The sequence below is a fragment of the Equus przewalskii genome, chromosome 19, assembly GCF_037783145.1.
Source record: "Equus przewalskii isolate Varuska chromosome 19, EquPr2, whole genome shotgun sequence".
Taxonomy (NCBI): domain Eukaryota; kingdom Metazoa; phylum Chordata; class Mammalia; order Perissodactyla; family Equidae; genus Equus; species Equus przewalskii.
The window spans coordinates 43,354,248-43,413,812 of NC_091849.1; the positions used below are offsets into that span (position 1 = coordinate 43,354,248).

The 59,565-nt window shown below is 53.0% G+C and overlaps 3 protein-coding genes and 3 long non-coding RNA genes across 22 annotated transcripts; 4 read left to right on the plus strand and 2 right to left on the minus strand.

The window, feature by feature from the left end:
- Positions 1–1,666: 1,666 nt before the first annotated feature.
- Positions 1,667–20,893, plus strand: CAPN11 (calpain 11). 8 transcript variants are annotated; one of them, XM_070586101.1, is made up of 22 exons: positions 1,667–1,814; positions 9,504–9,754; positions 10,118–10,187; positions 11,996–12,114; positions 13,015–13,148; positions 13,343–13,511; positions 14,721–14,804; positions 14,896–14,981; positions 15,244–15,318; positions 15,474–15,634; positions 15,824–15,993; positions 17,187–17,291; positions 17,516–17,727; positions 18,015–18,054; positions 18,151–18,219; positions 18,304–18,361; positions 18,491–18,555; positions 18,839–18,907; positions 19,493–19,571; positions 19,668–19,784; positions 20,244–20,302; positions 20,440–20,893. In XM_070586101.1, the coding sequence occupies exons 1-22, from the start codon at positions 1,784–1,786 to the stop codon at positions 20,464–20,466; spliced, it is 2,250 nt and encodes a 749-aa protein (XP_070442202.1). In that variant the 5' UTR covers positions 1,667–1,783; the 3' UTR covers positions 20,467–20,893. The 8 variants fall into 8 exon arrangements, 5 of the variants coding, with proteins under 5 accessions (XP_070442202.1, XP_070442199.1, XP_070442201.1 ...); XM_070586102.1 differs by having other exon boundaries at positions 1,752–1,814; positions 9,507–9,754; XR_011530103.1 differs by having other exon boundaries at positions 19,493–20,051.
- Positions 20,894–20,934: 41 nt separating this feature from the next.
- LOC139077510 (uncharacterized) lies at positions 20,935–29,979 on the plus strand. Its single transcript, XR_011530106.1, has 4 exons — positions 20,935–21,371; positions 22,355–22,598; positions 23,092–23,235; positions 29,536–29,979. It is a non-coding gene; the product is annotated as an uncharacterized lncRNA (long non-coding RNA).
- A 5,376-nt stretch (positions 29,980–35,355) lies between these two features.
- On the plus strand, positions 35,356–36,734 carry MYMX (myomixer, myoblast fusion factor). Its single transcript, XM_070584723.1, has 2 exons — positions 35,356–35,487; positions 35,940–36,734. Exon 2 carries the CDS (start codon positions 36,000–36,002, stop codon positions 36,252–36,254), a length of 255 nt encoding a protein of 84 aa, XP_070440824.1. The 5' UTR covers positions 35,356–35,487; positions 35,940–35,999; the 3' UTR covers positions 36,255–36,734.
- Positions 36,735–38,441: 1,707 nt separating this feature from the next.
- LOC139077347 (uncharacterized) lies at positions 38,442–43,459 on the minus strand. Its single transcript, XR_011529774.1, has 2 exons — positions 43,273–43,459; positions 38,442–41,445 (listed from the first exon to the last, which is right to left on the minus strand). It is a non-coding gene; the product is annotated as an uncharacterized lncRNA (long non-coding RNA).
- SLC29A1 (solute carrier family 29 member 1 (Augustine blood group)) lies at positions 38,875–50,846 on the plus strand. Of its 10 annotated transcripts, none has more exons than XM_070584744.1 (14): positions 38,875–38,972; positions 43,123–43,232; positions 44,367–44,449; positions 46,240–46,321; positions 46,427–46,626; positions 46,731–46,870; positions 47,383–47,517; positions 47,608–47,705; positions 47,852–47,930; positions 48,386–48,483; positions 48,706–48,814; positions 49,064–49,149; positions 49,553–49,752; positions 50,150–50,846. In XM_070584744.1, the coding sequence occupies exons 3-14, from the start codon at positions 44,421–44,423 to the stop codon at positions 50,259–50,261; spliced, it is 1,368 nt and encodes a 455-aa protein (XP_070440845.1). In that variant the 5' UTR covers positions 38,875–38,972; positions 43,123–43,232; positions 44,367–44,420; the 3' UTR covers positions 50,262–50,846. The 10 variants fall into 10 exon arrangements, with proteins under 10 accessions (XP_070440845.1, XP_070440842.1, XP_070440840.1 ...); XM_070584741.1 differs by having other exon boundaries at positions 44,370–44,449; XM_070584739.1 differs by lacking the exon at positions 38,875–38,972 and adding an exon at positions 40,829–40,967 and having other exon boundaries at positions 44,370–44,449.
- An 821-nt stretch (positions 50,847–51,667) lies between these two features.
- Positions 51,668–56,503, minus strand: LOC139077346 (uncharacterized). Its single transcript, XR_011529773.1, has 2 exons — positions 56,403–56,503; positions 51,668–53,280 (listed from the first exon to the last, which is right to left on the minus strand). It is a non-coding gene; the product is annotated as an uncharacterized lncRNA (long non-coding RNA).
- Between the last annotated feature and the right edge of the window lie 3,062 nt (positions 56,504–59,565).

The window sequence follows — 59,565 nt, forward strand, 5'->3', positions numbered from 1 at the left end:
AACACTCATTTACATTTACTGGTTTATTATAAAAGGATACAATAAAGGATACAGCTGAACAGCCAGATGAAGAAGTACACAGGGCGAGGTCCAGAAGGGACCACAGAGCTTCCATCCCTGTGGAGTTGTGGTGTGCCACCTATCCTGGCACAAGGATGTGTTCACCAACCCAGAAGCTCTCTGTACCCCACATTTTAGGGGTTTTTACAGAGGCTTCATCACATAGGCATGACTGATTATTAACTCAATCTCCAGCCCCTCCCCCTCCCTGGAGGATGAGCGGTGGGGTTGAAAGTTCCAAGCTTTTCTTTCCTTTCTTTCTTTTTTTTGGTGAGGAAGATTTGCCCTGAGCTAACATCTATGCCAATCTTCCTCTGTTTTGTATGTGGGTCACCACCACAGCACGGCTGCCAACAAGTGGTGTAGGTCCGCACCTGGGAACCAAACCTGGGCTGCTGAAGCAGAGCATGCCAAACTTAACCACTAGACCACAGGGCCAGCCCTGAAAGTTCCCAGCTTTTAATCATAGCTTGGTCTTTCCAGTGACCAGCTCCCATCCTGAGGCTGTCCAGGGAGCCCACCAAGAGTCACCTCATTAGAACAAAAGACACTCCAATCACCCAGGAAATTCCAAAAGATTTAGGAGCTCTGTGTCAGGAACCAGGGGCAGAGACCAAATATATATTTCTCATTATGTCACCTCTGGACCTCACTTTCTTCATCTGTAAGATGGGAATAAGGACACCACATCCTTGAGCTGTTTTAAGGATTAAATAAGTGGAAAATTCTTGCCCAGTGCTTGGCACATAATAAGAACTTAATGAACTGTAATTAATATTCTCGTAGATGAGGAAATTGAGACCCAGAAAGTGGGATGAGGAGGACTTGCCCAAGGTCAGTTAGTGTGGGAGCCTGGAACGAGGCTCTGTGATTCCATTCAGCCGCCTGAGCATCTGCTCTGTACCTGCTGCTCCTCCAGGCAGGGCTGAGGGCCACCAGGATGACCCCGACAGTCCCTGTCCTCAATAGGTGTACACTCTGGGGAAGACCATTCTATCGGGCAGACTTCCCAGGCCAAAGATTTCACTCTTTCCCCTGGAAAGGCATGACAGGCCACTGGCCTAACCATGCCAAGGAGAGTGTTATGGGTTGAATTGTGTCCCCCAAAAAGATATGTTGAGGTCTAACCCCAGTACCTCGACATGTGACCTTATTTGGAAAAAGGGTCCTTGCAGAAGTAATTAGTTAAGATGAGGTCATGCTGGAATAGGGTAGGCCCCTAATCCGATACAACTGATGTCTTGATAAGAAGAGGAGAGAGACACAGAAAATGCCACATGAGGACGTAGAAGGAGACTGCCATGTCAGTGGGAAAGGGACTTTTGGCAATGAGGTAGTAGCTCTGAGGATGAAAAGGTCAGGTTGGGGTATCAGGGCAGGCCCTTCCCAGAAGCCTTGGGCTGAAGGAGACAGACTTGGCCTGTCCTGATTGGACGATGAAGTGAGGACAGCCAGCCTGGGGGAGGCACAGCCATGTGGGGGTGCTGGGTCTCCCATCCCCGCGGGGAGATGGCCACCAGGCGGATGAATGGGGCCCAGGCAGATGGAAAGCGGCTAGGTTACTTACAGCACGCGCCTGGGGAGTCAGTGGGAAGGAGGAGAAAGAGGAAGGCAGTTGTTAAAACCTGTCGCTGACCTTGGAGTCCCACTGCAATTGGAGAGTTCCGGGTGGGGGTGGGAATGCTCCTCCCCCTCCCCCCAGAACCTTCAACTGTCAAGCGCCATGCTGGCCACCAACATGCCGTACTCCCCAGGTAGGCGCTGATGGGGCTTGCCCACTCCTGTACCTCTGCAGGCTGGGGCCTCCCCCAGGGAATGGGCCATGTGCCCTTGAGGGTGACTCCTCCATCAGACTGGATGCTCCCTAGGAGCAGAAGCTGGGCCTCTGCCTCAGACAGCTTGGGAAAGAACAGGCCGCTGACGGTCAGGCCCGCAGGAGCCTGTTCTCCTTGTCTCCACTGACAGGTTGGAGTTGGAGAGAGGAGAGGGACCCGCTACCCCAGTGTCACAGCTGCCTGGGAAAAGGCTCGTGAGAGGGGATCCCCAGCGGCTGTCCGAGAAATAAAACTCAGGGAACAGAGAGAACCTCTCCCCAGCCTGGAAAGGCAGGCGCCTTAGCAGAGAAAGGCCAGAAAGAAGGCCCCCAGAGCGGGCCTACATAGCAGGCCAGGGAGCAGAACTCAGGACCTGGAGGGGACAACACTTGGGGTGCTGGGAGGGGCCAGGCAGAGCTGCGCTGTTCTGCGGGGTGGGAGGTGAGGGGTCGGAGCACAGCCAACCCCAGCCAGCAGAGGAGCTCAGCCCTGCTCCTCACCTAGTCCAGGAGGGCAGCCAGCTTCTGCTCTAGGGGCACCCTAGACCAAGCGTCCGGCCTCTCGGGCCCTCACCACCTGCTGGACCCCTGGGAGTGTAGGCCTAGCCCTAGGAGGGGACCCCAAACCCAGTGCTGGCTCTTCAGAAGTTCCCTAACTGAGAAGTCTAGACAACATCTTTGTTTCCTACCAGCTCTGGAAACTCAGCCGTCCATAAATCTACAGGTCCCCAGTCTGATGGGGGAGAAAAAGTAAGGACCTGGGACAGAGAGCTTCCTGTCCATTCATGCCTCATTTTAATGTACGGCTCTGGCCATCTGCCTATCCTTCTCACAGCCAGCCTCGTCTGTCTGCCTGTCCCAGCTTGCCCGAGCCCCTGGCCTGTGTGACAGGGCTTGGGTCTCTCACCCTCTCTGGAGACATGTTTGTTGATAACTGTGGTGGAGTGCGTGTGTGTAAGTCCTCCCTGCCAGCCGGCTCTGCCTGCGGACTGAGCGTGCGGGGTCTTGAGCAGGGTTTGGAGCGAGGACAGTGAGCAGGGGCTCCTTGGGCTGAGTGATCACGATCGGGGCACCGAGGGCTCCGGGGAGATGAGGGAGGTGAGAATTCACCTTCATTGCCTTGGCTGCCCTCTGATATTCTCTGGTTGTCCTGGCCACCACCACCTTCTGCGGTCCCTCTGGATCCCCGGGAGACCTCTGCACACTCACCCCTGGGGGAAGCCCCGGCACAGGCCTCCCCGGGGCAACCCTGCAGGGGAAGGGGACGGGCTGGTTTGCCTCACCACCCGGGCGCCCTTGGGTCATTCACTTAACCCAGCTTCCTCACCCTCGCCACTCTTGACATGTGGGGACAGGATACTCCCTTGTCACGGGGGCTGTCCTGTGCACTGTAGGATGTGGGCGGCACCCCGGGCCTCTGCTCACTGGATGCCCACTCCCCAGCTATGACAACCAAAAATGTCCCTAGACACTGCCAAGTGTTCCCTGGGGACACGAGTGCCTCCCTTCCACTCGGCTGAGAACCGCTGACCGCACTTCTCTGGGTGGCCCTGGGTTCCACCTGGGTCCAATGGGAACAGTCCCTCCTGCCCTACTGGCGACACTGGGTGAGGACCAGGCGTGAACCAACACAAGCCCTTGATTCTCGTCCCTCTTGCAGATTGTCCTCACCCTCCTCTTGGACCCCCTGCATCCCGGGCCCTGCTGTTTATTCCGCACATGGCTCCCTTCACAACCTTCCCGGGCCCTGTGGCCAAGAGAGGAGCCCCTGGTCTCCACCTCGCACCACCTCGTACACGCTCCACACACACTGCACACACACACACACACACACATACTCCACATACCCACACACATACCCACACACTCCACACACCCACACACACTCCACATACCCCACACACTCCACATACCCCACACACCCTCCACACACCCACACACACTCCACATACCCACACACATACCCGCACACTCCACACACCCACACACACTCCACACACACCCCACACACCCTCCACATACCCACACATACTCCACATACCCACACACATACCCACACATTCCACACACCCACACACACTCCACATACCCCACACACCCTCCACACACCCACACACACTCCACATACCCACACACACATACTCCACATACCCATACCCACATACTCCACGCACACACGCACACACACTGCACACACACACACACATATACTCCATACACACACACTCCACACACACACACACTCCATACACACACACACTCCACATACCCACACACACATACTAGACACACACACTCAACACACACACACACTCCACAGTCACACACACACACTCTCCACAGACACACACACAAATACTCCACAGACATACACACACTCCACAGACACGCGCGCACACACACAAATACTCTGCAAACACACACACACAGACTCCACAGACACACACACACTCCACAAATATACACACACACACTCCACAGACACACACATACACACACTCTCCACAGACAAGCACGCACATTCCACACACACACACTCCACAGATACACACACACACATACTCCACAGACACATACACACAGACTGCACACACACACAGACTCTACAGGTGCACACACACACACACACAGCCATTTGTTCATTCTCCCCAAGTCTGCGGGAGTGGAAGGAGCTTTCTCGGCCATTTCTAGGCAGCCCCGAGGGCACGGGTTGGCAGAGAGGGCTGGAGGGAAAGGGAGAGGAGAGAGGGGAGGACTCCGCGATTCCGGCCCCAGCTGCCCTCCTCCCTGTTGCCCGGCTGATCTTCCGGGTCCAGGAGCTCACGGGCACCCTCCCTCGGGGAGCCGGCTGAGCTGAGAGCCAGGAACGGGCAGTCACCGCCCTCAGAACCTCCCTGACTACTCCTCCCAACCTGGGCCGCCTCTTTCCCTGGCGCCGTCTCCCTATCTCTGTGGCCCACAGAGCGGAACCTGAGGAGGGGTTGCCTGGGGAGGGTCTGTCAGAGCTGGGGGGCGGCGTCCACACAGAGTAAACACTCCATACTCAAGGGCGGGTGAGAAGAGCTACGGTTTGCTCTAAGAGCTCAAATCCAGCGGCAGAGACAGATAAGCACAGGCGATTCCCGTATGTTGAGCGGAAGTGTTGCTGCTGTCCCTGTGATCATGAGGTCCCAGGAAGGATGGGGTTAGGTGATCCCAGTAGGAGCCAAGTAAATACTGGTTGACCAACTGGGTCTGTGGGGAGAAGGCAACCGGTGTTTTCTGTGTACCTACTGACCGCCAGTCTTTTCCATGTATGCTGCATCATTCAATCCTGAAACACACTTCAAGGCAGGATATAGCAGCCTCTTTGCCCAGAAGAGGAAACCAAGGCTCAGAGACGTAAAGCAACTTGCCCAGGGTCACACAGCTACCCACTCTGGCTCAGTGCAGCCCAGGGCACTAGCTCTGCTAGAGAGGAATGAGCTGCCTTCCCGACCCCTTATCCATACCTTATCCATCCTCAGCCCCCCTCCCAGCTGAGGGGAGGTGACTTAACAAAGACCACCCAGAGGCTGGGGTAAAATGGAGGAAGGGATGCACCCCTCATCCTTCTCTCCAGCATGGCCTCTGTCCCTCCACCGAGGCTCCCTCCCAGCAAGGCAGCGAGCGTGAAGGCAGGGAGTGTGGACCAGCCTGCACTGGTGCAACTCTGACTCTGCCGCCTGCCAAGAGGGCGGCCTTGAGGAAGTTCAACCTCTCTGTGCCTTGGTTTCTCCCTCTGAAGCAGGACGACAATGATAGTAAACCTTACCAACAGGGTGTCGTGGGGATTCAATGTGTTAATATACGCAAACTGTTTAGAACCGTGCCAGGCATGCACTGAGTCATCAAACACTGTTAACTATTATTTTTATAAAAGCTACGTAAGTGCTAGTTACTTTCTCTTTTTTTTAAAAGGCAATATTTTATTTTCTGTATTATTTATTATTATTATTATTATTATTATTATTATTTTGGTGAGAAAGATTGACCCTGAGCTAATATCTGTTGCTAATCTTCCTCTTTTTTTTTTTCTCCCCAAAGCCCCAGTACCTCGTTGTACACCCTAGTTGTAAGTTCTTCCAGTTCTATGTGGGAAGCCTCCTCAGCGTGGCTTGATGAGCGGTGTGTACGTCCGCGCCCAGGATCCAAACCCGCGAACCCTGGGCCGCCGAAGCCAGGCATGCAAACTTAACCACTACACCACCAGGCCAGCCCCAGGGTGCTAGTTACTTTTATAACTGGGGAAGGATTCCTAATATCTTCTTGTCACAGGCTCTGTGGAAGAAGCAAAGGGCAGGGTCCCAAGTCTTTCTTCAGCAAACATCCTAATCCTTGTGGACAATGAACTTTTCTTAGTGGCAACCAGGAGACTCCAGGCCCCAGGGACCCCAAGGGGACCCCAGAGGGGCCTTTAGCTGTGGCCGGAAATTTTGCTTATTGCCCACACCAACACCCCGGCTTCCCTGGGCTGAGCAGAGCTCTTTTTGGTCCCCCACCCCAGCATGGCCTCCGTGCAGGGCTGGGATGGACTCTGCAGGTCCCACCATTAGCACCAGGTGCATTTCCCACCTGGGCACCTGCTCTGGGGTGGACCCTGCTTGTGGGCCTTCTCTAATGGAATGAAGGGTCCCTGGGATGAGCCTATGCCCATCTATTCCTTCACAGCATCGTTATTGGGCCCTCTTCCTATGGGAGAAACTGAGACGCACAGACCTCCCTTCCAGGAGCTGCCGGGGAACATCATTCAAAACATTAGTGAGCACCTGCTCTGCGCTCCATCCAGCAGCAAAGAGAGCAAAGCTCCCCGCCCTCCTGAGCTTTCCTTCTCGTAGGAGAGGGAAACAGGGGCCGGCCTGGTGGCACAGCGGTTAAGTGTGCACATTCCGCTTTTCGGCGGCCCGGGGTCCGCCGGTTTGGATCCCGGGTACGGACTTGGCACTGCTTGGCAAAAGCCATGCTGTGGTAGGTGTCCCACATATAAAGTAGAGGAAGAAGGGCATGGATGTTAGCTAATGGCCAGTCTTCCTCAGCAAAAAGAGGAGGATTGGCAGCAGATGTTAGCTCAGGGCTAATCTTCATCAAAATAAAAAAAAAGAGGAAAAAAAAGAGAGGGAAACAAATTTATAGACATTGGGGACTACAGTGAGACAGAGAGTTGAGGGTCGGGGCAGGAGAGAGAAAACATGGATTTGCAAACATAGATGAAAAATTATGAAAAAGTCATTCATTCCTTCATTCACTGAAAGCATTTCTGAGCCTCTGCTGGGCCAGGCGCTGTATGAGACAGAGGGGACCCAGTGGTGGATGGGGGCCCCTCCTGCACCCTTGAGAGCTCACAGACAGGCCAACTCAGAGTGGGTGGGCCGTGATGGGTGTCATAACAAAGGGAGGCGTTGGACACTCGGGTGGCCCCAAACTCAGCCTGGGCACGTCAAGGGAGGCTTTACCGAGGAGGTGGCACTGAGCAAGGACTGGAAAGCCTAGCAGGACTTTTCCCAGGGGACAAGGTGTGTGCATGGGGTCAGGAATGATTCCAGGCGGAGGCACAGAGGCGAGAAGAGTCCCACGCAACAGAGGAAGGAAGGCAGCCTGAGCGCGAAGGCACTGGGCCTGGTGGTGGCAGCCCGGTTTGGGTTTGTCAGGTTAACTAGAGGAGACAGCAAGGGTCGTTACTGGACCCAGGGAACTCCCAAAGAGACACTGATGTGGGACAGAGAATGTGTTTGCTTGGTTGGGGTAGTGGGCAGGATAAGGGGGCATCAGATAAGTGCAGCCACAAATGGCCTGTGATTCTCTCCGTTGACAAAGATGGGAAGACAAGCCTTCCCGCTGAGGAGAGGTGCCTCCTGAGGGGGCATGGTGTAGGGAAAAGGTCACCAGCCTAGTCTGGGGTCTGCGCTCAGACTTAGTCCCACACCCAACCCTCTCCCTGTGACCCTGACATCCGGGCTGTTGTCCTCTTTGGTTACTGGGGGTATTGCATGGACCTATCGCAGGGCGCGTGTGCCTGGCGCAGAGCCGGCCGTCAGTCCCGTCAGCCTTGCTCCTTGTCAGCTCACAGGAGGAAGAGTAACTGAGACCCTCTGCTCTTGCCTCTGAGGAGCCCAGCCCTCCACGGGCTCAATGCAGCTCTCGTCTCCGGACAGCCCAGAAGCGTCTCCCCCTCTCTGCAGCTGCCCCTCTTTCCCTCTCTCTGGATTCCTCCCACACCCAGGCCCCGGCTGAGTTGTTTAGCTTAGACCACATCCTTCCTGATGGTGTGGGGAGCTGAGAAGTGGGGAGATTGAGGGAGGACCGACCCCAGGGGCATGTGCGGGTGGCACTGGAGACTCAGTGTGGATCCGGCTTTGTGGTGGCATCTCTTCTCCCTCCTCCACGTCCCGGTCGTCCGTTGTGCCCCCACCTGCCCCCACCTCCCGGCCACTGCTGGAGTCCGTCCCATGTGTGTGGGTGGGCGGATACTCAGGAAGGGGTGTAAGCCAGTTGCAGTCCCTCCTGGGGAGGAGGTGTGGGCAGGGCATCCTGGGTCCCCAGCTGCCTGGCTGGCTCAGGATCTGTCAGGATCTGTCCTCTCAGAGCCTCAGCCACCCCACCCCGCCAGCCGGTTCCCTAACTGACTCCCTGTGAGTGGCCCCTTCTCCCTGCCCTCCAGCTCTCTACCCACCATTATTTCCACTCTCCCCAAAAGGCAGTGTCTGTTTGCACGGGCCGGGGGTCATTTTTTTAACAGCTTTGCTGGGATATGATTCACACACCACACAATTCACCCTTTTAAAGTGTATGATTCGTGGCTTCTAGTACATTCACAGAGTTGTGCAACCATCACCACAAGCCATTCTAGAACATTTTCATTATCTTCCAAAACAAATCCCACACCCTTTTGCCATCAACTTCCAAATCCCCCATCCTCCTAAGCCCAAGCAACCACTGATCGACATCCTGTCTCCATGAGACTGGCCTATTTGGGGCATTTTATATACAATACACAGTACGTGACTGCCTTCTTCACTTAGCATAATGTTTTCAAGATCCATCTGTGTTGTAGCATGGATCAGGATTTCGTTCCTTTTATTGTTGAATTATATTCCATTGTATGGAGATTCCTCATTTTATTTGTCCACACATCAGCTAATGGACATTTGGGGGTTTTTTCCCCACTTTTTGGCTACTGTGAATAACGCTGGTACGAACATTTGTGTACAAGTTTTTGTATGGAAATATATTTTCATTTCTCTTGAGTATTTACCTAGAGGTGGAATTGATGGCTCTCATGGTAATTCTATGTTTAACTGTTTGGGGAACTGCCACACTGTTTTCCAAAGTGGCTGCCCCCTGTTACGCTCCCACCAGCAATGTATGAGGACCCCACTTTCTCCACCTTCTCGCCAACACTTGTCGTTATCAGCCTTTTTGACGATAGCCATCCCAGTGGGTGTGAAGTGGTATATCACTGTGGCCTTGACTCGCACTCATCTGGTGACTAATGATGATGTTTTGAGCACTCTTTCACGCAATTACTGGTCATCCCCATATCTTCTTCAGAAAACTATCTGTTCAGATCCTCTGTCCACTTTTTATTTCAGACATTTGTCTTTTCCTTATTAAGCAGAGGCCGTTCTCTCCAAGGGAATGGCAGCTCACATCAGCCAGAGCCGACTCAAGGCCAAGGGCGTGGGCCGGTACAACAATGCCCAGAGCTACAGCAACCAGATCTTCGAGGAGCTGCGAGCAGTCTGCCTGAGGAAGGGGGAGCTGTTCGAGGACCCCTTATTCCCTGCTGAGCACAGTTCGCTGGGCTTCAAGGACCTGGGCCCCGACTCCAAAAATGCGCAGAACATCCGCTGGCAGCGGCCCACAGTGGGCACTGGGAGGGGAGGCATGGACTCAGGAGGGGGGGCTGTGGTGTCCCCCCCAATCACTTGATAATCTCCAATCCCCCCGCCGCCCTATCCTGGCCCTGGCCCTGGCCTCCCCCACCAGGGCCGGGGATGGCTCTGGACACACTTAAGCGTGAAACCTCCCAGATAAACCCTGGGAAAGTCACTCACCAGCTTTGCCTATCACAACCTACCGCTATACCAAGCTGGTCCTCTAACCCCCTCCCTCGATCCATATTTTTCCCCTAAAACTTGGAGGTGGGCATCACTCCCCAGGAAAGGTGGGAGGGAGGTCGGAAGGGGGTGTCCTGGGCTCCCCGAAACCTTTGTTCCTTCACTGCAGCAAATTACGAGCAATCCTCAGTTCATCGTGGATGGGGTCGGTCCCACAGACATCTGTCAGGGGGTGCTCGGTGAGTGGGCAGCAGGAAAGTGGGTCTCCACTGTGGGGGGGGGGGTGGGGGGTGGGGGGGGTGGGGGGGAGCTGGGGAAGAGGGCTGAGGTGGGGGAAGGGCCAGAGTCTCTTTTGAGGCTGGGGAACTAGGACCCCCGGGTTCAGACGACCTCTCCTGCTGCCCTGCGCCTCCCCGTCTGAGCAGGTGGTAGCGAGAGCCTCCCCTAATCCGGATGCCATCCCTCCCTCTGCCGTCTGGGTCTGGGGTAAGCTGGGGTGTATACTAGTCGTTGATTGCTACACGGCAAATTACCCCAAGACTCAAGGACTTAAAGCAACAACAGACATCCGTCATCTCAGTTTCTGTGGGGCAGCAATCTGGAAGTGGCACAGCCCCGTGGGTCTGGCTCAGGCTCTCTCCTGAGGCTGCAGTCAACACGTCAGACGGGGCTGCCCAGGTGTGCTCACCTGGCAGGAGGCCTCAGTGCCTCGCCACGTAGGCTTCTCTGAGGCCCACGTGAGCGTCCACACAGCACGGGAGCTGGTTTGCCCCAGAGAGAGTGGTCTGAGAGTGAGAAGAAAGAGGAAGCCACGATGCCCCTTCCATGCTGGTCTCAGGGAACACACGGTACCCTCCACCACACTTTATCGTTAGAGGCAAGGGTGAGATCTGGCCCTCACTCAAGGGGAGGGGAATTAGGCTCCCCCTGTTGAGGGGAGGATTGTCAAAGAACTTGTGGACCCATTTTAAAGCCACTGCAGGTGCCAGACTTTCCTCAGTGTGGAGTACAAGGTAAAGGAGCGTTGGGCCCCTCAGCCCGCCCCCCACAGGCTCCCATGGACTGCCCCGAGAGAGAGCTTCCTCCCGAAGCCTGCCCTCGCCCACGCTTTCCTCCAAGCCCCTCACTGCATCCTTAGGGCTGAGGCCAGGCTGGGCTTCCTCTGGGGCTGAGTGCTGTCCCATTTGCAGCAGAGCAAAGGGCAGATGTGGGCAGGGCAGAGGCCAAGGAGACCTCAGGCCCACCTCTGCTGCCCAGGCTCACTGGGCTGCAAGAGGAGAAAAGTGGTTTCTCCCTAGGCACCCTTTTGGTGATGGAGGATTGGAGTGTCCTTAACCTTCCTTTCCCACCCTCTGCCTCCCCCAACGAGTACCCCAGGCAGCCAGGAGGCTGTTGGTCATCACAGAAGCTTCCCCAGTGCCCTCAGCCTCAGCCAGGCCTCAAGTACTCACACAGGGTACCCCCTGCCCCAAGGCCCCACCCAGTGAGGTCCGTGATATCCCAGGACAGAGATGGCCAGGGATGACCTTGGACCAGGGATACTACCCCTGTATCCCATCGATGCCTAGCCCCAGGGACACAGTTGGGGTACAGACTGAGCCCCTTGGTTCTCCAATATTATGTGGGTGAGAGACGTCTTGATCACTACACAGCATAATCACAGAGCTGGGGGCTGTGAGGGAAGGTGACTGGATTTGTTCAAGGAAATGGGAGACGAGTGGCTCTCTCCCAAGGACAGCGGGTGCCAGAGTGAGGAGCAAGACCAAGGCCAAAAGTACCTCCCCCTCAAATCCCGAAACAAAAGCAAATGCTTCAATCTGTGAATCTCTCACCTAATAGAAAAAGGAGGGCGCTCACCCCCAGAGCCTGCCTCTTCTGCCCTGTTTCTCCCTACTCGCTTCCTCCCTCCACACTCCTTCATGGGAGGGAGGTACATCTCTGTTGGGGAGCGGGCCTCAGAGCCACTTCCTGCTCCTCCAGGGCTTGCTGCTCCTCTGGGACCCTCATGGGGGGTGCTCAAGGGGGCAGCCCCTGCCTGTCTTTCCAGGGGACTGCTGGCTGCTGGCTGCCATTGGCTCCCTTACCACATACCCCAAACTGCTGAACCGCGTGGTACCCAAGGGGCAGAGCTTCAAGAAAAACTATGCTGGCATCTTCCATTTTCAGGTGAAGGGTGATGTGAAAGCCAGAGTTGCTTTGTGTGGCATATGTGTGTGTGTGTGTGTTTGTGTGTGTGTGAGAGTGAGAGAGAGAGAGGGCGAGAAGGAAAGAGGGAGGGAGAGAGGGAGGGAGAGATGGAGGAAGAGAGGGAGGGAAAGAATTAGTATGTGCTTTGAAATTTATCTTTTTTCTTTTCTTTTTGAAAAATGACATTCATTAGCGTGGGGTTTTGCCTCATTATCAGAGAAGTATCTGCTCACTAAAGAAATCGTGTAAGCTAATTTTTTAAAGCGTGAAAAGAAAATCGTCGGTGGCTTTCCTGCTTCTCTCTCTCTCTCTCTCTCTCTCTTTCTCTCTCTCTCTCTGTCTCTCTCTCTCTCTCTCGGCAGATACACACACACACATATATGTATATGTATATGTGTGTGTATGACATTGGGAGTCTCTGTCACATAATTTTTGTAATCTGCTCTTTAAATTTAGCAACATGTGGACAAATTCCCCACGTCATAAAATGTTTCTGAGAATCATAAGAGAATCACAACATTTCTGAGAATCATAAGACCTCAGAAATCCTAAAGTTCAGCCAGGGTCAAAAGGTGGGTGGGGTCCCCCTCGAGGCCATGGCAGAACCTGGGGAGGAGGCTGGGGATGGCGTCTAGGCTTTTCATCATCTTTCACTCCCTCTGCAGCCATTCTGGAGAGCGGCCCCTCTGACACCAGTGTGTCACTGAGCCTGGCCACCAGGAGGCGCTTGTGTAACAGAGTTCTCGTGAAAGGAGTGAGAGTGTGTGTGTGTATGCACGCGCGCGTGAATGTGTAAATGCCTGCTTATGACTTGCTTGGAGGGGGCCTCGGGCAGACAGATGTCCCATGCCCTGCTGAGGTCCACCTTGCTGCCCACAGATTTGGCAATTTGGGCAGTGGGTGGACGTGGTGGTGGATGACCGGCTGCCCACAAAGAACGGCAAGCTGGTGTTCGTGCACTCACCCGAGCGCACTGAGTTCTGGAGTGCCCTGCTGGAGAAGGCATATGCCAAGTGAGTGCCCTGAGCCAAGGAGCTGGGCTTGCCTCCAAGCCTGCCCTGATACTTGGCAGCTATGGGGGCAGCTGAAGTCAGGGGAAGAGGCAGGAGGACGGCTGGGCAGCCCTCCCTTCCTTCACCACACCCTCCAATGTCCAAGCCCACACGTCCATCCCAGAGCCCAAACAGTGCCCTCTCTGTGCCCACAGGTTGAACGGGTCCTATGAAGCACTTTCAGGGGGCAACACGGTGGAGGGCTTTGAGGACTTCACAGGGGGTGTGACCCAGAGCCTCCAACTCCAGAGGCCCCCTCAGAACCTGCTGAGGATGCTTAGGAAGGCCATAGAGCGATCCTCCCTCTTGGGCTGCTCTATCGAGGTAAGCCATGCCTGGTCCTGCCCAGGACCTTTGCACCTGCTGTTGCTTTCACCTAGAAGGTTCCTTCCCCAGATACCTGCATGGCAAGCTCCTTTTCATTCACTTTCCAGTTCAAATGCCCCTTCCTCAGCTTAGTCGTCCCTGCTTCCCAATCTAAATTAGCTGCTCCCACTTCCCATTTACTCTCTACTTTGTTCTGATTTTCCACCAATGTTTATCACAATCTGAAATTGTCTTCCTTATTTATGTTTTTATTCGTAGCCTGTCTCCTCCAGATAGTTCTCACATTTCATGAGGGCAGGAACCTTATTTGTCTCCTTCACTACTGTATCCTGGGACTAAGGATGGTGCTTGGCATGCAAGAGATGCCCAACAAATATTTGTTCAAATAAGTCAATGAGCCCAGAGTGCTGCTGTATGACCCAGCAACCGCCTTCTTGGGCATTTATCCCAGAGAAATGAGGACTTATGCCCACACAGAAGCCTGTGCACAAACGTCGTAGTATCTTTATTCATAATAGCCAGAAACTGGAAACAACCTAGATGTCCTTCAATGGCTGAATAGCTAAACTGTGGCGCATACATACCGTGGGATGCTACTCAGAAATAAAAAAAACTGAACTATTGACACATGCACCAACTTGGGTGAATCTCAAGGGCATCACGCTGAATGAAAAAAGCCAGTCCCAAAAGGTTCCATCCCGTCTGATTCCATTCATGTGACAGTCTTGAAAAGACAAAATTAAAAAAAAATAGAGAACAACCTCATGGTTGTCAGAGGTTAGGGAAGTAAGAAGAGACGGCGTGGTTATTAGAGGGCAGCGCGAGGGCTGCTCGTGTCGAGGGAAACGTTCTGCCTGGTGACTGCGGCTACACAAACACACGTGATAAAATTGCACACAACACACACAAATGGGTACGAGTAAAAGTGGGGAAATCTGTCCATCATTGATGAATTGCATCAACATCAACATCCTGGTTCTGATATTGTACCAAGTGTTGCAAGATGTTACCACTGGAGGAAACCGGATGTGGGGTGCACTGGCTCTGTCTCTGTTATTTCTTACAACTGCATGTGAATCTATAATTATTTGAAAATACAAAGTTTAATTTTTATAAAAAATGAACCCAGAGAGTTCTCGCCTCTCTTCAGGTGCCCCAGTCCCTCTGACCAGATCCTGAATTCCTTCCTTCCTCTCTGTTGTGCAGATCACCAGCAACAGCGACTTGGAATCCTTGACCCAGAAGATGCTGGTGAGAGGACATGCTTACTCAGTGACTGGCCTTCAGGACGTGAGTCTGACAACTGCATCCTCCCCAGAGGGGTCTGAGAAAGAACTTCCTCCTGCCGCTATGCCCCTGACCTTTCCCGCTCCCCTCCTAGGTCTTGTACCAAGGCAAGATGGAAACATTGATTCGGGTCCGGAATCCCTGGGGCCGGATTGAGTGGAATGGATCCTGGAGTGACAAGTAGGTACCCCTGACCAGCACCCTCGGGTGAGGGGCAGAGCACACAGCAGGCCCCAAGAGCAAGGCCATGCCCCAGAGGGACCAACTGGCGTCCCGTCTGGGAGGACAACCTGTGCCCAGGGCGAGGCTCCCCCGCTCTGGATTCTCCATCTCACTCAGGACCCCCAGCAGACAGGCAATCAAGGGTAGGGAATCCCTCCGGAGGATGGAGGTGCCCCCTGGCACCCTGCCCCGCCCCCTCCACTGCCTGTCTCTGCTCCAGTGCCAGGGAGTGGGAAGAGGTGGACCTAGACATCCAGAAGCAGCTGCTACACAAGAAGGAGGACGGGGAGTTCTGGTCAGTGCAGCCTGGGGTGGACTTCCTTCTTCTCCCACCATGCCCCGTCCCCTCATCTCCTCCACCACCCACGCGCATGTGCCTTGGATGGGGAGGGGGCGCTATGGGTGTGGGTATGCCGCTGATGGGCTCTAGCAAACCCTCCTCTGCCACAGGATGTCCTACCAAGATTTCCTGAACAACTTCACACTCCTGGAGATCTGCAACCTGATGCCTGACACGCTCTCTGGGGACTGCAAGAGCAGTTGGCACGCCACCTTCTACGAGGGCAGCTGGCGGAGGGGCAGCACCGCGGGGGGCTGCAGGAACTACCTCGGTGGGTGAGGGGATTCGCGGGGGCAATGTGTGAGTGATGGGCCCCTGACTCACCACACAACCAGGCCTAAGGGTCCAGGGTCACGGGGGTCAGGGGCACATCAGATCCCTGGTGAGGAGGCAGGCGTGTGGCTGGCAAGCCCATCCACCCCAGGAAGGGCAGAGCCATCCTGATCTGCTTCCTCCACAGACACATTCTGGACCAACCCCCAGTTTAAGATCTCTCTCCCCGAGGAGGACGACGACCCAGAGAACAATGAAGTTGTTTGCACCTGCCTGGTGGCCCTGATGCAGAAGAACTGGAGGCAGGCACGGCCCCAGGGAGCCCAGCTGCAGACCATTGGCTTTGTCATCTACACGGTGGGCGCCCCAGTTGGTCCTCCAGCCACTCCTGCTCCCCCTCCTGGCCTCACCCCTTCAAGCCTCTTCCTCCCCAAGGCCACTGCCCACCCAGGAGTGGGACACACCAACAGGTGCCACAGCCCTAGCTCTCTTGACTGGTGCCTTGTGCTCTTGAGGCAGGGCCAGCGCTTTCCTTTTCACAGATTTTTACATCTAAAACTCTTAAGCAGCACTTCCTTTGTGCTCGGCATTGTTCCAAAGGCCTTACAAATAGCAACGCCTTTAATGAAAAGGAAGGAACTTGAGAGCCAGAGAGGCGAGGTCGCTTGCCCAAGGTCACACATCCAAAGGTCAGCTGCAGAGCCTGTGTCCTGATTCCCAGCCGCTCTGAGACTTCACAAGCCCCCGAGCCTCCCCCAAGATGCCCCACCAAGAGCATTGACTCCAGTGGCCAAGGGGATTCCCTGACAAGTGGTACCCAAACCGTGCTTTGCAAAATCCTAGAAACGGTTCACCCACTTATAAATTCAGCAAGTATTTATGAGCACCTACTGTATGCCAGGCCCCAGTCCAGTCTCCAGTGGTTCAATAGAGAACAAAAATAGACACAAGCCTTGCCCTCCTCCTGGGCTGGGAGTCCACCAGGTTAGCAGACGCCAGACGCGCATCAAGAAATTTCCAAGGTCAGATGCGAGTCCTTCCCTTCCAGAAAAGGCTATATTCTCTACCCCCACCCTGCAGGAGAGCAACCTATTTATCTTGGTTTACTTCACCTTCTCATAAACTTGGGTTCAACCCTCAATCTCAATAATCACCTAGTAGCTTCCTGTAGGATGTGAGTGTTCCGTGGAAAATGTTCGTGTTCAGGAAACCGCTCTCCCAGATTTTCATCCCAGCGCTTTCACTTTCCAGCAGTGTGCAGTTGGGCACATTGGCTCACCTCTTAAGGAGTCAGTTTCCTGTCCTGCGGTGGTAAAAATCTCGCACGGCAAAACTTTGTGTAAACTGTGCTTTGCTGTCCAAAGCTGAGAGATCATTAACACTAGGACTTTCAGCTATCAGAGCCCATATCCCACCCCACCACCCATGTCCCAGTGCCTTTAACACGCCCCTAACACACACACACACACACACACATCCCACCTGGCTTCCGCAGGCCTGAGCCCCTTCACCATCCTGGGATCTGACCCTCCTCTCTCTTCCCTTCCCAGGTCCCAAAGGAGGTACAGAAGATGACGTGGGGCTCGATCCTGGGCAGGCACCCACTCCACCTCCGGCTGCATGTGGATGGGCAAGGGGTGGAATTCTGTGAAGGGGTCTGTGGGCCACTGGGTTAGGATTCCAGCCCCTGCGGCCCTGGGTGGGAGTCAGGGAAGGAAGAGACCACACTGGATTTACCTGCCAGTTGGGTGGTGTCCAGGCCCAGTCAGTTAATGGTGGTACTTCCCCTCCAGCCCTACCCGGCCAGGCTTTCCCTTGGGGGTCCCTCTCTCCCTGCCCTGCCATGCCAGCCCTGTACCCACCTCCGGGGCACATATAGTTTCAGAACATCCAGGATATCCACTTGAAGAAGGACTTCTTCATGAAGTATCAGGACCACGGCTTCTCAGAGATCTTCTCCAACGCACGGGAGGTGAGCAGCCATCTCCGGCTGCCTCCAGGGGACTATATCATCATTCCTTCCACCTTTGAGCCGCACAAGGATGCTGACTTCTTGCTTCGGGTCTTCACAGAGAAGCATAGCGAGTCCTGGTGAGGGGCCCCACCTCACTTCTCCGAGGCCACCCGTCCAAGAGCTGTAGGACGTCAAGCTCAGGGAGCAGTCATCGGGTCCTCCCCCCACTATGATCCTATTTTACAGTCAGGGAAACTGAGGCATGAGGAGGGGAAGTGCCAATTAGTAGCAGAGCCAGAACCCAGGTCCCATGAGGTCTGTTTCATATATTGCTTCAGACAACAAGACCTCCCCACGACCACCCCACTGAAATCCGGGTCTCTCTGACCCCCAATAACCTGAGCCTTCATCCACTTTTGCTCAGGGAACTGGATGAAGCCAACTATGCTGAGATGCTCCAAGAGGTGAGGGAAGCCTGTGGGGTTGGAGGACCGGAGGAAGCATCTGGGCTGTGAAGGATCTTTCTGGACTGGGTCCATTTCCCACTCCTTTCCCTCCAGGAAAACATCTCTGAGGACAAAGTAAACCAGGACTTCACACGTCTGTTTGAGACAGTGGCTGGAGGAGAGGTGAGGGGCTGAGGGCTGGGGGCTGCAAGGAGGTGGCTGGGGGCTGAAGAGGCCAGAGCAGGGGTTTACGGACCTCCTTCCTAGGGCAAGGAGATAGGCATGTACGGGCTACAAAAGCTGCTCAACAAGGTGGTCTCCAAATGTGAGTCTGTCACCTCCACCACCCACAACCCCCTCCCCCCACAGTTCGTGCCTCACCTTGACCTCTCCCTGAGTCCCCCACACCACCCTGATCACCAGTCTCTTCTTCCTGCCCCTCCCTCCCTCACAGTCACACACTTCAAGACCCAGGGCTTCGGCCTGGACGTGTGCCACTGTATGGTCAACCTCATGGATGTATCTTCTTCCTGCCCAGTGGTGGTCCTGTCCAGTGCTCCCCATCCTCTGTCCCCCTTACCCCCAAGCCTGGCCCTGAGGGGACCACCTCTCTGGCCAGCCATGCCCTCCATCCTCATGCGGATGAGGCTTCGGGCGAGCAGAAGATGCTAGTGCTTATGGCTCTTACCACAGTTACCATTCAGATTCCCTGGTCTTGGGCCCCCCTCGGTGAGCCGTCTGCTTCCCTGACCCCAAGATGACCTCTTCACTCCCCCCTCTGATATCCTTGACCACCACCCAGAAAGATGACTCTGGCAAGCTGGGGTTTCTGGAGTTCCAGATCCTGTGGAAAAAAATCAAGAAATGGACGGTAAGTGGCATTGAAGGGGGTAGTTTATGGGGGTGAAAAACAGAGGTCCTCAAGAGGGATGGAATATTTACAAGCATCAAATCATTACACTGTACACCTGAGACTAACATGATGTTGCATGTCAATTCCACCTCAACTTAATGAATTAATTAACTAAGTAAAATTTGAAAATTAATGTAAGAGGGATGGGGACTAGTAAGGAGGAAGGTAGAACTGGAGCACCTGACTAGACACACACACACACGGGCACGCACACACGTGTGCATACACACAACACGACAGCATCTGTTGAAGCGTTGGTGTTTTAGTTAGTCAAAATATTTAATAACCAGGATAGTCCAGGTTCCAGCCGTCATAAAGGATGCATTCGGGAGAGCCTGGGCAGGGTGCCAGAGGCACCCTACTAGGCCTGGAATGAACCCTACGGCCCCTAGATGGCAGGAATACTGGGAGCTCAGCGTGTGGGCCAGGGTAGGGAGCCCTGGGGTCTTGGGCCGCAGCTGTGAGGCAACCGTACTGAAGGATTTCATCATTTCAACCACCATGCCCTGCACACGGCCCTACCACATCTGTCTGTCCCCTCAGGACATCTTCCGTGAGTGTGACGAGGACAATTCAGGCGCCTTGAACTCCTATGAGATGCGCTTGGCCATTGAGAAAGCAGGTGGCCAGGGGTCAGGAGATGGTTTGGGGGCAGGGAGGGAGAAGGCACTGGCCAGAGGACCGGGCTCTTTCCCCTTCGCACTGCTCTCTCTCCCAGGCATCAAGCTAAATAACAAGGTGATGCAGGTGCTGGTGGCCAGGTATGCAAATAAGAACATGATGGTGGATTTTGACAGCTTCATCTACTGTTTCCTGAAGCTGAAGGCCATGTTCAGTAAGTCAGGCATCTGCCCACTCCTCACCCTAGGCCGGGGACCACTGGCCCTCCCCCACACACCCATATGAGGGGTGCTGCTCCAGAACCACTCCTGTGTATAGGGCACAGACGATCTGGGTTGAAACCCCAGCTCCACCACTGGCTGGTTCTGTGCCTTGAGCAAGTCACTTGGTCTCTCTGTGCCTCCGTTCCCTCATCTATAAAATGTGGATAAGGGCACTGCCCTCATAGGATTGAGGTACAGATGAAATGAGTTAGTATCTGGTGAGTACTCGGGACTGGGCCTGGCTCACAGCAAGGTTGTAGGAGTTGCTATCATTAATTCCCTGCGGGGCCGGGGGTTAGCTGGGGAGCAGCTTCTTACACCCTCTCTGACCTCCCCCTCATTGGCAGTGGGTCTTTCAGACCACCGACTCAGCTCTCAACCCCTCTCCCCTTGCCTCCTCCCCCAAACAGGGTACTTTCTAACCATGGACCCCAGAAATACTGGTTATATTCACTTGAACCTGAATGAGGTGCGTGGAAGGCATCCTCTGGCAGCACCGCCCCCCACCCCCACCACCTTCCACCGCCTTCTGCCCTCCACTCTCCCTAGGCACCCTGCCCACCCCCACCTCTCCCATCCTTGGACCTGCTGCTTCTCTCCCCACAGTGGCTGCAGATAACCATGTGGGGATAGAGGAGCCGCAGGAGCCTGGTTCCCCACGGCCACCACCGGCCCGCAGAGGGTCTGGCCCGGGGGCGGGTACTCCTTGCTGCCTTCAGCTCTGCCATGTCTGCTGGTGGAATGGGCTCCAGGTAGTGGCACCTGGGCCCGGACGCCATGCCTACCCTAGTAATGAGACCTCTACGCCCACCTCCTCAGCTCAAAGTGTTTCTTTTCCCAGCCAGGCTTCTGGTGGCTGGACTTACCCTACAATCTCTCTCCCGCTCTGAGTATATTTTCCTAAAGATTAAGTGACCCTTTCCCAGTGTTCCCTGGCTGGGAGGCTCTCCATGCTTCCTGTCCTGCTCACACCTGCCTGCTGACCACCCCTCCTGGCCCGGCCTCTCTCTTTCCTCCCTCACTCGGGGGCATTATTATAATAAACAGCACATGCCACTGGCTTCTGTGTCTCTGTGTCTCTACACCAGGAAAAGACTGGTGGGGGTGGAAGTCACTTCTCCAGCGCCAAAGAGGGGCCCCCGTAGCTCTCAGGGTGATACCACCTCCAGGGAGCATTTAGAAATGTTACAAAAACTAGAGGGCACAGTTGGCACTTACAGGCCACAGTGCCAGGGATGCTAAATGCACAACAGTCCCTCTCTGAGAACCATCCAGAGTCCGGCACCGTGGAGCAGCATCCGAGGGGACGGCTGAGCCGGAGCCAGCCAAGCCCACTGCTGGAGCTGGGCCAAGTTGGGGCCCATGGCATGGGGCCTGAGCCTCCTCTCTCATCTCAGCCCTCAAACTGGGGGCCCCAAAGGTGGCGTTGCAGCTGTCTCAAAGGTCAAAAATCCAACAGCCGCAGGAGCCAGCAGGTCATAGAAAAGAACTGACCCGCCTGGGTATGAGGCTGGGAGGGGTGACGACTGTGGCAACAGGTAAGTTCATTCCTGCCTTAAAGGCATTCAGATTCTGATCACTATTATTGTTAGAAAATCGCTGCCTGCCAACCATGGCCCTCACAGGAAGGACCGAGGGATACTTGGTCCACCAGTTCCTCGCCTCGGAGTCTCTGCCCCAGCCACCCCCTCCTCCCAGGCCCCAGCCTCCTGCAGCAGCCCCTCAACTACACTTCTGTCCTTCCAGATCTCTCCATGGCTTCCCCCTCCGGTCTCTCTGGCTCGGACCCTGGCGCCTGTGCCTGCGAGCATTCCAGCCTCTCGGATAGAGATAGCCTCCCAATCCACTTAGATTAAGGACTTGTCAACTCCGAATGAACTTAAGTCCTTCCTGTGTCTGTGTACACTTGAGCTTCCCAGGGCGGCTAGCTTCAGGCTTCCTCCCACAGTCATGCGCAGAGGCTTCCTTCTCTTGGCACGAAACTGCCCCCCACCCTGCCCATTATGCTTAGTAGGGGACTGGGAGTCCCATCTTCCTTGATCTGTGACTGATCCTCTGCAACAGCCCTGCCCGCTGCCTCCTCTGTGAGTTCAAAGACACAACCCAGGCAGCTACCGGCTCCCCCCATTGCCACCCCCGTGGCCTCCTGAGGAATCATTTCCGGCCCTGCCACCCCCTTCTCCCTTCCTCTCCCTCCGCAGTCTTTGAGAGAGAAGGCCACCCTCTCCGAAGGAGCCCCTTAAAGACGGATTCCTCCACCACTACCTCCCACCACCATTCCTCCACAGAGATGCTCTCTAAGCAGCAAAGGTCCCTGGGAGTGAGACAGGGATTGTTCGAGGAGGCCCAAGAACTAGCAGGCCCTTGGAGCTTTTGAGGGGTCCTGGGGAGCCCAGGAAGATGCCGACCCGACCCCTTGTTCCTTGCCCTAGCACAGGGCGCTGCCAACTTCTGGCTGGGTGACCTTGGACAAGTCATTTCACTTCTCTAACAGTCTCCCTTTTTCTCACCTGTCGATCAGGGGTGACAGCGCCTATCTCAGAGGTTGTGTGGACACCTGAGATGATGAAGGTGAAGCCCCGAGCTGGGGGCTAGGCACGCAGTAAGCACTCTGTAGATGGTAAAGTCGTCATCATCACACTCAGATGCCAGCAGAGCCCGTGCACAGTTTGTGTGCTGAACAACTAAAGGGAGCATCATTCACCCAGATTATGACATGAGGGGCCCTCCAGAGCTTTACCACATGGCTGCCCTGTATTTGAGAAGTGAGATGAATTAACCTACATTTAATAAATATATCAAATTAATACATGCATGCAATACGTATGCAAACAGGCATACATCACATTCCTCCACATCCAAAATCTAAACAGAAGTGCACCCCAGCTACACCCAGGCCTGGCTGCTCCCTCCTCATGCCCACCAAGTCTGGTCTCTGCTCATTCCACCCCTCACCATTTTACCAGCCCCTTCTGACTCGATCCCAGTTCAGCTTCAGCTGCCTCCGTGCCCAGCCTAATCCCCTGGGAGGCCATTCCCACTATGTCCTTGCTATCTCCCAAAGGTCTGTAACCCCACTTTCTGCTCTTCTCTTCTGGTCCTCAGGGCGGGTAGCTTCCTCTGTTCATAGCACTGGGTGGCGAAGGGCACTAAGCCACGCTCGCTACCTGCATCCTGCTCTCATGCTGGGTGACCTCAGTTGAAGCCACGTGGCAGTCTAGATTTCATCTCTTGATGACTAACTGCCATTCTCCACAGCTGCTGCCCTGGTTTTCTCCAGGGGCCTCTCCACAGCCTCCAATTTTACTGCAAAGACGGGGCAACATCAGAGGAACAGCCCCAGTCCAATTTCTCCCGTCCCTCAGGATACCTCCGCAGCTTCGTCTCCTGGTGTCTGGGAAGGTGGGGTCTAAAATGTGCTAGAAATCTTGCCATTTGCAACACCAGTGACGGACTTTGAGGGCATTACGCTAAGTGAAACAAGTCAGACAGAGAAAGACAAATACTATATGATCTCACTTACACATAGAACATTTTTAAAAACACTGAACTCATAGACATGGAGGACAGATTGGTGGTTGCTTGAGTTGGGGGGAGATGGGAAAAATGGGCCAAGGGGGTCAAAAGGTACAAACTTCCATTTATAAGATAAATAAGTCCTGGGGATGTAATGTACAGCAGAGTGACTGTAGTTAATAATCCATATTGAGGGGCCAGCCTCGTGGCCGAGTGGTTGGGTTCATGCACTCCGCATTGACGGCCCAGAAAAAAAAACTTTTTTGAATATACTATATTGTATATTTGAAAATTGCCAGAAGTGTGGATTTTAAAAGTTCTCACCACAAGAAAAAACATTTTGTAATTATGTATAGCGATGGATAACTAAACTTATTGTGGTGATCATTTCACAATACATACAAATATCGAATCATTATGTTGTACACCTAAAGCTAATATAATGTTATACATCAACTATATCTCAATTTAGAAAATCCATAAAACATGCTAGAAATACCGTGGAATATCATGCAACAGTTAAAAGCAATGGCCTAGATACCACACAGCAACAGCTCTAAGAGCCTGAAAACAGCTGACTGGAAAATAATAAAGCACAATGAATGCAATAGCTTTTTTTTTTTACATTTAAAAAAATGGTGTTTTTTAATAGACTATAAAATTTACCATCTGAACCATTCTTTTTTTTTAAGGTTGGCACCTGAGCTAACAACTGTTGCCAATCTTCTTTTTTTTTTTTTTCTGCTTCTTCTCCCCAAATCCCCCCAGTACATAGTTGCATATTCTAGTTGTAGGTCCTTCTAGTTGTGCCATGTGGGATGCCACTCAGCATGGCCTAATGAGTGGTGCCAGGATCCGAACTGGTGAAACCCTGGGCCACGGAAGCAGAGTGTGCATACAACCAGGCAGCCACGGGGCCAGCCCTTAACCATTCTTAAGTGTACAGTTCATTGGCATTAAGTATATTCACACTGTTGTACAACCATCACCACCACTATTATGAATAATGCTGCTGTGAACACTTGTATGCAAGTTTTTGTATAAATGTGTGTTTTCAGTTCTCTTAGTAGATTCTTATACATATTTCTAGAATTTCTCTATGCAAGTACAGATATCTATTCTTACTTCTCCACCCTCTTTGCACAAAAGGTAGCATATTATACACATTCGGTCTGCACTCTCCTTTTTTCACTTAAAAATATGTGTATCTTGGGAAGATTACAGATAAGCAAGGAGAAGAGGCTATAATGAGCCATGTGGTGACAGATTAGATTTGGAGATTTCAATATGAATTCACATTTAGCTTAATGTAGATACAGATGATTATATAAAATATATTGGTAGATCTATGTATATATAAGGGTTAGTATAGACACATGCCTTTCCTCCCTCTGTCAGCTGAGAGGACCCAAAAGCAAGAACATTCCAGTAGCAACCAGCAAACCTAATACCCAATACTTGGCTTCTAATACCATTCTCCAATTGCTAGACCCAGGGCTCTTTGGAGAAAAGGCTGATTCTAGGACCAGGGCGGGAAATATACAAGGTGAGCCTGGAGCATCTTGTAATGCCAGAAAGTAAAGAAATGCTCAAAAAAATAGCAAAAACAAAAAACACATTAAGGAGAGTAGGTCAAAGGTGAAGCATAATTTTCCACCCCTTAAGTGTGGGCTGCGCATAGTGACTTTCTTCCAGAGAAGATGTATGGAATGGGGGAGAAAAGAGTAACTTTATGTAGAGAAACACGATAAACATTACTTCAGGCAGGTGATCAAGATCAACATCAACAGTAAGGAGTCACTTTGATAGAACATATCCTTGACACGACATGATAAGAAGGGCATTTCACTTCTGTGGTTTCCTTCCCCCAAAACCCAAAACACCAGTCTAATGGTAAGAAAACCATCAGACAAATCCCATTAGAGGAACATTTTACAAGACGCCTGACTAGCACTCCCCGAACCTGTCAAAGTCATCAGAAACAAGGAAAGTCTGAGAAACTGTCACAGCCAAGAGGAACTAGGGATCCTGGCATAGGAAAGGGATATTAGGTAAAAACTAAGGAAATCTGAATAAAGTATGGGTTTTAGTTAACACTAACTTGTCAATACTGGTTCCTTAATTGTAACAAATATACTGTACTGAGGTAAGATGTTAAGTATAGGGGAAATTGGGTGTGGGGTATACAGAAGTTCTCCGTACTATCTTCACAATTTTTCCATAAATATAAAACTATTCTAAAATAAATAATTTGTTTTAAAAAGTAATTAAAATATATACCTTGGAGATATTCTTCTATTAGTGTATAGAGAGCTTCCGTATGACTTTTTATAGCTGCATGGTATTCCACTATCGTGGTCTCATTTATTTATCAGTCCTTATGATGGATTGTTTCCAGTCTTTTGCTATTATAAACAATGCTACAATTAATAACTCTATACATACGTCATTTTATACAGTGCAAATATTTCTCTAGGATAAATTTATAAAAGTAGGATATTGAGCTAAAGAGTTCATACATCAGTAATTCAGATAAATATTAAATTCCCCTCCATAAAGGAAGAACCAATTTATACTTCCACTAGCCGTGTATGAGCAGCCTTATCAACGGGGTGTATGGTCAGACTTTTGCACATTGCTCATCCGATAGATGAAAAACGGTTTCTCAGTGTTCTTGTAATTTGCATTCCTCTTATTGCGGTTGAAGCTGAGCAAATATTTGTGTTTTGCTTGCATCTTGTTTTCTGTGAGCTGGCCTCTTTATATTCTTTGCCCATTTTTATACTGCACTGTTGTGTTTTCCTTATAAAATTCTGGGAACTATTTATATTTTAGGAAGATTTGACCCTGGTCTTCACAGGGGCTGCAAATACTTCCCTTTGTTGGGCGTTTGTGGTTCCACGAGGTTTTTAATGCCTGCTGCATGGACTCTGCCCCTTTGCTCCAGCAGAACTGCTTTCCTCAGGCCATCTGTCTCCTCAGAGCCACATCTGAAAGTCCCCTAGTTCCTCATTCTTCCCGGTGTTGTATGACCTCTTGGTGACATTTCACTCTATACTGAAAACTCCTCTTGTGTGTAAATAACATTTACTGTGTCTCTTGTCTGGCTCCAGGGGTTACATATTCTCATTAGAACATAGAAAACACAGAAAAACACACAGAACAAAACAAAACTCGCCTTTTATTCCACCTCCCAGGGTAACCACTTCCTGTTTATGGATGCTTATGTGTGTTTGTATGGGTGTATGCTTATTTATTTACAAAATCAATTTCTTAAATTTACCCAGTCCTTTCGGGAGTCTATAACTGCACTTTCCTACCTCTTGGATTTCTCTTTGTGCTTATTCTGTCCCCAAAAGCAAGAGAACTTGCTGACGTGGGTTGGAACTTTTCCCTCCTGCCCATCCCCACAACAGCTGCATTCTCTCTCCTGGACCCCCATTCACATTTCTCCTGCCTGCCCCACTTTCAAGCGTCAGGGCTGCCCACACTCCTGCCAGCAACGGCAAACTCTAGGTCTCATTGGATCTTCAGAACCACCTTGTTAGGAACCTTGGCTCATCAACCCGTCCCTGCAAAAGATCCTGGCTTTCCTCCTTTTCTTAGTGACACCAGTCAAGAGGAATGTCCAAAGACTCGCCCAAGCATTGTTTCTAGCCCACAGCTTACACGCACCAAACATCCCTGAACTGAGCCCTGTTTTTTGGCCTCTCGTCTTTGCTCACGCTCTTGCTCACCGGGACTCTATCCCCCTCCCTGCGGCAGGTCTCCCCATGACTGTTTGTCACATTCTGCCCATCCTCTGCCCCCGCCCCGTGCACCCTCCACCTCTTCCTTTTCCTCCTGAGTCCCTCTCTGAAGCTCCCCCTCCTCCCTGGTCACTCCTTCAGGCCTCAGCTCAGGAGCTCCATCCTCCAGGAGGCCTTTTCTGAGAAGTTCCACATGCATGCACCCGAGGCCCCACACTGGCCAGGTGCCCTGGACTCCCATAGTGCCAAGACTTCTCCCGGCAGAGCATTTATCTCTCTGGATTGTAATTTCCTGTTTACTCCTCTGTGTCCCCTACTGACTATACACTGGGGCAAGGACTGTCTTTTTCATTGACGTATTTCAAGTGCCTGCATGAAGGAACACTAAATAAATTTGTTGACTAAGGAAACGAATGGCTCTTCCAGCCAATGTGACCGCTCCCCACTTGGAAGCTCTCCATCCAGGATGCCCAAGGTGGTCCTGCTGGAATTGGAACCCTCCTGAGTCTGATATGCAAACTCCTCAACTTCAACCGTCTTCCTACCACCCTCTTCTGTCACTGAGGTCCTCTCTGAACCTCCGTTTATTTATTTGTCTAGAGAAGAGAACACTCAGGAGACAAGTATAAGGACCAAATGAACCATATACTTTGTAAATGCAGTGTGATGAATGAATATGAGATGTGGGTATATTATAAAAAAGAATGCCACCCTTCACTGAGCATGTTTTCCATACCAGGCACTGTTCTGACATCTAACCGGTATTAATGTCTTTCATCCGAACAAATCAGCTCTAGTTCATAGAAAAGTAAACTAAGGCACAGAGTAAACGACTTATTTGTCTAAATTTTTGCACTGGTAGTAGAGGAGCTGGCACTTGAACCTGGGCCCACAGCTCCAGAGCCATTTGCTTAACCACCACCCCATACTGCCTCTCTGTTCCACAATACTATTAGTATTATCTGGTTGAAAGCTGTGCTTTTTGATTGGTTGCCCTCTTCAATTAATTAATCAATTGGGTTGTGTGACCCAATCACACAATCACTCTCTCCAGGCATGATTCTGACTCTAATGATAATTCTTTACATAGATTTTTGTGTAGATAATCACTTATCTATCCCAAGAATGGAGACATGTTCAAAATGTAGCTCTTTAAAAAGGACCATGTCCACACTTTCTGTTCTCTGACATTTGCATTATCAGATGCAAATAGAAAACATATCTCTCAGTTGAATTAAACACAGAGAAGCTTAATGGCATCTGCTTTGTCATAATTGACACGGGTTTGCCTTCAGTGGTATTGACAGATGTGCAGTCCCCAAACCCACCATTCCAGGTCCCCTAAGCACTCTTAGGATGAAGTTTCCAGTCCCTTCCTTCATATTTTCAGAATTCCCTCACCAAGGGAGATAGGGGCCGGGGAGGGGAGGAAGAGGCCAGCCTGGTGGGGGTCTCCACTTGGATTCACAAGGGACAGGAGAAGAGAGATGAGGACAGGTTTGTGGGCACTCGTAATCCTTCTGGACTGCCATGGAGGTGGTGTGGCAAGGTCACCCCCACGTAGGCGGGTCCCCTCGGCCTCCCTCCTTTGCCTGTCCTGGTTCCACTGCCTGGATGTCAGCCTTATCCCAGGCAGAAAGCACCAACTCCTGCCTCCAGGACCAGAGAAGGGAGGGAGGCCGGAAGGGGCCAGCTCCGCACACCCAAGGAGAGACTGAGGACAGAATGGAGGATGCCCCCCAGGGGACAGCCGGGCACAAAAGGCCTGCCTCCCGCATCACGCTCCCTAACTGCCTTTGCTCCTCAGGGGCCAGAAACTTGTGGGAGGCAGGGAGGCAAAGAGAAGGGAAAAGATGGAAGAGAGGGAGAGAGCTCCAGAGAAAAAGAGTAAGAGGTTAGGGAGATCAGCACATGTTCCACTATTAAATGAATGATATACAGAATAATAATGAAATACAGAGGATAGCAAATAATATACAACAGTATTAAATACTTCCATGTATTCACCACAAAGACTAAACGGTGTTAACATTTTGCCATATTTCCTTCAGCTTTCCTCATTTTTTAAAAGGGATAATACATTGCAGACACAGCTATAATCTGCCCCCCACCTCCAACTGTGGACCGTCATTTCATCTGTCCCTTCTCCCTTAGAAGGAACCGTTCTCCTGAAGTCCTGTCTGTCTTTCCCATCTGTGTTTCCGCTTTTACTAAACGGGTATGTATCCACGAAAATATATACTGTTGCTCCTGTGTCAAGTTTTTACATAAATGGTATAATCTGGCTCATATCCCTTTGCCACTTGGTTTTATCTTTCTCAGCATCATGTTTTTGATACTTATCCATGTCGACACTTGAGGGTGAGTGCGTTAATTTTATCTGCTGCATAGTATTCCATCTGATGACTCAGTTTACTTTTCTGTTCTCCTGTTGCAGGACACCTCTTTCCAGTTTTTTTGTTATTACAAGAAACGTGAACGGACATCCTTGTACATGTCTCCCTGGGCGCATCTATGAGAATTTCTCTGGAGTCACATCTAGAAGCAGAATTACTGGGTTCCAGGGAAATCTGGGTTTCCAGCTTTACCAGATTTTGCTAATTGTCGTCTAAAATGACTGTGCCAGTGAGCTTTCCGTCCAGCGTGCCATGAATTTCTACTTCTCAGGGTTGCAAAATTTTTCCAAACATAATTTGCACTTCCTTTTTGCTGGTGTGGATAAGCAACTGTTTATATAGGCCTATCATGGGCCTATCATGTTTCCTCTTCAGGAAATGACCTGCTCACGTCCTTTGTTAATTTTCCTATTGTTTTCTGTTTTTTTTTTTCCTTGCTGATTATGAAAGTACTTTATGATTGCTATAAATCTTTCTTTTTTTCACTTTGTTTGTAATGTTTCATTAATTGGAAGTTTTTAAATTATTATCAAAGCTGAGTGATTGATACACGCGGGCTCTTTAAACTATTATCTCTACTTTTGTGTGGTTTTGAAAATGACCATAACAAGAAGTTTGTAAAAACCTATAAAACAAATAATTCTCTATTATCCCAAATTCCTTAAGATCAGCTCCAAATTTGATAGTTTTACTCTCCACATTCAGGGCTCTAATGCCACTGGAATTTACTGTCGTAGTTGGTGTGCCAGAGGATCTAATCTTGTTTTTCCCTCATGGATGGCCAGCTGTCCCCGCCCCATTCCTGACCCGTATGTCCCTTCTCCTCTGACCAGAAATTCCCCCTTTGCCCCATAGATTCTTGGCTTTGTGTCAAGCTCTCTATTCTATTCCTTAGTCACCTGTCTATTTTTGCATCTTGCCGCACTGTTTCAATTTCCGAGTTAGCAGATTGGCGTCTGTAGAGCCAGGTTGGAACTCCTTCTTCTTTTTCTTCTTTTCTTCTTCTCGGACCTTTGTCCTTCCATATAAATTTTATGATCAGTTTACTCAATTCCAGAAAGGAGAAAAAATGACACTGTTGGGTTAACTGTAATCGCACGGAATTTACAGACTCGTTTGAGGGAGAGATAACATCTTTACAACATGATCTCTTCCCGTCCGTTATCTTGGCACGTCCATTTGCTTATTTAGGTCTTTTTGGGTCCCTATGTAAACATTTTGTTTGTTTTCTCGTTAGGGTCTCGCTCAGTCTTTGTTAGTTTCCCTCCGGGGCCTGTGGTTTTTGTGGGTCTCCCTCCGCACAGCAGATATGCCAGGCACGTCCTTCCTTACCCCCTACTCCAGCCCCTTGGTCCAGGCCCCTCCCTCCCACTGTCCAGGGAGCAGCTGTCCTGCCCCAGCAGCTGACTGTTCCTGCGAGGCTTTGCCAGAGCGGGTAGGGCTCCCACCTCCCACCTCGGGTCCTGTCAGCTGAGTCTGGGGAGAGTGACAGTTGTTTGAGCGAAGACAATGGGCTGCATTCTGGACGGGCCCCTCTCTGGGCCTCCTGCTCCCCAGCCAGAGCAACTGTTTTTATAGATAGGGTAGGGCCCCACCTGTCAGCCCTAGATACTCTTTCAGGCCACATCCAACTCCCTGATCCATTTTCTTCACGTCTTATGAGCAGATCTGTGTGTGTCCTACTGCCCAACTGCCTGTCGGTGGGTCTGCCATTGCCTGGAATTGGTGGGCAGGGGAATGGTGGACAAGGGTAAGGGACCGTCCCTCCCTCATGCATCACCTCTTACCCCGGAGGAGCTGCAGGTCACAAAGTCTTCTCTCATTTGTGACCACACTCAGGTCTCAGATCTTCACAGGACGGACGGTGCCAGGGCTACTGTCGCAGGTAGAGAGGTGCTGTGATGGGTGACAGGGCTGAACTCCCAATTCCTGGCTAATATCCTGCCCTTCGCCACCGACGCTTCCTACACCTAGCTGGCCTCCGCACCTGCTCTTCAACGCCTGCTCCCCTCAGCACTCCCTGCCCTTGATGAGGCCTCCCTGTCTCTTTTCAGGCCTCTTTGGATGGGGGTCAGCACTGCCCTCATCCTCCCACAGCCAGGAAGCACTCCAGGCCACGCTGACCCCCCAGAAGGGACAACAGGACAGTGAAACAACACAGAGCCAGGGGCCGGGGCCTCAAGGGAACCCAGGCCTCCCTCCATCGACTCTTCAAGCACTCACTGAGCCCAGCCTCCACCCTCAGGGGCTGCTCATGAGCATCAGGGTGCCCCGTAGCAGATCTCCAAGGAACAGACAATGGGGCTGGCTCCAGATATAAGGTGTACCGGGGAGGAAAACCCAAAAAGACGGAGGAAAACAAACTCCTGTTTATTGGACAACTTCTAGGGGCCAACCTCGGGACCTAGTCTTCGCCCATCTCTTGATCCTGTCAGAGGTGGGTATTACGAGAATTCCCATTTCAGGGAAGATGGCCGCCACACAGCACAACTCCAGAGGGGTCATTCCCACCCCAAGTTGTACAATGTACAGTCTGCTCAGGCATCCAGAGAGGCCCTGAGAGGGCGTCCCAGAGCCCGCATGTGAATCCAGATCTGAGTGACCAGTGCACTTCCCGTCCCTGTGCAGGTCAGTGGCCATCCTGGAGAGTGCTTTGGACACCGGGATGGGGACAAGCAGAAAGGCGTGGGAGGAACAGGATACCCCGTGCGCCCAGGTCTTGAGAAAACCCATCAGCTCTATTAAAATTCTCGCCACCCCACCCTCGGTTTACCCAGCTGCGTGTCTGTCACTCCACTGACTCTTGGGGTGTCTCTCCTGTTCACCACTGTGTCCTTGGCACCTTGCACAGGCCTGGCACACAGGGAGCACTCGAGGCTTGTTGTTGATGTAAGTGGCCCAATTAACCAATGCGTATATATGGGGGCGGTAGGGGCCCCCAGGATGCTTCTAGATGGCTCAGAGGATCTGGGGAGAAGACCAGGGAGGACGAGGCCAGGGGTCAGGGGTCACTTACTGCCAAGCCCACAGGCCTCAACTTCACAAGCTGGCATCCAGACACTTTTTGTTTTTAATTGACTTTGAGGAACAGGAGGCTTGGCCAATTTCCTCAAAGTGGCCTGGCCCTTTCCTGGCCAGGACAGAGTGAAAGGCAGAGGTCAGGGCAGAGTAGGCAGGGTCTGCCACACCAAGCTAAATCAGGAACTGCTCCATGGCAGCTCTGTTGCCAGAGAGGATGCTCATTTTTCCAGGAAAGGCTGAGGAAATCTTTAGCAGAGTCCTTGGCTTTCTGCCTTAGAGAAAATGTCTGGGGCAGGAGGGGAGGGTAGGAAGGAAGTGGAGAGAAGAGTTTATCCCAGGACAGGGTGGGGGACAGAGAGTAAACTAAGACTCCCACCAGCCCTGCACCCAGCTGCTGCCCCTCCCCAACCCCCTCAGAGATCCCCCATTGTTACCAGAGACAACATCCTGTTTCCTTTACCCACCTCACTGTCCAGACCCCTGGACGCTCTGTTCACAGGGTGCAGGGAGGGGCAAGAGTCCGGCCCGAGGCCCAGAGTCCAAAGATCTCACAGCTGGAAGATCCCACAGCTGTGGAAACTGAGTCTGGGACCCGAGGGGTGTGATTTACCCAAGATCCCGGCCACTGCAGATCTGGGCCAGCACGGCAGGGCCTCCAGGGTTCCCTGGAGATGACACATTTCGGAGGTTTCCAAATAGAACCATTAAGGCCTGACTTGCCCTCCCCTAAGTTCAGTGTGGTCAGTTCCTCCCTTCCAAGAGGCTCTCTCCAGCTGGTTGTGGCCCAAAGGGTTCTTACATACATCCTAGGAATGTGTTTGGATCCATGGAGCTCTGGGGCTCAACAGCACAGGCCCTGGGACAAGCGGGCCTCTGTGGATCCCAACACAGAACCTCTATTTGTTTATTTATTCTTATAGTAAATGTTTATTGCAAGTACTGGGGACACAGTAGACAAAACAGACACAACTCCCTACTCTCATGGAGTTTACATTCTAGCGGAGGAGGCAGATAATCATAAGATAAGGCAGTAAAATATATAGCATGTCAGACAATGATTTGCTGCGGAGACAAATAGAGCAGAGGAGGGGATGGAGAGGAACCAGCAGGAGATGGAGTGGAGAGAGTGTACTTTTAAATAGGATGGATGGGTAACATTTGGGCAAAGACTTGAAGGAGGTGAGAGATGAAGCCATGTGGATACCTGGAGAAAGAGCCCTGTAGGCAGGAGCAATAGTAGGTGCAAAGGCCCTGAGGCAGAAACATATCTGGCACAGTTAAGGAACAGCAAGGAGGCCAGTGTGCTGGAGCAGAGAGAGACGGGCAAGGACTAGAAGTTGAATTAGGACGTCAGGGGAGGTCAGACCACCTAAGGCCTTGTAGGTCACAATCAAAGCCTTTGGCTTTAACTTTGAGGGAGATGGGAGCCACTGGACAGTTTGAGCAGAAAAAGGACAGGATCCGATTCATGTTTTGTAAAGATCATTCTGGTCACTGTGTGGAAAAGAGAAACGAGAACACCAGTTAGGAAGCTACTATAATAATTCAGAAGAATACTCAGACAAAGGTAGTCATGGTGAGAAGTGGTGAGATTCTGAATATTTGAGAAGTAGAGCCACCAGGATTTACTAATGTGGGTAGTGAACTGTGACAGAAAGAGAGAAGTCAAGGATAACTTCCAAGATTTCCGCCAGAGTAAGTAGAACGATGCAGCTGCCAATTACAAAGACGAGAAAGCCTGAGGAAGGGACAGGTTTGGGAGGAAATCAAACCATTTATCTGTGTGATTCTGGGTAAGTTGCGTAACCACTCTGAACCTCAGTTTCTTCATCTGTACAATAGTTATAATAAACACTCCCCTGCAGTGGTGGTGAGAACTAAGTGAGATCATGAACTCACAGGCTTGGCAAACAGATACACTCAACACACATGCCATGCACAGTGCAGGGATGACGCGTGGCCATCCCATCTCCTCAGGAAGCCACTGGAAGGAGAGGAAGACGACACCTATAAATCTATATTCCAGCTCCTCTTCCCTGCTTCCTCCAGGTAGAAGTGGGACAGACCTTTTTGACGTTTAAGTTTTCTTTCTTCACGGTCTTTGACACTTCTGGAGATGGTGATGATGCTACTGGAGGCTGGTGGTGGGGTGGCGATAAAGATCTTAGTCCCATGCCTGTGAAGCTTACAAGACACTTACACGGCCATTATCTCATCTGAGTCCAGCAAGGCAGAAATTAAACCCATGTTATGAAGTAGGAGAATAAGGTATTTGAAAACAACACAAACCAAAACAAACCCAGACTGTCTCTACCTCACTATCACAAGGAACCTCATTTAATCTTTGGGGTAAAGAAAGTGGGTAAGAGGGTCCGGAAGCGGGTATCGCTCTTCCTGTCGTTGAGTGGGAGTGCTGCCCAGCTGTCCAGCTGGGCTCAGGTAGGAGACAGATGGTGACCCCACTCCTCTACCCCCAGGAGAAGGCCCACAAGTGCCTGCCCAGTCCTCGTTCCCCTGTCTCAGCCACTCCAGACATGTCTGGCAGGTCTGGGCTGCAGCCTTACAGCTTCTGAGGTTTGGGCCAGTAGGTCTCATACACTGTCCCATTCCAGTTACTCTTCCCAGTTCCTCCCAGTTACTGAGGTAACAGAAGAGGGGACTGGAGCCCAGAAGAGTCACCGTGGCTAAGATCACACCATTAGAAAGTGCAGTCTGGCTTCCAACTCCGAGGTCGGCCCCCAGCAGGAAGAATTCCTGCATTCCAATTCCTTCCACTTCTGCCAGCCCAGCTGCCCCCTCCCCTCCATCTACCAGGTGGCAGAACACAGCTGTCTTTTCGTGGCTCCCTGGGCCCAGCAAGCTGTCCTGGGTGGGACTGAGCTGAGTGGGGCAGTCCTGTGCAGCATCCAGTGAGGCTGTGCTCCCGCAGGCAAATGCAGCCAGAGATCGGCTCTGAGCAGCAGTTCTGACCGGTGAGAGCTGCTGCTGATGGACGGATGGACGGATGGACGGATGGATGGATGGATGGATCGGTGGGAGTGGGGGACGGGGAGGGTAGGGAGTGTGGGAGTAGGGGATGGGGAGGGTAAAAAGTGTAGGTCAGGGTGATCAAGGGCCCTCAAAAGAAAACTTAGAATTGCCTGGGGAAGAACTTCAGCTGGATTGGGGGAGAGGGGCTGGGGAATGCCAGGTGACTGAGGGTCACCAGGGAACAGCAGGAGCCCCTGGAAGCTGGTGTCAGCAAGCTTTACTGTGGCTTTGGCTCTGTTTCTCCTTAGCTATGGGGAGAAACCTCCTTCCCCAGCTGCCCTGCCATGAGAAAGGGCTTCAGGACAGCAAAACCGGACCCGCAAATTAAGGTCTGGGGAGCGTGAGGGTGTAAACCGAAGGGAGGGAAATCCTGTCCACCCCCTGTCTTTGCCAGGTGAGGAGGGAGTGGCAAAGGCAAGCCTAGAGTCTGCACTGCCTTCAAGGCCAGCCGGCCATGCCCGTTCCGCTGCTCCCACTGCTGCTGCGGACGCTGCTGTCCCGCCTGCTGCTGCCCGCTGCCCGCCTGGCCCGCCAGCACCTCCTGCCCCTGCTGCGCCACCTGGCTCGCCGCCTGGCCTCCCAGGACATGCGAGAGGCTTTGCTGAGCTGTCTGTTGTTCATCTTCAGCCAGAGACACCCGCCGGATGCTGGGGAGGCCTCCAGAGTAGCCCACTCTGAGAGGAGGGAGAGGCTAGCCCCCCAAAAATGAGGCCACAAGTCCTGGGAGAAGCTGTATTCATTGAACCGCTTTCTTTTGGAGTGAGACAGTCCTGGCACTGTCACTGGCCACAGCCTGCCCAGTGGGGGACTGAGCATGAGGGGTCAGACCAGGACATGCCTCCCCACTCCCAGCGGAAATGACTGGAAGGATGCCCTGCATCGAGCGGGAAACCCATCACTACCCCTCCCTCCCCCTGCATTCCTCCCAAGACCCTTCCTAACCACCTCTGGCCTGAGCCCAGAGAGGAACTCACTCGCCCCTACCCCCAGCACTCGGGGATGCAGGGTCCCGTGATAGACAACGCTTATGCCAAGGACAACTGAAAATTGAGCTGAATTGAGAGAAGAGATTTCAACCTGTCTTCCAGACTCAGTACCTCAAAATAAGACCTTGGTTCCCTAGGGAGCCAGTCCCATTCCCTAAAGCCCAGCATGTAGCAGGTGTTCAATAAATACTTGTTGATTCGAATTCTTGGGGCACCTTGGAGGGTCTTGTCACCTCTACTCCTACACGGCAAGACAATCTCACCTAGCCACCAGTGGGGTGGAGAAACAACTCAAGGCTTTCTTTTGCTACCTATCCCATTGCCCCTCAATCCTTATCTCCCTTCAGTCGGTATGTCACACTGTGACCCAGGGGTCTTGGGTCTGACTTGGAGAAGGTTGGGCTGGCCAGCTCAAGCTAAGGAAGAAAACGTCCTCAGCCAGCTGGAGACCCTTCTCAGCTAACGGCGGTGGGGAGAGGGAGAGTTGTTTGCTAAGGGGCCTGTGGGCAGCCACCCAGGGGAGTGGGGCACAAACGCATGTCCCTGAGGGGCACGCTGCCCCTGAAGGGGGGCGGGGGGAATGACCTGAGGCATTCACCTCATCATTTTCCCCTTCCCAAAGGGAGGGCCCTCAGGGGTCAAGCAAGAGTAGTCAGATGCATTTGCATTGCGCCCTGGCCTCCGGATAATTTGCTTACTGTTCCCATGCAACAGTCCTCCTGCTCCGGCCCACCCCAGCGAGTCTTGGGCTCTAGGTGCCGAGGGCGTAGTGAGGACACAGGACCCTATCCTGTCCCCAAACTCGTCAGAAGCTTGGCCCGAGGTAACCGCTAAGACCAGAGCTGTGCACCCCCACCCCAGCCCTGCTGGGCTTTCCGTCAGACCCCCGACCCTCCACCCCTCGGCACCATCTGCTTCCCCATGGAGTCCTCAAAAGCCAGCGCACGTGCTCACCCCTCCCGGGAAGGCGACCCGGGGTAGGGGTTGGGGGGCGGAGTGAAAGCTGTTCAAGCCCCGGCTCTCCTAACCGCATTCCCCTCCAGGGTCTCGAGCGCCCATTTTTGTGCTTGCTCCCGACCTCCCTCCTGCCGGCCTCCCTTCCGTCCCCCTCCCGCGCAGCTCCGCGGCGGCTCCGTCCCGCCCTGGCAGTCCCTCTCCCACCCCGGGGCAGAGCTGGCTCAGACCCGGCGCGGGCTGCGATTTCTCGCCACGGCCGCGGCCCCAGCCCCCCGGGTAGGAGGCCAGGAGAGGACCAGGGACCCGCCGGCCAGAGAATTTCCGTCCCCTCTGCCATCCTCCCTCCCCAACTGCGGACTCCCCCTCCTGAGTCACAGCAGGAGCGCGGGGGACGAGGCGGGGGGCGGGGCGGAGAGAGGGGAGCCGGGAACCCGGGGGGCGGGAGGGGGGAATATCAATGGAGACGGAATGTACGGTCTCTGGGGAGGGAGGTACCTTTTCTCTCTTCGTCTTTAAAGGCGGCAGGCCACAAGTAGACCGCTGTCCTCCCAAACCACATACAGATGCCTCAAAAGTCAGAGACCAGCTCAGAGCAGAGGGTAAGGGCAAAGGGCTAGAAACCGAGTCCAGACCTAGTGAACAGAGTCATCTTTTTTTGTTTGTTTGTCTTTTTAAAGATTTCATTTTTCCTTTTTCTCCCCAAAGCCTCCCGGTACATAGCTGTATGTTTTTAGTTGTGGGTTCTTCTAGTTGTGGCATGTGGGATGCCACCTCAGCATGGCCTGATGAGCGGTGCCATGTCCACACCCAGGATCAGAACCGGTAAAACCCTGGGCCACCCAAGCTGGAGTGCACAAACAACCACTCAGCCACGGGGCCGGCCCCAAGAGTCAAGTCTTCTTAAGCCCTGACCCCCATAGCCATCCCAGAGCATCCACAAATAAGGTCAGGGAAGTGAGCCAAGTTGGATCCTGAGAGGACTGGATCCTGTCTTTATTTTAAATGTTGATGTTTTATTCATCATGGATTTTTTGGCATTATCTTTGATTTTTAAGAATACTGCATTCAGATATTTATCTTGCTTCCTGAATTTTTTAGCACCCTCTTAGGTTTTGCACCTCAGGCAGACTGCCTCCCTGGCCTGTCCCTAGTCCCAGCCGGGCCACAAAGGCAACTGCCCATGTATGTACACAGCCATGAGACATGTGTGGGTGACATATTGCCAGCTCAGCTGAGCAAACACAGATGCACACGGGGCTGGAAAGATAGGACTCTGCGTGAGGTGCACACAGATGCACACAGGGCTGGAAAGATAGGACTCTGTGTGAGGTGCGTCACCATCTCAAAGAGGGTGGGGGTTGGGTGCAGCCCTTCCCACCCCACTCCTGTGCCGGGAGCCCAGGGAGGGAGAGAGCCGGAAGACTGGGCAGAAGGTGATGAGGACTGGCCGGGCCTGGCTAGAAACACTTTGGGCACAGACCCATGTGAGTTGGGGCTCTGAGACTGTCCAGCAGGGGGCCCAGGTACCCAGCAACCATCTCTGCCCAGGGAGGCATCTCTGGAGCGGGGAGGAGGGTGCTGGCGGGGGAGGGGGGGGGCCCCTGGCAGGGCGAGCGCCAGATGGGCTTCTCTCCAGCAATAACAGCCCTGGCTGTTGCCATCCAGTGAGCGGGCCAAGCCTCAGCAGAGGTGGGGAGAGGAACCAGCCTTCCCCTGTCTGGCCTGGGACCCTCACCACTTCCCTCCAGTTTCTTTCCACTTCCAACCCCCTTTGCACAGCCACTGGCCACCAGCCTGGCCATGTCTGGCAGATCTGTCTGAACACTAAGGCCTGCCACCCCCACAGGCCCTGAGACAGGAAATGAAGGTGGGGAGAGAGACAGGGGCCAAGAAAAGAGGGGAGAGGCGGGAAGAGAGAGAGACTGGACAAACACAGGGTGGGAATGGGGTAGCAGGGGTAGACCCACACATGACGCTGCCCTCAAGCCGTGGGACAGCGTCTAGAAAAATACCATATATAGCCCTCTTCCTGCCCTCTGTTTGCTGAAGTCTGGGGGATGATGGTGTGTCATGTCTCTGAGGGGTGTGGAGCCAGAATGCTGGGAATACCCCTCCTGGAGTAGCTTGGGGAGAGTGTGCTGACTCCAAGTGGAAAACCTACACTTCCCCTCAGGGCCCATCTGTTCTCTGGGGAAAGGGTGTGACTCTGCCTTATCCCGTGGTGTTAGTACGCCTAATTGTTAATTAGTGTCTGTGGCTTTTCCAGGAAACCGGCCTGTTGGTTAGTCGGGCACGGGAGTGAGGATAGGGGGTGCTGGACCAGATTTTCTCTCCTCAGACCCTCTCCAGCCTCTGAATTGTCCCCCAGCACTGAGGGCTGCCACAGGGGCAGTGACTCCCTCTCCCCCAGATTTACTGACCAACAGAAAAGGAAGGAATCCTTCCTCCTCCCTTGGAGGTGGAAGAAGGACTGACCACTCCTCAGGATGCCCACTCCCTTCCTCCTCAGCTAGTGGAGGATGTGGGTTCAGCTTCAGCATCTGCCTCTGAGTATCAGGACAATAGGATTCACTCAGGATGTAAGGCTGTTCCTGGCCTTTTCTCTTTCCATCCCCAACTGTGCCTCAGCTTTTCCAAACTTCTGGATTTAGAAAGAGTGAATCATGAGGGGTCTACAGGGCTGGGCCTCTACCGGCCCCCCCCCCCCCGCCCGCCCCCCAGAGCCACACCTCCTCCTCCAAGTCAAAGTGGTGGGTGGTGTGTGTGGGTGTGCGGGTCTCTGTGTGTACAAGGTAGGAAAACCCACCATGCAGGTCACTGATGAGCCTGATTATGTCAGAGGGATCCCACAGCGTGGTGGTGGTGGGGGGGGGGGGGGGCGAGGCAGAGGACATATCTGAAAGGAAGAAAGTGACATGAAAAGGGAGGGGGTGCTGAAAAAGAAAAAGGCACAGTGTGGGAGAAAGTGGCTGGGAGGGGGTTTGGGGAGTGATAACGGAACGTCTGGGATGGAGCAGGGACGTGGGGGCGTCGGGGCCTGTGTGAGCAGAAGGTTTGTCCCTGGGAGAGCCCCGAGGGGAGTTCTGTAGGAGTTCACCTAGCCCCAGCGCGGAGGAGACTAGGGGTACCCAGTGTGGCGCGTACCCTCCTGTCCCCTGTGCTCCTTGATGGGGCAGGGTTTAGTGTGGCAGGGCCCAAATAGGTCCTGTCTACAGAAATCACACCGCGAGGTGTGGGCCCGGCGGCCTGGGGGCGCAGGGTCCCAGGTGCGGGTCCCTAGGCATCCTGAGACGCCAAGCGAGCGGCAGAGGCGGGCCGGGCCGGGGGCGGGGCCGAGGCCGGCGTTGGTGGGGGGAGCGGACGCCGCTGGGGTGCGCCGGGGGCGGGCCCGGCGGGGGGCGGGTTTGAATGTGCTCGGGCGGGCGCGGGAAGCGGCCTGGAGAGAACGCAGATCTCCGCACCGGACTCCTTCCCTGCAGGTGCTGAGCGGGGCCTGGGGGCAGGGGACCGGCGGGCGGAAGGCGCCGCCTCCTGCCCGCCAGGAGGCAGGGAGGCCGGGCCTGGCAGCTCTGCGGCCGGGAGCGAGGCGGCAGTTGGGGCTCCCCCTGCCCAGGTGCGGAGCACGCGGAGCTGCGCAGCACGTGGGACGCGGCGGAGTACCCTGCGGGGACCCAGACCGCAGCGGGGCGTGGAAGGCCTGGTTCCTGCGCCTGGAACCGGCTGTCGCTGAGCCGACCTCCACAAGGGGCGGGCGAGTAGATGGTTAATCTCGACCAGTGTTGTTGCTGGTACAGGGGAGGGGCCGCGCCGCTGACTGCGCTTGGGTTGGCGGCGGGGTGGGGATGGGGATGAGGGCACGAGGAATGGAGGTGGAAGAGCTGTCTCTTTAACTCCCGCCTTTTATTGGCCGAATTCGTGTCCGTGGCCTCCTCTTCATGGGCGCGTGCTCATTTACTCCTGGAGAGAGGACAAGGATGCATGCCCACCCCCCCCCCCAGCTTTTCTTCCCAGGGGAGAGCAGTGGTGGGTGAGGGCAGGTCCCACCCTTGCCCCTCACCCCTCTTGGAGTCACTCCTTTGCCGCATCGATCCTCTCGGTAACCTCCAGACCCTCCTATCTGTCCTCCTGTCTGTGCGGGCTCTCCATGCCAAGAAGTATGTGTAATAGGGTGGGACACTCAAGTCAGGCTGGAGATGACCTCGACCCCCACCTTATTTTTCCCCCTTAGTTGGAGTAGAGAACTCTCACCTCCCAGTATAGTACAGGGCTAGCTGGGAAGCAGTCTCTGTACCTTGCTCCCCACCCCACAAGAAGCCTAGGATAAGCTACACCTTGAGTTTGAATTCCAGCTCTCCCATTCATTAGCGCTCTGACTTTAGGCAAGTAACTCAACCTCTCTGAACCTCAGCTTCCCTGGTCTGTTCCATGGAGACAATTTAGTACTAGCTTATGGGTGGTCATGAGGGCAAGGGTAGCAGCTGACTCCATATAGGATCCCGGGGAGCGGAGAATTTGATGCTACCACAAGGGCTGTCTAGAAGCTGGGGTACATGAGAGGTGTTGGCCTGGGAGTAGGGAGGTGCTGTTTGGCGGCTGCTTTCAGGGCCCCATCTCAGCAGGCCAAGGCGTGGCTGGAGGGACAGCAGATGCTTTGAGCTCGCATCAGATCCCAGTTGCTGCTGGGCAAAGGCAGACAAGAACCTAACACCTGGCCAGCTGAACGTCAAGATGTGGGCAGGGAGAGGGGCTGCTCTGGAGTTGAACTGTGCCCAAGACTGGGGTGGGAACTGCTGAAAACAGAGAGCAGGGGTGTCGCTGGTGGAGAGAGTAGAAATAAATACTTCTCTGAGCTTAAGGCAGATTTACCGAGGAAGGGAGATACTCTGTTCTCTCCACCCCAGGCTCCCATCTGGGATGAAACTGCACCTGCTCTTTATTGCCAGGAATCTTGCCTGTGGGGCTGGGGGCTGGAGCTCAGGGTGTGCGAGGTGAGAAGCTGGGGGTTCCCCTTCCTGCTAGGTAATAGAAAACCTGAGTCCTGAGCCTTGTCTGCCCACATCCCAGGGCAGAGCCCTCTTGCTCTCATCCCTCTAGAAAATGTAGAAACTGTTGTTCACTGCTCTGTCCCCGTGCCTAGAACAGTGCCCGGCTAGCATGCAGAGATCTCTGTAAAAATCTGTTGAAAGGATGAAAGAAAGGAGCCCTCTGCCTCCATCTGGAGATGTGTGGATCTGTTCCTCCCCTCCCTGTTTTACAACCCAGTCGTGGGCTGGGGGCCGACGAGGCCTTTGGAGAGTCTGGAGTTTACCCAGGGGGTTGCTGAGAGGAATTATTGAGAGGGGTAGAATAGCCCATTCACGGTGTGGCGTCTGGCGGTGGTGTCTGTCTGTCTCGAGCTGGATCCTGGAGCACTATCTGCACCTGTGGGTTGACCCGCCCCCTTAGCTCCCCTGCTGAGACTGCTGGGTCTCTTATCTCTCAGACTACAGGGCTGGTTTTTATCTCCTTGGTTGCCTGTGCCTGTGTGTGTGTGAGAGAGGCTTCTCAGAATGGGGACACTCCCTCCCACAGCAAAGCCTGGGGAGTTCTCTCCTACACCCTGTGCCAATTTCTTCTCTCTGGACCCTTCCCCAGGAAGATCCCATGGACCCGGCCTGCTGCCTGAGCCTGAGCTAGGACCACCTCCCAGGGACTACCCAGGCACCCTCTGCTCCGACCCTTCTGCTGGCAAGTCTGGGCATTTGGTGAGTGCTAGCCCAGGAAGGCGGGGAAGCCGGTCCTTACCTGAAACAGCAGACCTGGCTCCATTGGGGAACGCGCCAGCACATGCCTGCCTGGCTTCCCATGCCATTCAAAGGGAAGGCTGTGTCATCTGCTGGTGCGACCATGCCTCTTCTACATGAGCAGGGAGCAGGGGAGGGACACTGAGGGGGAGGCCAGGAGCTTTGGTACTATGCGGTTAGTTAGGCCTGTGCCCCTACCCCTCCAGCCTTCTTCAAGTTTGGTCTCAGAAAAGGGAAGAGGGCAGGGGCCTGAAGTGAGTCAGAGAGGAACCGAGGGGGGATGGAGTGACCCTGGGCCCAGGACTGGGGTCAGAGGAGGAGCCGGGCTAGGTGGTAGGAAGAGCTGTGTCCCCACACCCATTGTCAAGTATTTTCCTGGAAAACTGGCCAGGAACTAGGAAGGCTCCAGGCAGTGACTGGAAAGGAAGATTAAGGAGCCAAGAGCAGACAGGCTGGGGTATAGGGTGCCTCCAGGAGGGGACCGACTCCAGAGGCCACCCTAGGCATAAGTCCAGGGACTCCCCCGGAGGGTGGAGAGGTCAGACTTGCAGATGGGGGCCTGGGAGGGAGGGAGGCCTCTCTGGCTTGGCCTGGTCATCACCCTTGTGGCTGCTGCTCCTGCAGATCTGTTTTGTGCCCTCCCCCTTATCCTCTTGGCTCCATCTCCTTTCTGTTTTCCTCCTCCCGGCCCTCCTTCCATTGTCATGACTCTCCCTGACCTCTCATCCTCTTCCCTGCCTTTTTTGCCTGTCTTTCTCTCCCTCTCAATCGTGCTTCCTCCTCCTTCCCTTCTGCTCTCCACCCTCCTGTTTCCCAGCTTACAGACTGCTTCGGCTGCTGGATAAAAATAGCAGTGGCAGCGGCCAGGCCAGGCCCGGAGCCAGGTAGAGCCTGGGCAGGCAGGGGCTCCCAACAGGACTGGCCAGAGGGGTCAGATTGAACAGTCTTGAGAGGCAGGGCCAGGAGAGCGTCCTCTGGACTCCTCAGCTTGCCTGCTCTGTCTGCCCTGCCCCCTCCAACCTCTCCCCCACCAGTCTGAAGAGGCCTGTGGGGAAGCAGGGCCCAGATGGGGCCTCACACTATTTCTCCCCCCAGCAGGCCTCAGAGGAAGGGAGCTGTCAGCCAGACAAAACCAAGAACGCCGTCACCATGACAACCAGTCACCAGCCTCAGGACAGGTACTGGGGGACCTGAGCTGGGGACCTAGGGGAGTGGAAATGAGTCTCCAGAGGACTTGGGATGGTGTCCTTTGGAATTTGGGGTTGCCACTGCCAACTGGCCTTCAGCTAGGTAGTTCTGAGTCAGGGCTGCAACAGGGGTGGGGACCATGTGTGCCTTGGCTGGGTGCTGGCTGGAGTGTCTGCCAGGAAACCCAGGGTGGGTGGGTGGCAGCCCCTCCCTGGCCTGTCAGTGTTTCCGCTGTTGCTCTCCAGCCAGCCAGTGGCTTCCAGCTCCTCCCCCTGGGGAGACATTTGCCAGCATCCTACATTCCAGAGCACATCTGGCAGAACAGCCCTCCCCCTCGGGGCTGCCCTGGGGCCTCTGCCTCAGATGACCCTGGCCCACCCTGGTCCCTGATCTGACCTTCCTCTGACATCCCCACCTCTGGAGCCTATGAACTCCCTCAGGTTAGACCAGCACCTGTGATTGTGCAACTGCGATCATGCATATGTATTTTGGGGAAATATGCTGTAGTTTGCTTCAAGTTCCCCAAGGAGTCTAGGACCCAAGAATGTTGATGAAGCCATGCCTGGGGTCCAAAACCCCTTCAACTCAGGCCCCCTGACCGCATCACCTCTCCCCTGCCCATCCTGTCTCCCTCCTATGCCAAAGGCCACAGAACTAAGCCACTTCTGGCTGTGGGACCTTGGGCACTTGGTTTGATCTCTCTGGGACCATTTCCCATCTGTAAAATAGAGGTGAAGTTTATTCAGATGGGAGGGAATTTAAGGAGACATAGTAAGTACAGGCCTCGGGTTGGTTACCCACCTCGCTGCTCCATTCCCAGGCTGCCTGCGTGCCCCATCCCAGCCTCGCCCCTCCGATAGCACTTCTCCGAACCCCTCTCCCGTCTCCATCCACCTTGTTGCCCTCCCCCAGCCCCACTCTGACCCTCCATCCTCTCTGACCTTGGCAGATGTCCCCTCTTGGGGCGGTCACCCAGGCTCTGCGCCATGACCAGACCTGTCTCCTCCCTGCCTTGGGCTTCGCCCCCTGGTCATCTTTGTGAAGAAAGCGGGGAGGGAATGACAGGCACATCTAGAGACCATGGAGGGAGGGCCCAGGGCCGCCTGGGGGGAGCTGCTCCATCGCACACAGGCCCTGAGGTATAGGGCTTGGGGCATGCCCTGGCCAAAGCTGGGCCGGTGCTTATTTGCGTTCTGTGGCCCAGATGACGCCCAGTGGCCCCATACCTCCTGGCTTCCCCTACGTGGTGTGACCTACAAAGCCGGTTCTGTCTGGGCCGAGGAAAAAACAGCTCCCTCACTTCCCAGCCGCCCAAGTCACCCTGCCTGCCCCGCTAGGTCCAGAATGGTCTGGGAGTTTCCTGACCTCAGAATCCTCTTTGGGGAGCCACACAGGGCCTGCCCAGCGGGGGTGGAAAACGCTTGGTGTTTGCTTTCTCACTCATCCAGCCCACCCCTAGCCTTTAGCAGAATTTCCAAAACCACCTCCGGATGTGTGGGTCACACTGGTTCCCAAGCCTGCAGGGTCCCCCGAGTCTTTGGGGCTGAGAACCAAGGTCCTTTTGGCCTTGCCCTTCAGTCCTGTGTCCCTGGTGCCCCTTCCCCTCTGGATTTGTCTGTGCCCTTCTCCCTGTCCCAGGACACTCCCCTCTCCAGATTCACCCATAGGGGGACACAAGCACAGAGTCTGCAGGTCAGGGAGGGAGGGGCTACCTCAGGATTGATCTGGGAAGAAGGGGGGATGGTGCGTCACTTGGCCCCCTCTCCTCACCCCTCTCCAGGTACAAAGCCGTCTGGCTTATCTTCTTCATGCTGGGCCTGGGGACACTGCTTCCCTGGAACTTTTTCATGACAGCCACTCAGGTGAGACTGGGGTGACCGGGCATGTCCACTGGGCACATGGGACCTGGATCTGCACTCGTGGACACAGGGAGAGAGGTTTAACACTCCTCTCTGCACTCCCCGCAGTATTTCACAAACCGCCTGGACCAGTCCCAGAATGTGTCCTCGGCCACTGAACTGAGCAAGGACATCCAGACCTTGGCACCCCCCACAGCACCCTCTCCAGAGCGGAATTCTCTCAGTGCCATCTTCAACAATGTCATGACCTTATGTGCCATGCTGCCCCTGCTGGTCTTCACCTGCCTCAACTCCTTCCTGCATCAGAGGTGAGCGTCTGGGCCCCCAGCCTGGCCCCTCGCTGCCCCCGGTGCTCCCTGGGCCGAGGCCCTGGCTTAACCACCCCTCTCCACCACCTTGGCCCCTCTGGCAGGATCCCTCAGGCTGTTCGGATCCTGGGCAGCCTGGTGGCCATCCTGCTGGTGTTCCTGTTCACTGCCATCCTGGTGAAGGTGCACCTGGATGCTCTGTCCTTCTTTGTCATCACCATGATCAAGATCATGCTCATTAATTGTAAGTGGGGCTGGGAGGGGACCTGGGGCAGAGATCTTCCCATACACCCCTACCCTTCTCTCAGACCCACAGTCAGCCAGAGAGGAGCCCATTCCTCCCCTGGGAGGAGATGTGTGCCATGGGCAGTCAGGTTGGTTCAGAGGCCTGAGCAGGTGTGGGCCAGGGCTGGGAATGGGGACAGAGAAAAGGGCCGCTCAGCGTCAAAACTCACTGGGAGAGCCAGCCCTGGTGGTCTAGTGGTTAAGATTCGGCGCTGTCACTGCCGCAGCCCGGGTTCGTTTCTGCATCATGAAACCACCTTACCTGTCTGTCAGTTGTTGTACTGTGGCCGTAAATCACTTACTACTAGCATCCACAACCATGCACTGAAGCTTTAAAAAGAAAAAAGACTCACTGGGAGTAAAGCGGGAATCACAGGGACCTGTTTTCCCAGGGGCCCCCAACCGTCCCCAGCAGAAGTGAGTCCCCCCCTGCTCCCCCCTCCCCTGCTGATGCCTGTCTTGTTCCCCCAGCGTTCGGTGCCATCCTGCAGGGCAGCCTCTTCGGTCTGGCAGGCCTCCTGCCAGCCAGCTACACGGCTCCCATCATGAGTGGCCAGGGCCTGGCAGGCCTCTTCGCCTCAGTGGCCATGATCTGTGCCATCGCCAGTGAGTCTTGCTATCTGTCTGCCTGTCACTCTGGTTGTCGTGGGGAGGAGGGAGTGGGGCCTGTCTGATCACGCACACCCTCCACTTCAGGTGGCTCGGAGCTGTCAACAAGTGCCTTCGGCTATTTTATCACAGCCTGTGTGGTTATTATTTTGACCATCATCTGTTACCTGGGCCTGCCCCGATTGGTGAGCAAATGAAGAAAGCTGGGATTTAGGGTCTGGGGGTCCAGGGCCCCAAACCAAGGGTGTTCAGTGGCCGAAGCATGAGGGAGGTGGAGATGCTGGGGAATTCCACTTCTGAATCCACCTCCCCTGTCTCCCTCACTTGACAGGAATTCTACCGCTACTATCAGCAGCTCAAGCTCGAAGGGCCTGGGGAGCAGGAGACCAAGTTGGACCTCATTAGTAAAGGTCTGAATAGCCTGAGGAAGCTGGGGTGGAGGCCAGCCTGCCGGGCTGGGGGGCAGCATGAGCAGTGGACTAGGATGAGTGCACTGTATTTGCTGGTAGCAATGAGCCAGAGGCCAGAGGGATCAGGGGTGGGACGAGGGGAACAATAGGGAATAAAGGCTGGGAGAGATAAAATGGGGGAGGTCCCGGGTGACCCTGAATGCCTGAGGGCAGTGGGAAGCAATTTCAGATTTTTGGACAGGGCGTAACATGACCTGGGCTCCTGGGAGAGGTCAGGACCCAGGGGACCCAGCTGTGGGGATTTGGATGAGGTCTGGGCTAGGTGTTAGCATGCAGCTGGGCGCTGAGTAAGGAGGTATCCAACCCAGCCCTTTTGAGGGATGTTTGTGCCATCTGCTGTTGCTCTGTCCTTTCCACAACTTGAAGATCCTTATATAACCTCTCACCCACCCTAGGAGAGGAGCCAAGAGCAGGCAAAGGGGAGTCCGAAGTTTCAGCCCCCAACTCTAAGCCCACCAATAAAAGCCACTCTATCCGAGCCATCCTCAAAAACGTATGTGGAGCCTGGTGTCCTGCCCTCCACCCCTCACCCTCCTTCTCTCCTTCCTTTGCTCCCCGCCTCCTCCCCTGCTCTACCTGTCCTCTTCCTTTCTGACCTGAGACTGGCCACTCTCCTGGATTCCCGTGTGTGTCAGTGTGTGTGTGTGTGTAGGGGGCGATTCTTGGTTCTTGAATGCACAATCATCAGGAAGACACAGGGGTCCCTTTCCTCCAGATCTTAGTCCCGGCTCTCTCCGTCTGCTTCGTCTTCACGATCACTATTGGGATGTTTCCCGCCGTGGCCGCTGAGGTCAAGTCCAGCATTGCGGGCACCAGCGCCTGGGGTGAGGACACCAGGGGTTCCCAGGATGGGGGCAGACAGGGCCTCGAGGAGGACTGGGAGTGGGCGAGAAGGGGAGCCTGGGCTGCTGTCTTCCCAGCTAAATTCTCCTGGTCCATTTGCCCTTCGCTGGGCTGGAAGCATCTCCATTTTACAGCTGGGGAAACTGAGCCCCGGTGAGGGTCAGGGTTGCTAAATCTGCCTCTCTGGACCTAATAAATAACCATCCCCTAATCTGCTCTTCCTCTTCCAGGAAACTACTTCATTCCTGTGTCTTGTTTCTTGATTTTCAATATCTTTGACTGGCTGGGCCGGAGCCTCACAGCCTTGACCATGTGGGTAAGTGAAAGGAGGGGGCACCGGGTCCCTGTGAGAGGGAAGAGTCCAGCCTGAGACTGTCTGACAACCAAGAAAGTATGGTGGTGAGGGGACCATGCTTTTTTTTTAAACCAAGCCATAACCTACGTATGGTACGGTGTACAAGACTTAAGTGTTCAGCTTAATGAATACACACACACAAATATATACACACACCCGTGTGTAATCACCACCCAGGTCAAGATGTAGGACATTTCCAGCCCTCCAGAAGGCTCCACCATGCCCCTTCCCAATCCGTACCCCGTAAGGGTAACAAGGCTTTGAAGTTTCAATTCAGATCCTGAGGGGCCCAAGATAGAGCTGTGGGGGCCTGGGTATGCCCTCAAGGCTGGCCTGGGCTGAGGCATTACCTGGTCCCCCGCAGCCTGGAAAGGACAGCCGCTGGCTGCCAACCCTGGTGCTGGCCCGGCTGGTGTTCGTGCCCCTGCTGCTGCTGTGCAACGTCCAGCCACGCCGCTACCTGTCTGTGGTCTTTGAGCACGATGCCTGGTACATCTTCTTCATGGCTGCCTTCGCCTTCTCCAACGGGTACCTTGCCAGTCTCTGCATGTGCTTCGGGCCCAAGTGAGTAGAGAACTTGGTGGCACAAGGCAGAGTCTAGAGCTCCAGTGGGGGACACTTAGTAGAGAGAGAGAGGGCGGAGGGAGACTCCCTGATCCTGGAGCTTAGGGTTTCTGGGCTGAGGGAGGAAACGGCCAGGGAGGGGCACCTGGGCTGAAGGTGTAGTGGTGGGTGGTGGAGGGATGGGGGGCCCAGGCTTATTTAGGTGGAGATGTGGGAGAGGGGCTCTCAGGGTAAGGTGGAAGATGGCCCCCAAGAGGGAAAAGCCAGCTTGGGCTTGGACAAGTAGAATAGGTTGACCAGCAGAATCAGGTGCTCAGGCAAGTCTTCCCCGACCGAGATGCTGTGGCGGGGCACGGGGAGGGGAGGTCCTAAGGCAGCCTCGCCCTCCCTTCTGTAGGAAGGTGAAGCCGGCTGAGGCAGAGACGGCTGGAGCCATCATGGCCTTCTTTCTGTCTCTCGGCCTGGCGCTGGGGGCTGTCTTCTCCTTCCTGTTCCGGGCAATTGTGTGACCGTGGATGGACAGAAGGACTGCACTGGCTGCCTGCTTCTACCCCCTTCCTTCTCCTTCAGGGATGGGTAGGGGTGGTCTGGAGGTTTTCTCTTCTAGCCAACTTCTGCTTTCTCACGGCCTGTGCTGGGCCCGGTGTCCGGGCCCTGAGGATGGAGCCTCTGTGCATGGACAGTGGGTACATTGTGGGCCTGAGTGAGGGTCAGAGTCGAGGGAGGGGATGCAGGCTCTGCATCTGCTCCAGTCTCCCACACTTGGCTGTGACTGAGCCCTGCTTGAGCAGGGCAGCAGAGGCTGAGTGTGTATGTGTGTGTCTGTCTGTCTGTCTGTTCGTCTGCCTGTTCCAGGGGTGGCCAGGGGCCAGGACTATCTGTTCTAAGGTCCTGTCTGATATTTCCACCCCTCTTCTCCCTGGGTGCCTCCTCCCCCCACCTCTCCATGTCCCTCCCCCATTTCCCCTGCCTTGTTCCTACCCATAATCCGCCCTGTGCAGTTGCTATTTTACTGCCTTTTTTATACTCAACAGAAACCAGGTGCCTTCAGAGGCTCTCTGATTAAATAAACCATTTTTTTTTTCCTCCATGGAGCCCTGTGTCCTCCAGCCACAGCTTCATGCCCTGGAGAGGGTAGAGGGGTGGCATACTGAGTCTTGGGGGATGAGCATGACCCTGATGGGCCTTGGGTTCAAGGTCTGAGGTGGGGGTAAGGGGGTGGGGAGTTAGTCCTCTTAGCCTCAGAGGGGCTGCAGTGCCCCCTGCTGGGGCCACAGAGGAGGGACAGGCCTGGAGCCAGGACACCCAGACTGTTGGCTGAGACTCCGAAAGGCCGTTTTTCTTTGCTGCTTCCTTCTTTCATAGGACTTGGGATGGAGACAGTGCCCCATCTTTCTTTTATTTTCAGTGCCACACCCTCCACTCTGTCCTCACCCTTTAGCCCCAGGAATGAGCTCTGCAAAACTGGCCATCTCTCCCTCAACCCCTACCCCAGCTCCTGGCTGCACTCCCACACCTCCAGGGAGGAAGAAGCTGTAGCCTGAGGGTTCTCCCCCACCTGGCACTTGGCCCTGACACCAAAGCTCAGCCTTCCTGGGGAACAAGGGGCCTGTGTGTCCTTGCACTGAAGCTGGGCCTTCCCCTTCTCTTCCCAAACTGTGGCCTGGGGAGGGATGGGATGGTATGGAGCCATGAGAATGCCTCAGTGGAGAGGGCCATGCCACTGCATCCCCCTTCTCAGAAATGACTCTTCCTTGACAGTAAGTGGGACCAGAGCTCTGGCCACGGTGAACTGCCTTCCCTCACTGACCCTGGCCTTTGGCATGTGTCTCAGACTCCTCCCAAAAGGGCGCACAGCACAGCCCAGACTGCTCACTGACCCCTGACCAGCAGATTGCTCAGAGTTGGCACTGTATCAGGGCTTCACTTCTCACAGTTTAATTTAATTGAAGGCTTCAGGCCTCACTAAGGGCTGTTTTGTAAGCTCTTTGGTGAGTTCTGAAGCCCTGTTGGGGTAGTTAAGTATGTCACTGCATGGGTAACTGGAGTGCACATACTCCAGGGGTACATGTCAAACCAGGATACATATCTCAGGTTGGTGGAAAACAAAGTATTCCTTTCTTGTCAAGCGAGGGGTTCCCTGGAGAGTATTCTTCAGTCTTTGCAGCACCCTTTGGTGATGAGGCCGAGATAAACATGCGCTTTCTCTTCCCAACTTCCCTATTGTACCCAAACCTGAGAGTCCTATCGGGCTCTTTCTTCAGCACCAACAACCTTTCAGGGATCCTGTGTTTCTTCTCTGGGTCCTTTCACCGCCTCCTGCCTGGCCTTCCAGGACTCTCGCCCAGGTTTCCTCCAACCCATCCCACATGTGGCCACAGAATAATCTAAAAACAAATGTAGTGATACGCTGGTCTCTCACCCTGGAGCCTGCCAAGCATTTCTTGATCCTCTGCCACCAACAGCAACAGGCGGTTTATGCAATTCCTTCCCCCTCTGCACCTCAGAACTTTTGTAACTTTGTGACTTTTCTTCTATCATGCTCTTTACTCCAGCCAGCAGACAGACTCGTGTTTTTCAGGTTAGAGTCTACATTCTGTTCCTGTTTTTACTCTTTAAGCTGCAAGTGCTGTACGTGGCTCCCAGAGGTACTGAAAAAATGGTTGCTTCATTGCATCTGCTTGTCCCTCCCAGCAAGCTTCCCCTGCCTAACCCTAGCTGTGTAGTAACACTTATTTCACTGCCTGTGCCCAGGGGACAAAGATGGGTGTTAATAAGTTTCTCTCCATCCCAGCAATGATTTGAAGGAGATAAAACATTTCGATTAAAAGTCACTTTCCGGGGGCCGGCCCGGTGGCGCAGCAGTTAAGTTCGCACGTTCCGCTTCTTGGCGGCCCGGGGTTCGCTGGTTCGGATCCCGGGTGCGGACATGGCACTGCTTGGCAGCCATGCTGTGGTAGGCGTCCCACGTATAAACTAGAGGAAGATGGGCACGGATGTTAGCTTAGAGCCAGGCTTCCTCAGCAGCAAGAGGAGGACTGGCAGTAGTTAGCTGAGGGCTAATCTTCCTCAAAAAAAAAAAAAAGTCGCTTTCCTTCTTCCTGTACTTAAATTGATGTCCAAGAAAATTAGTAGGATATTTTTTCCAAAAATGTTTTCTAATGCAAATGCCCCCAAATTTGCAGCCTCATTTCCATTCTGCCCTCAGTGTCTTCGCCTGAAAACGGGGAGGGGTGGGGCTTAAATAAAGCAGCTCCCAGGTCGGCGGCCTGCCCGACTGCAGTGGTGGCTTCCGACCACAAGTAGGCGCTCTGCAGGCAACACCACCTGTGGGAGGCAGGCCGCCTCTTTCCGGCCTGAACGCTCCTCCTAGCGCTTTGCTTCCTGTAAGGGGGAAGGGCTGAGCGTAAGAATCGGCCAGGTATCCCTGACTCGGCCATGGCTTGTGCTAGTCATCTTCCTTCCGGGTGACGTTTGCGTACGAAGCATCAGTGTATTCAGCTGCCGTCCTCTCTGGGGTCGCTGCCACTGCAACGCAGAAATTTCCCTCTTATTTAAGCTCATATGGTGAATTGTTGGGGCTTTATACTTTTGAAAAGCTAAGAGCCCCAGTAAAATCAGCAGTCATCCTTGAAAACAGAAGTGAAGCCTCGGGTATAACAATGAATTGAAATATATCTGCGTATCCTTTTTTAAAAAAAATTTTGAGGTCATATTGGCTTATAACATCGCGTAAATTTCAGGTGTACGTTATATTTCAGTTTCTGTATAGACTACATCATGTTCACCACCAATAGCCTAGTTTTCACCTGTCACCATACATATGTATCTATTCTTTTAAGTGAATATGAGAACAGCATGGTGAGGGCAGTATAATGGGGGGGGAGGGGGGTGGCTTTTGACAGAAAAACCCCAATTATTGGGAAAATAAATTATTCTCAGTATTTTAAACAATGATAGTGATTCAAAATGGATGTGAGCAGAGAAATGCAGAGTCACTTTAAAGAGAGAGCTCTGCTCTGGCCAGCAGGCCCTGCCTGAAACTCGAGTCTTGACACACAGGGAGAGTGGGAGTGAAGGGGGGTCAGCCAGCCAGTAGGTCTGACACGCAGGCCAGGCTGGCAGTGAGGCCCGTCTGGTTCCTGGGCAAGTTGGCAGTGAGTGTGGAGATGGTCACCTCAGCTGGGCAGAGCCCAGGTTCCCCCCAGTCCATCAATGGCCTGTGTCGTGTGGGACTCCTCTAGCTCATCTCCAAATGACCTGGCTCTAGCATGGCTCCCCTCTGGGAGAGGGTGTGCTCACTCAGAGCTCTCTGCCTTGGCAGGCCTAGTGCTCCCTGGGAATGAGCCAGTTGGCATTCTGCTCCAGACTGCAGGGCGAGTGCTAAATGAGTCAACAGGACCCCGCAAAGTGGGGACCTCTGCCCGTGACAGCTGCCCTCTCCTGGACCTTTTTATGAGGTTAGGAGGTGGTTTGGATTCAGAGCCTAGGATTCCGTCTTGGGCCTGTCAAGTACCAGCTGTGTGACCCTGGACAAGTCCCTCATCTTCTGTAGCGCAGATCTTTACTTAAGATCGGGTGACATGTATGTATGGACTTGCTAAGGAATTAAGGGAGTCTATACAGGATGTGAGGACTGTGGAGACACGTGGTGCCCAAGACTCATTTGGATGATCCTCAGCACGGTGCGCTCCCTGCCCTGGGTCAAAGGGGCTCCCTGCTCCTCCCTGCACGATGTTCGGTCCCCTCCCCCGCACCTTCAGCCCCTGGAAGCTTCGAGAACCAAGCCTCATGTCCCTCGCCCAGGCCATTCCCAGTGTGAACCAACACTTACATTCCCACCTCTCTTGGGACAGCCGGGAACCGCAGGGCTGGCCCGGGCGGGGCGCGGGGGCTGGAACGACGGGAGCCAGGGCTCTGCTCAGCCTCCCCCAACCCCCGGGCGAGGGGGAGGGGAGGGCAGTGACGTCACCGGTCCCGCACGCCCCCTGGTGCCCGTCTGGCCCTTCGCATCTGACCCTTGGCGGGTGGGGCACCAGACTGGGTGCGGTCAGGTCGACTCAACTTCACCTTAAGTCTGGGTGACCTTGAGCCAGGCCTTCCATCTCAGAGCCGCTCGTCTGTAAAGCAGGGGTAGTAACATTTGCCCTGCCTACGTCTCCTGGTTGTGAAACTCCACTGAGATAAGGAGTAACAACCACATAGTCCCCCCTTATCTCCAGGGGATGTGTTCCAGGACCCCTGAAACCGAGGATAGCACCGAAGGCTTTACATACTCTTTTTCCCTATACATACATACCTGTGATAAAGTTTAATTTGTAGATTAGGCACAGTAAGAGATTAACAACTAATAATAAAATGGAACAATTATAACAATATACTGTAATAAAAGTTATGTGAATGTGGTCTCTCTCTCAAAATATCTTATTTACGGTACTCATCCTTGTGATGGTGTGAGATGATGCAGTGGCTACCTGATGAGTTGAACGGAGGAGAATGAGAAGGGCATTGTGAAGTAGCATAATTTTCTGACCGAAGTTGACTGTGGCGGGTGGCTGAAACCGCGGATATCCGCCGTTCCACTTTCTGTGGTTTCAGTTACTCCGCAGGTCAGCCTCAGCCTGAAAATAATTTGATGGAAAATTCCAGAAATAAGCAATTCATACGTTTTACATTGTGCTCCATTCTGAGTAATGTGATGAAATCTTGAGCCCTCCTGCTCCCTCCCACGTGGGCAGTGAATTATCCCTTTGTTCAGTGTAGCCACACTACGTATACTACCTGCCCTCTAGTCACTTAGTAGCCATCTTGGATATCAGATCAACATTGCAGTATGGAAGTGCTTGTGTTCAAGTAACCCTGATTTTACTTAATAATGTCTCCAAAGCCCAAGACTAGTGATGCTGGCAATTTGGATACGCCAAAGAGAAGTTATTGTTAATCTGTTGCTGTGCCTAATTAATAAATGAAACTTTATCATAGGTACATATGTATAGGAAAAAACAGCATATATATAGGGTTCAGTGCTATCTGAGGTTTCAGGTGTCCACTGGGGGTCTTGGAAAGTATCCCCCACAGATAAGGGGGGACTATAGTACTTTCACCTGCCACTCTACTTGCGGTCTCACATATGTTGTCTCTTATGATCTTCCAATAATCTTATGAAGTGCTGACTATTGCTATGCCGATCTGACTCCAGAAAACCGAGGCTGAAAAGATTAAATGATGGAAAAATATTTTGTAAACTGCAAAGCATCAGATAAATATAATCTCTGTCTCTGTCTGTCTGTCTCTCTCAGTCTCTCTTTCTCTGATGCACACACACACACACACACACACACACACACACACACACACACGGGGGTGTTCCCAGGCAGTGAAGGAGATGGAAAGCTACAAGGCCTTATGTGAGCATGTGGCATCATCACACAGGCCGGTTGCACCTTCCTCCCCTGCCTCCAAAACCTCCCAGAGAGTCATCTTCTCTTTTCACATGCCCAAGGATCCCAAGCCTCCTAGGATCCTGAACTCCCACGTCATCCTTCCCAGGTGAAACCAGTAAAGCCCCTCCTGACGTCTAACCTCAGTCCCTCCTATTCGTGAGTTCCTCACCACCCAGTAGCACTACCACAGCCTTACCAGTCCCTTACCTAGGTGCAGGTGGGCCAGGCAGGCACTGGGCCTAGTGGATGCGCAGAAATCCAGTCAGTTGAGACCTGCACGTTGAGGAGTGACTTGTGCCTGGGGCAGGATGGGTGGCAGGCAGGACACTTAAGTAGGTCAGGGTTGTTTGTGGTGCCACCCGTCCCCTGCACCTTCCCCTGCCAAAAATCTGCTCTGGGCTGAACTGATTCTACTCAGAGTAGTTAACTTTTACCTTCTTAGTCACAGGGGGCCTGGAACACTGATCTATGCCCCAGACAAAAAGGGATGCCTGGTGGGTGTGATGGCAGGAGGAGGACAGACATTTTCAGGCTGGGCTGACAATGGCAGGTCAGCAGGACTCAGTCACACCCCTTAGGCCATGGATACTAAGCCCTTAGAGAGTGGGGACACACTCACATGTGTATTAATAGAGCGGGTTACCAAAGATACCCGATTTGCAATTCCAGAATGGCTTAGATCATCATTTTTGGCCTTCTCACCACACCCCCCGGAGAGATTTTGTCCTTGCCCATGACTTCAGTCATCAGCCTCTGCCTCCTGGACATGTCTCCTTGGTGCCCCACCATGTGCCTAAAGCAGACTTCTTGACCCCCCCCCCAACCCAGAGTGGTCCTCCTCCCCTCCGCTCGGCCCCATGTGCTATCACCCTACCTCAGAGAAGGCACACACGGTGCCTCTTCCCACCCATGTCATCGCCCCACCCGCAGCCTCACTCTTCTCCAAGTTATGTCCCCTGGGTTCTCCAAGTGGTTTTTTGTTTTCTTTGTTTTTAACACCATAATTAACTGGCTTGTATTAATAGATTTAACATATTTAGACTTTTATCCAACAGTTAGATAATACATATTTTTCTCAAGCACGCATGGAGCATTTACAACTATTAACCACATCCTGGGTTAACCTCATCCAACTCTCAACTACAAAGGAGCTAGTATCATACACACCACATTGAATGTCTACCACGTGGTATGTCTACAACATCATTAAAAGATATTTCAATTAAACATATTTGAAAATGTTAAACACTTAAATTGATCAACAAAGATAATGTAAGAGGAATCGGATAATTTTTTTTTAAGATTTTATTTTTCCTTTTTCTCCCCAAAGCCCCCCAGTACATAGTTGTATATAATTTTAGTTGTGGGTCCTTCTAGTTGTGGTGCATGGAACACCGCCTCAGCATGGCCTGATGAGCAGTGCCATGTCCACGCCCAGGATTCGAACTGGTGAAACCCTGGGCTGCCGAAGCAGAGCGCACTTAACCACTCGGCCATGGGGCCAGCCCCGGAATCAGGTAATTTTTAAAACTGAATTGTAATAAAAATACTATGTATTGAAACTTGTGGGATATAGCTAAAATAGTACTTGAGGAAAAATGTGTAGCCTTAAGTCCTTATGTCGGAAAAGGGGAAAGGCTTAAATTTAACGTGCTACGTATCAAAGTTAAGAAAATAGAAAAAGAACAACAGAACTGACCTAAAGAAAGTAGAAATAATGAGAAAAAATTTAGCAGAAATTTTAAAAATAAAGAAATTGAAGAAACAGAAAACAAATAGATGAAGATCAATATAAATAAAATAGACAAATCTCTGGTGAAACTGATCATGAAAAAGGTTTAAGACATGAAAAAAAATTTTAGGAATGAAAAAGGAGACATACTTTAGACAGAACAGAGATTTAAAAAATAGTCAAAGAAAATAGTATGCCATAATATCTAAAGCTTTGAAGAAACATCCAGAAAAATTATTAAACAAAATTGACTCAGGGAAAACCTGAATAGTTTTATACCATTAAAAAAAAAAACTGAATCCTTAGTTAAAATGTTTCCATACAGAAAACAACAGACTCAGGCAGATTTATAGGTGAGTTCTATAAAATTTTAAAGAAATAGATCATTTCAGTCTAATATTACTGTCTCTTAGTGAATTAAACATATAAATAGATTAAGGGGATTTTTAAAAACAATATTCTCATGGGGCTGACCTGGTGGCGCAGTGGTTAAGTTCGCACGTTCTGCTGCAGCAGCCTCGGGTTCCCTGGTTTGGATCCCGGGTGTGGACATGGCACCGCTTGGCAAGCCATGCTGTGGTAGGCGTCCCACATATAAAGTAGAGGAAGATGGGCATGGATGTTAGCTCAGGGCCAGTCTTCCTCAGCAAAAAGAGGAGGATTGGTAGCAGATGTTAGCTCAGAGCTAATCTTCCTCAGACAAACAAACAAAATTCTCAGTAGATACAGAAGAATAATTTTGATACCTAGTCAGATTAAAATTGATCACAAGTTAGGAATAGAAAGAGTAAACAGTATGCTCAGTGATGAAGTGTTAGAAGCATGCCTTTTCTTTCTTTCTTTCTTCCTTTTTAATATACTTCTTTTGAGGCAGATCTTGCCTCCTTTTTTTTTTTAAAGATTGGCACCTGAGCTAACAACTGTTGCCAATCTTCTTTTTTTTTCCTGCTTTTTCTCCCTAAATCCCCCCAGTACACAGTTGTATATTTTAGTTGTGGGTCCTTCTAGTTGTGGCACCTGGGACACCACCTCACTGTGGCCTAACGAGTGGTGCCATGTCCATGGCCAGGATCTGAACCAGTGAAACCCTGGGCTGCCAAAGGGGAACGCAAACTTAACCATTTGGCCAAGGGGACAGCCCTGAAGCATGCCTTTTCTGATCAGAAATGAGACAGGGAGGTCCAGAATCATTGTTCCCACTCATTGTTCTGCAGATCCTGCTGGACCAGTATAACAAGAAACAAGAGATACAAGGATTAGAAAGGGAGAAACCAAAATGTCACTGTTCTCAGATGATAGATAGGGTTGTACTTAGAAAAACCTGATAGACAAATTAAGAACTAGTAAGCTAGTTAACCAAGTTCTGGAAGCAAGAAAGAAAAATCGACTGCTTTTCAGACTCTCCAGGAAACAGAAAACGAAGGAAAATTCCCATTTACCATAGTATCAAAAAAAAATCACACTAACAATAAAGGGACAGGAAGTTGTGCAAGGGACTTTCCATGTCCCAGCAGAATGTGGAAACTGAGGCAAAGAGATGGAGCACAGGCTGGCAGTGCAGAGCCCTTGGCCTGTGAGGGTGAGGTGACAGGTCAGGGTATTCCGAGTGGAATGCAGGCATGAAAGCCTCGTGGAACT

Excerpts from the sequence above, each read along its gene's own strand:
- CAPN11 (XM_070586098.1), top strand. The coding sequence starts at position 1,784 with ATGCTGGCCACCAACATGCCGTACTCCCCAG. Across the intron at positions 1,815-9,503 it reads CAACATGCCGTACTCCCCAG|CAGAGGCCGTTCTCTCCAAG; the intron begins GTAGGCGCTGAT and ends TTCCTTATTAAG. Across the intron at positions 17,728-18,014 it reads GAGAAGCATAGCGAGTCCTG|GGAACTGGATGAAGCCAACT; the intron begins GTGAGGGGCCCC and ends ACTTTTGCTCAG.
- MYMX (XM_070584723.1), top strand. The coding sequence starts at position 36,000 with ATGCCCGTTCCGCTGCTCCCACTGCTGCTGCGGACGCTGCTGTCCCGC.
- SLC29A1 (XM_070584744.1), top strand. The coding sequence starts at position 44,421 with ATGACAACCAGTCACCAGCCTCAGGACAG. Across the intron at positions 48,484-48,705 it reads TCCGAGCCATCCTCAAAAAC|ATCTTAGTCCCGGCTCTCTC; the intron begins GTATGTGGAGCC and ends CCTTTCCTCCAG. Across the intron at positions 49,753-50,149 it reads TGCATGTGCTTCGGGCCCAA|GAAGGTGAAGCCGGCTGAGG; the intron begins GTGAGTAGAGAA and ends TCCCTTCTGTAG.